This window comes from Tamandua tetradactyla, chromosome 2 (assembly GCF_023851605.1).
Source record: "Tamandua tetradactyla isolate mTamTet1 chromosome 2, mTamTet1.pri, whole genome shotgun sequence".
In the NCBI taxonomy this organism is placed as follows: domain Eukaryota; kingdom Metazoa; phylum Chordata; class Mammalia; order Pilosa; family Myrmecophagidae; genus Tamandua; species Tamandua tetradactyla.
The window spans coordinates 96,815,619-96,887,707 of NC_135328.1; the positions used below are offsets into that span (position 1 = coordinate 96,815,619).

At 39.2% G+C, this 72,089-nt stretch overlaps 1 long non-coding RNA gene and 1 pseudogene across 1 annotated transcript; both read left to right on the top strand.

Annotated features, from left to right (window-relative positions):
• The first annotated feature begins 40,194 nt into the window (after window positions 1-40,194).
• Window positions 40,195-41,438, top strand: LOC143657035 (RNA-binding protein 43 pseudogene; annotated as a pseudogene).
• Window positions 41,439-52,839: 11,401 nt separating this feature from the next.
• Window positions 52,840-57,851, top strand: LOC143661200 (uncharacterized). Its single transcript, XR_013164444.1, has 2 exons — window positions 52,840-53,122; window positions 57,581-57,851. It is a non-coding gene; the product is annotated as an uncharacterized LOC143661200 (long non-coding RNA).
• The last annotated feature ends 14,238 nt before the right edge of the window (window positions 57,852-72,089 follow it).

Here is a 72,089-nt window from a genome sequence, read left to right on the forward strand (position 1 = left end):
TCTGCTGAAATCCATGCACTTTTAAAACTAAACAATCTCACATTCCTTTACACCTGGAAATCTCAGAGGTACCTTGCATCAGAACTAAAAGGATGGAGACTTAAGTCATCACAACAGACTTTGCCATGTGAACATTATATTTCATTTAGTCAAAAGTGTTGAATGTTTTAAAAATACATAAGGTCAAGTAAGGCTTTTGAACTTATCAACAAGCCTGGGAAATCCATCTTACTATGTTGGTTTAGAGAACAGTGCCACACACTAGAAGGGATCATAGAAGCATGCTAAGGGACACTCTCAGAGTTGGTATTTTGCTGTTGTTTCCAAAACCTGTTAATTTGGTATATTGCTAGCATAAGTTACTGTTTTAAAAGAATGACTTCTCTCATTGCCTGTAGTTTAGAACTTTACCTACTCTTTGAGACCAAAGGAAGAAAGGTTTATTTTGTCCAGGGCCTAGGTTTTCTGTAGCACTATTTTAACTCAAACTGTCCAGATAAATCATTTAAATAATCTAAACACAGGAAGCCCAGAATAAGAATGAGGGCTTTTAATCTTCTATAGCCTAATGTAATGCCTGGATACATCCCAGAGTATATGAAGCAGATAATCAAAAAGTATTGGCAAAGTCTCTTGAAGGATGGGAGAAAAAAATATGGAACTCTTAAACTTCACCATTGGGGAAACCCGTGATACTGTGCCAAACACTGAGGACACCCAAAGGAATAGGCCAAGCCCTTGATCTTGAGGTTTGCTCTTGTGAAGTTTATGTAGGTAGTGGAGAAGCTTATACCTATACCTTACATATAGCTTATACCTACATGTAGGTACGCCTAAGAGCTACCTCAAGAGGATCTCTTTTGCTTCTCAAATGTGGCTTTTCTCTCTCTAAGCCCACCTCTGCAAGTGAAATCATTGCCCTCCCTACTAAATGGGACAGGACATCCAGGGATGCAAGTCTCCCTGGCGGTGTGGGAGATGACCCCCAGAGATGAGCCTGGCCCAGGCACTATGGGACCAACAATGCCATCCTGACCAAAAAGGGGGAAAGATGTGTAACAAATAAGGTATCAGTGGCTGAGAGAGTTCAAATGGAGTCAAGAGGCTACACTGGTGGTCATTCTTGCACATGCTTCAGTTAGACACTACCTATTATAACTTGCCAACCCCCAACCAAAAACATTCCTGCTGATCCTAAAGAACACCTAGGGCACTATATAAGATTCTACAAAGGTTCCTTGCACTAGGGTAACTCTCCGAAACCTACAACCTTCAAAAAGTTCCCTGGACCAGATAACTCCTGAAATGCAGAGGGCTAACCCTTCCAGAACATCAACTAATTCCATCCCCCTATCCCATATTATCGACAGCCACTTTCAACATGAAAATGGTAGACTGGTCATAGCCCAAATACCCCTAAAGAATAGGAGAAAGATCAAAGGTGATGGTGAAGTTATACAGAGAAGATAGGGTTTAACAAATGAGTATGAGTGCTTTATACTGATATTTCTTTTAGCCTCCAGTACCTTAGAGCAGCTAGAAATAAAAACCTAAAATTATGGAACTGTAACCCATACCAAACTCTGAAATCTGTTCTACAACTAATTGTTGCAATGTACTTTGAAATATATTGCTTTTATGTATATATGTTATTTAAAGAGAAGGAGGAGCATAACAGAGAAGGTAGGATTTAACAAATGAGTATGACTGCTGAATCATTATATTGATATTTCTGTTGGTCTCCAGTATCTCGGAGCAGCTAGAAGAAAAAAATAAAAAATCGTATATCCCATACCAAACTGTTCTATAACTACTTGTTAAAATGTACTTGGAAATTTAAGTTTAGAGAAAATGTGTCACAATCACTCAAGACCCCTGTTCTGTATATTTCACACTTGCTACCTCAGATCCACTATCTATTCTCCCCTGTCCTCCTCTGTGTCCTGCGAGGCTGGCCCACACACCGAATCAATGAGTTCTCGTGCCTTCCAGCTTCTGGTTGGGTTTGGTAAACAGAGGTATCAGTGGAATACTGGAGAATTGAAGAAGAGTGAAATTATGGTATTGTTTTCTCTGGCTCCTTCCCTGCCAGGTCACCATGGTTTAGCTATATCCGTGTACCTCTATCTCCCATCACACAGTCCTTTCCTAGAGCTATAGCTACTCTCTCCAGGTTCCAGGAACCGTTCTACTACTTGCCCCTTCAGGCCTAGGAGAGATAAAGCTTCCACTGTTGCTAGGCCCAAGGAATGGCAATTTCAGTGTCGCTTTCCCTAATCTTTGCGTACATTCTGAAAATAGCTCCTTTGTTAAATTCTCAAGTACTCAAATTGAGAGTGACATATATTTCCTCCTGGCCTCTAACTGATGCAGCACACTAAATAAGTATTGGTCACTTTCACTTAAGGAAAGCCTGTCTCCTCTTCATACTGGAGCTGACCACTGTGTCCTGAGCCCTATGCCCTTTCCCAACCCCTTTCGCCATGCTGACCCATCAGACAATCTTAACACTCTAATCAATTCTTGAAGACATACCTTATTTACTCTAATGTGATTTTTCTGAGATACTAAAAGATATTAGGAAAAGAACCAACTAATCCACTTTGTCTCATACTCCCACTTGGTATAGATTATTGCATAAGACTGATGTATTCAAGATAAGCCTCTATTATTCTCAGTCATCTCTGAACGGTTTAGCCTCCCATCCTGAATTCTTTGGGTTAACAGGTCATCTCTGTGTGGGTTCAAGGCTCAGACTCCTCATCCTCTCTCCAAGTCAACTCTGTATATGCTGTGGTTACAGGAAAGTCTGACTTTATTTATCTGTGTCTGGCTATGGTTACTGTTTGCATGGAACATCGTCTTTCAACCTTTTGCTTTCAACTTATTTGTGTCCTTGGGTCTAAGGTGAGTCTTTTATCCATAGAAAATATATGGATCATCCTTTTTTTATTCCTCCTATTCTTATTTTTTAATTTTTATATATTTTTTATTTAAGAAAACAAACAATATACTTAGAACCACCAATAATGGATATCTTGTTAGCTTAACCATAGTGGATCATACTTTTTATCCATTCTGTCCATCTGTGTCTTTTGGTTGGGGAGTTTAATCCATTATCATCCTATGTTATTACTGTAAAGGCCATATTTATTTTTCCTATTTTATCTTTGGTTTTTATATATCATATCATATTTTTAGTCTTTTTTTTTACCCTTTTAGTTATGCTTACTGATATTCATGATTTATATGCTCTCTTCCAAGCCTCTCTCCTGATTTTTCCATTCAGCCTTCAACACCTCCTTTATGTTTGTCTTTTGTTAAACTCTCTCAGTCTCTGTTTCTCTGTGAGTATTTTAAATTCTCCCTCATTTTTGAAGGGCAGTTTTTGCTGGATAAAAAATTCTTAGCTGGCAGTTTTTCTCTTTCAGTACCTTAAATATATCATACAACTGCTGCCTTGCCTCCATGGTTTCTGATGAGAAATTGGCACTTAGTCTTATTGTGCATCCCTTGTATGTGATGAATCACTTTTCTTTTGCTGACTTCAGAATACTCTCCTTGTCACTGGCATTTGGCATTCTGATTTGTAATGTGTCCTGGAGGAAGTCTAGTAGCATTTATTATGTTTGGATTATGTTGTACTTCTTGGAAATGAACCTTTATGTCTTACATAAGAGTTGGGAAATTTTTGGCCATTATTTCCTCAAATATTCTTTCTGCCCTCTTTCCCCTTTCTTTGCCGTCTGGGACACCTAACAGGAATATATTTGCATGCTTCATGCTATCATTCAGTTCCTTGAGAACCTGCTCCATTTTTTCCATGCTTTTCTCTATCCATTCTTCTGACTATAAGATTTCCAATGTCCTTTTAGAACTTCAACTACTCTCTAAGACCAAAGGAAGAAAGGTTTATTTTTTCCAGAACCTAAATTTTCTGTAGCACATAATCTAACTCAACCTATCTAGATAGATCATTTAAATGATCCAAACACAGAGAGCCCAAAATAAGAATGAGATCCTTTAATCCTGTATAGTTTAATGTAATGCCTGGATATATCCCAGAGTATATTAAGCAGATAATCAAAAGTATTGGCAAAGTTCCTTGAGGGATGGGAGAAAAAATAAGGAATTATTAAATTGTACCACCAGGGAAGCCCTGGATATTGTGTCAAACATTAGGGACACCCACATCAATAGGCTAAGTCCTTGATCTTGAGGCTTGCTCTTGTGAAGTTTATGTGTGTGGCAGAGAAGCTTAGCCTATCTATAGATATGCCTAAGAGGCACTTCTGGAGGACCTCCTTTGCTGCTCAGATGTGGTCTTTCTCTCTTTAAGCCCAACTCTGCAAGTCAAACCATTGTTCTCCCACTATGTGGGACATGACATCCAGGGATGAATGTCTCCCTAGCAGTGTGGGAGATGATCTCAGGGATGAGCCTGGCCCTGGGACTGTGGGATCAACAATGCCATCCTGACCAAAAGGGGGAAAAGAAATGTAACAAATAAGGTATCAGTGGCCAAGAAAGTTCAGAGTCAAGAGGCTACTCTGGATGTAACTCTTACACATGCTTCAGTTAGACATTGTGCCTATCATAACTTGCCTTGCCAAATGCCAACTAAAACTATTCCTATCAATTCTATAGAATACCTAGGGCATTATATAATGTTCTACAAAGGTTCCTTGTACTAGGCTAACTCTTCAAAACCTACAACCTCCAGATGGGTCCCTGGACCAGTTAAGTCCTGAAATGCAGAGGGGCCAACCCTTCCAAAATGTCAACTATCTCCATTCCCTGATCCCATATTATTGACAGCCCCTTCCAATATGAAAATGTTAGAATGGGCATAGCCCAAATACCCCTAAAGAATGGGAGAAAGATAAAAAATTATGGTGGAGTTATACAGAGAAGGTTGGGTTTAGCAAATGAGTATGATTGTTGAATCATTATACTGATATTTCCTTAAGCCTCCAGTACCTTAGAGAAGCTTGGAATAAAAACCAAAAATTATGGAACTATAACCCATAGCAATCTCTGAAATCTGCCCTACAACTAATTGTTACAAGGTACTCTGAATTTATTTTGTGCGTGTGTATATATATATATATAAATATATATATAAATATATATATTTATACATATATAAAAATATATATGTATAAATATATAATTATTATTATTTAAAGGGAAGGAGGAGTATAACAGAGAAGATAGAATTTAAAAAATGAATATGACTGCTGAATCATTATATTGATATTTCTATTGGTCTCCAGTGTCTTGGAGCAGCTAGAAGATAAGGCAAAAAAATCATGGAACTGTAACCCATACCAAACTTTAAAATCTGTTCTATAACTACTTGTTAAAATGTACTTGAAAATTTATTGCTTTTTTGTATGAATGTTGTATTTCACAATAAAAAAATTTTTTTTTTAAGTATTGGCAAAGTTCCTTGAGGGATGGGAGAGAAAAAATAAGGAATTATTAAACTTTACCACCAAGGAAACCCCTGATACTGTGTCAAACATTAGGGCCAAGCCTTTGATCTTGAGGCTTGCTCTTGTGAAGCTTATATATGTAGTAGAGAAGCTGAGCCTACCTATAGGTATGCCTAAGAGTCATTTCTAGAGGACCTCTTTTGCTGCTCAGATGTGGCCTCTCTTTCTCTATTCCCAACTCTGCAAATGAAATCATTGCCCTTCCCCCTAGGTGGGACATGACATCCAGGGGTGAAGGTCTCCCTGGTGGCATGGGAGATAATTCTCACGATGAGCCTGGCCCTGGCACCATGGGATCAACAATGCCATCCTGATCAAAAGGGGGAAAAGAAGTATAATAAGGTATCAGTGATGAGAGATTTCAAATAAGGTCAAGAGGCTACTCTGGAGATCACTCTTATGCAAGCTTCAGTTAGACATTGCTACCTATCATAGATTGCCAAGCCCCCAATGAAAACCATCCCTGCCAATCCTAAAGAACATGTAGGGTGTTATATAAGATTCTGCAAAGGCTTTATGCACTAAGGTAACTTTTCAGAAACCTACAACCTCCAGATGGGTCCCTGGCTAGATAAGTCCTGATATGTAGAGGGGCCAGTCCTTCTAGAACATTAACTAGTTTCATCTCCTTATCCCATATTACCGACAGCCCCTTCCAACATGAAAAAGTTAGAGTGGGCATAGCCCAAATACCTCTAAAGATTGGGAGAAAAATCAAAGGTGATGATGGAGTTATACAAAGGTAAGGTTTAACAAACGAGTATGATTGCTGAATCATTATATTGATATTTCTTTTAGTCTCCAGTACCTTAGAGCAGCTAGGAGTAAAAATCTAAAACTGTGGAATCGTAACCCACAGCCAACTCTGAAATCTGTTCTACAACTAATTGTTGCAATGTGCTTTGAAATTTATTGCTTTTTTGTATATATATTATTTTTCACAAAAATGCACAGCTATCTGATGATATTGCGAACCACTGATTGCACACTTTGGATGATTACAAGGTATGTGATTATATCACATATATAATAAAAAATAAAAATATAAATAAAAGTTAACAAAACAAAGGTTGCTTTTGGACTATCTGCTACTTCAAAACATGGTTTTAAATAAACATTGACTTTTTAAAGAGAAAAAAAAGACTTCCGATGTCTTATCTTCTACGCACTAATCCTGTCTTCTGTCTATTGTACGCCTCTAGTGCTGCTTTTTCTCTCTTTTATTGTGCTGTTCATTCCTGTAAATTGTTATTATTTTGCATGCTTTCAAATTCTTCTTTATGCTCACCCAGTGTCTTAATATCCTTTATCTCTTTGGCTATATCTTCCTTCACCTCCTTTAATTGATTTAGGAGATTTATTTGAACTTCATTGATTAGTTGTTTCAAACCCTATATCTCATCTGCAGTTTTCATTTGTTCCTTTGACTGGGCCACACCTTCCTGTTTCTTAGTATGGTTTGTCATTTTATTGCTGGGGTCTAGGCATCTGATTTTCTTGATGAGTTTACTCGGGAAGTCAGTTTCTTTCTCTTGCCTGGGGTTTTCTTGTTGGTTGGCTTTGTGGTAAAGCCCTTCTTTGGCACTTGGTTCAACTTATTTTAGACCTTTAGAATAGCTACTGTTTAACTGATCAGAATTTTTTCAGCTCTTATTTGTCTGATTCTTGCCATGGATATATGGTATGATTTTTGAGACTGTACTATTTGTGCAATTATTTCACCTCCAGGAGAACGCTTCCCTTCCCCTTGTCCTTCTCTGGAAATGTTGATCTATTCTGTCTATTTTTGCTTTGCCCTTACCCTTACATGGTTTTGAAATTTCTTTCATTATATCTAGCTGCTTTTACCTGGAGACCTAATTCTGAGAGTAGGGTCCTCCCACAGAGGACGGTCCTAAGTCAGATTTTTCATTCAAACCAGTCCCAGGGACATACGAAGGAGTTGGAGTACAGCTCTGAAATGCTCAAACCAGTCCCAGGGACATACGAAGGAGTTGGAGTACAGTTCTGAAATGCTCTGGGAAGGAGACTTTAAAGGATGCCAATCTTCTCTATGGCAGCTCCCTAAAACTGTGCTTTCCCTGCATTCCAAGCAGATCGTTCTCTTCACTCAACCATTTCCCATAGTCCGTCGGTGATACTGTGCCTATAATTCTCAACAGACTCTGCCCCTGCCAGAAGCATGGCTGAAAAAGAGGCTGCCGCCTGCTTTGGCTGACATCAACTGAAATGTTTGCTCAGATTCCAGACCCAGGGATCTGAATTATTTAAACAACAGCAAACTGTACTGGGATATGCCCTTCCCATTTCCTTGGGGAAGCCCCACCCTTAAGCAAACTGTTCTCTGTTGCCCTGAGAAATTCCTGTGTCTCTCAATCAGCTTCACTTCTACCCCTGCTGGGGGCAGGGTTGAAACAGAAGCTACCAGCTGATTTCTATCCTGGGCAGGTTGAAACTTGGCTGTGCTTAAAACTGGAATCCAACAATCTAAATTTGTTAATCAAAAGCCACAGTTGGTGCATGGCTTTGTGCCCTTCCCCTTTTCTTGAGGAAGATCTGCTCTCCAGCAAACTCTTCCCTACCTCCCAAGAAGCTCTGTGGTCTTGATTTAATTTTGCCTTTAACTGAGTATTTTGCTTCATTTACCTTGGGCAGCCATTTCCTTGTTTATAAATAGGAGGCAGTTGAACCATCTTCTAGCTTCGTGAAAAGGCTTCACCCCTCTCCTTCTTACATGGATCTCTGACTTCTACACTCCTTAAGCTCCTGCTTGTGGATCAATCCACTGATTTTATACCTTTTCTCCTTAAACATGGCTTTATCTTTGCCATATGCATGTGACTATTTACTCTTCTTTAAAATTGTGTGTATGCATGTGCACACACTCCTATATCCTCCCAGATGGGAAATCACCACATTGCCTCATATGACACATCTTTGAACCACGATTTATGATAAAATAAGAATCATTAGGCAATCTGATATATATCTAACAAAGACTCATCCACCATCTTATCAATTATACATACACTGTCCAAAAGCATCACACCATTTCAGATCCTCATTCTAGAAAAGATGTCAGCTTTTCACCCTTTATATGACATATATAAGGTGTCCAGAAATATATTGTGGGGCCAAATTGTAAGGGCTGAGAATAACACCTAGCAAATAACAAACCTGTTAAAAGAATCAAGTTTCTTCTGCTTAAATGATATCATGTGTAATAAAAAATGGGCATGTTTATTTAAAAGGGGCACAGGAAGACAAGAGGGAAATAAGAATGCTCATTCAGATTATGAGTTTAGCAGGGTTCTCGTTTCCGCAAGTACTGTATGTGAATATACCAGTTTGCCTCTTTCTCAGTTGAGAAGTTATTCACTACCCCAAAGAGCCCAATCACCTGGCTACCTTGTGGACCCCAGTATATGAAGATACACCTTTTTGTTTGAAGTAAGTGAGAATATGGAGGGATTGAGATGCGGCTATGTGAGTTAGGGAAAAGCAAAGATTGCAAACAAATTCTCCATGACATCCCTAACAACAGTTATTTCTTTTTTCTTTCAAACAGATCATGACAATTAAAAATACTAAGAGCATCGTTTGTATTTGTATAATGAGAGGGATTTTCATTATAATCCAGGCCAAAAACTGAATTCCAAAGAATAAAAATGATGTTTTCCACTAGCCTATTCATGTGAAAATATCCTGCAATATGGATACACATCACTTCTTGCTTTGGTTCAGACAAAAGAGGATGCATGTCTTGTAAGATAACCTGGTGGAGGTCGAACAGTCATGGTGAAGGAAAATGAACTTCCTGTACCCAAACGTACTGACCCTGAGTAGACTGAGCTACCTCTGGGAAGCAGATTTCCTTTCCTTCCTATTCACAAGACAGACAGCTATACCCTGATCCTGCTGATCTGTCTTACCTCAGTCATTCATTTATTTTTAATTTTCTTGAAATCAATGCTACTTTCAGTAACAAATACACACAGTTTCAAAAATATATAATGCTAGAAGATATATAACAAAAAACAACAGTCCCCTGATTCACCCCACTCTCACTACACCACCATCATCTCTAACAAAACAACTTATTTTGGCTCCTTTTGCTGTTTTTCTGCTATGAAACTATTTTAAAATATTGAACTTTTATTGTTCTTTCCTTGTTTCAATTATAACCACTATATATTGACTTTTCATTATGGTGGAGGAGATTTTAGCTCTTTTACATCACCATTTCTGCTACTACCACTAATCCTTTCTGTAACCTACTGACATAACATCACCATGTAGGCTTTTATCATCATATAATAAATTCATTGATGTGACTATTGAATTACTGTTTACTGCTGCAAAAAATATTACACACGATTGCATTTCCTTTCTTGTAGAAACTTTTTGCTTTTCCTGAGATGAGTTCATTGATTTGTTTAGTTAACTGCATTTTATACCCTCTCAAACTCTCCTCAATATAATTTATCAGTATCTTCAAATATATCCAGTTTATGAATTAATTACATTTTTCTTGCCTTCCCCTTCTACTCCAGACTGAACTGTTATTGTCCACTCCTGCTACAGAACTAATGTCCTAGGGTGGCCCTTCTTTTTATTCTGGAAATTCTTCTGACCACTTTCCTGTATTTCACTTCTTGTTTCCTGGATCCCATGTCTTCCTCTAGTAGCTTCTTGGAAGCAAAGAAATAGATTTCTGAAAGCTTGCATATTGGAAAAGTTCTGTCTTTATTGTACTCCCACACTTGATTGAGAGTCTCTCTGGGCAAATAATTCTGTTAGAAGTCTCCTTTCTTCATATTTTGAAGGTTTTGCTCTATGGATTCCAATGTTGCTATTAAACAACGCCATCATGGTTTCTCACTCTTTGTGAATAAGTTTTGTTTCATGCTCTGAAAGGGATGGTCTCTTCATCTCTGTCAGCAAGAGATCTTCTAATTCTGGTCATGGCTTTAAGGCACAAAGTCAGCTGTTGCAATCTGGAGATGCATGTTCCTTCCATTATGGAAAATGATTCTTTGTATTATTTTCTTGAAAATAGCCTCTCTTCCAATTTCTTTTTCTGGAAATCCTATTACTTTTGAGTGATTCTCTAATTTCTGCAACAATTCTCTATTTTTCTTAGGGATTCTCTCCTATCAGTGTCTCTTCATATGCTTGTTCTACATTCTGGGGGAGACGTTTGACTTCACCTTCCCTCCCTGTACCTTCTAGTAGATGCTAATATTGCCTGTCATGAGTTTACTTTTTAAGTGTTCTTTCTTATAGTTCCTTTTTGGGGTACCATTTTCTAGTTTCACAGATGTTTTCCTTTCCTTGCCTAGTATTTGAATCATGTTTCCCGCACATTGTGATGACGATATCTATATATCTTTTCTCATGGTCAGTTCCTCCAGAGAATAATCCTTCAATTCCCTACTCGGAGTACATAAGCCTGGCTTCAAACACACAAAAAGACTTTCATGATTCTTTGGAGAGAAATGGATTATTTCCTTTCAGTATTCTTCTCTGCAAAGAAGCATTTTCAGCTTCCTTGCTCCACTAAACCAGTTATCCATCTTAAATGTCTCTTATCTTCCAAACAGTTGTCATCTGTCATCCCCTTTAGTCACTTTTCTTCTTTGTCCTTAATGGTGTTATATTTTTTAGTCCTTTATTTCCATTTTAGTGGGATTTTGAGAGGAATAAGGAAAAAATATGTGTTTAATCTCCCTATTGACATGGAAGTCCCCACTCTTCATTTGATAAATATTCTTGAGTGCCTTCTATAATCCTGGTGCTGTGGTAGGTAGAAGTATAAAGTGGCGACCAAGACAGAAATTAAAGTCAAGCAAAAGAGACAGACAATACACGCATAAGGGGATATAAATTATAGAAGAAAAGTAAAAGGAAGATGAGAGAGATTGACAGCGGAAGCCATTAGGCAGGCAAGGAACGCTTCGTTGCAGAAGTGAAATTTCAGCTGAGAATTGAAGAATGAGTGAGTGCTGACCATGCTGTCGGTGTTAGGAGTGGGAATGAGAAGGGGGAAGATTCCAGGATGGAGGACCTGAGAAAAGGAAGATAATGGAAGGAAGATAAAGAGGTAAGAAGGCAGTGTGACTGAAATGCAGTTAGTGAGTGAGGGGCAGGATGAAGCGAGATAAAGTTGGAGACTGGAGATGGGGCAGAAAGTCGGTCATACAGGGGCTTTTAAGTGGAGTTAACCTCCCATCACTCTTCTGTACTATCTGTGAAATGCAATAAAGCAAAACACAATAAAATGGGGTGCCTGTAGTAATCAAATTTCAATGAGAAAAAAATTTGCCTTTTAAAATAGAACCTTTTGTTGCATCATAAATAATTAATTGGAGGGAAACATAAGCAGAAAAAGGAATAGCAATCACATAAAAAGATGACTTAGCTTAAAATGGTGGTGAGAAGATGGAGAGAAAGGGACAGATCTGAGAGATTTTTTGATGAAGAATCAACAGGCTTTGGTAACAAGATATGGAAGGTAAAGGAAAGAGTCAAAATTGGGCCTTCAGGTTACTGGCCTGAGTCATTGAGGATATGGTGACCCCCTTACTGAGGCAAGGGAAACGGAAGACCTATTTGTGGGAGATGAGAAAGTCCATTTGGGGCACACCAAAAAGGCACAATTCCTTTGACCACTCATCCATCGCATGTCTTTACTGCTCTCTCTACCCAGTGGGCCTTCATGTATGTTACCAACTTACCAGCCCCCACTTCCTTCCTTAGAAGAATCCAGACCTTAATTAAAACATGTTTTGCCTATTCTGCATCCTCACTAATTCTATTGAACATCTTTAGAGAAAACCATATGCCAGCTGACTCACTTTAAATTCACGACATAAACCTCAAGTGGGCTCTTAGTGCTGCCTGGCAATCCTTCCCAGTTATTTTAACTCTATTCATTCTTCCATAACTTTTGATCCTCAAACCTCCCATCACTGCTCTGTACGTTGTTCTCAGTTAATGATCTTCCTTCCTATTTTGCTGATGAAAAGGAAGCAGTCAGGAGATACACTGCGCATGCTTCCAATCCCTGTATCTGTACCATACATTCAGTCAGCAAATATATAGCAACCACCTTCCATATTCCAGGAACAGGCTATAGTAGTGAAAAAACATCCAAAATGTCTGTCTGTCTTCACAGCAGTTATCTTCCAGTGGTCACACTGCCTTCCTCTCCATGCTCATATCAAAGAGAATCCCCTCCATTTGTACAGCAGATCTCATGCCCTCTTACATCCTCAAGGACATCACTCCAGTAATTTTCACCTTTTGTCATCACCAAGTTTTCCCTTTCAACTCATCATTATATTCATCATAAAATGTGCTATAGTATCTGCCATCTTAAAAAATAAATAAAACCTCCCTTGCCCCCAAATCTCTCTCCAGCTAATGCCTCAATTTACTGCTCCCCTTCACATAAAAATCCTTGAAAGAATTGTCTTATTTTGTCTCCCCACATTTTCTCTGAGGCTCACTTCAATCACACTTTGGCACTACCATGGTCACCAGAACTTCCCCATTGATAAATACAATGGTAAGTTTTTCCGTCTCCATCTTATTTCCTCTTTGAGTTGACAATTCCCTTTTACTTGACTTTGAGGAACATTTTCTTTTGTTCTGTTTCTACTTTACTGGCTACCTGACTCTTAGGTACTTTTACTAGTTTCTTCTCATCTCCACAAACTAAATGTTAGAGCATCCCAATATTTTGTTGAACTTCTTTCCTCTAACTGCTCACACTTCTTCAGTGATTTCAGCCAGTACCATGGCTTTAAATATCATACATAAACTGACATATCCCAAAATTATTACTCCACCCTTGAGCTTTTCCCTGGACTTCATATCTTTATATTCAAATCCCTACTTGGTATTTGGGTGTTTGGTAGGCATCTGAAACAAAATGCTCAAAAACAATTCCTGATTTCCCCACACTCTCATAGAAGTCATAGAGACCTGTTGTTTCTACGATCGTCTGTATTTCACTAAATGACCAGTTCATTCTCACAGTTGCTTAGGCCAAAAAGCCTTGGCATAATCCTTGAATCCTTTCTTCCTCTCACTTACCACATCCAATCCATCAACAAATACTGTTGTTTCAAACTTTGAGTTATATCCAGAATCCAACCTGCCTTCATTGAGGTGAAGGTCTAAAACACTGTCAACTTACTCTTGGAAAGAGCCTCCAAATTGCTTCATTCTTATCCCCCACCATTTAAACACCTCCCAGTAGCATCCAGGTCACTGAGAGAAAAAGGTAAAGACTTTACAGTTGTCCTTAGATCTAAGCCTCCACTCTCCACTCTGACATTCTTTCCAACTACTTCCCACTCCTCCTTGCTTATTCTTCTCCATCAGCCTGACCTCCTTGCTGATCCCAAAATACTGCAGCCAAACTCTCAAGGTGACTTGAATTTACTGTTCCTTATGCCTAGAAAGTTCTTCTCCCAGGTCTTCATGTGGTTGACTACCACACTTACCTCAGGTAACTGCTCACATGTTCCCTTATCAATGGAGACTCCCATAACCACCTTCTATAAAACTGTAATGTTCTTCCCTACTGGATACCTTACCCTGTTACCCTTTCATTTTTTTCCAGAAGACTTATTACCATCTGATAAACTTTACACAGTGTTCACTTGCTTATTCATTTGTTGTATGTCTCACTTGAGGGAACACATTTTGCCTATTTTTCCCCTACCATATTCCCAGAGATGAGAACAATGGCTGGCATTAGTTGTAATCAACAGGTATCTTTTAAGTGAATGAATGAACTAAGTAACAGAATTGGATGCCAAATGGCAGTAAAAAGTCATTATTTTTAAGAAACTTGAACTAAACCAGGGTTCAAAAATTTGCCCCAAAGACTAGACTAATTCCAGAGCCTGGGATAAAGCTCAGACTTCAGATAGAAATTGATTAGGTAGCTAAAATTCAGTTAAATTGAGCATCAAAAGAGGCCTTAGACTGCAGGACCTAAAGAATTAACATGCTCTAACCTACAGCAGAAGAGGAACAAACAGCTTCAGGAGTTATAAGGGAGAGGTTGGGGGCTTGCACAAAGATAGCATTTAAACTACTGTTCCTCTCACTCTTACACCTTCCAGAAAGGCCCCCAAAAACCTGAAGCAAAGGAAATTTCCCCCATTTGAAATACCAAAAGGATGATCCAGAGGCTGAATCCAGGTCCCCAAAAATTAGGTTCCAAAGAGATTGCAAAACAAGGGCTACCAGAGACAGAAAGACATACAGGCAGATGGAGAGAGACACAGAGAGCATGCGAGAGCAAACACACCCTACTCGGCTAGCAAAAAAAAACAAACGAAAACAACATTCTGAGACATCAGAGGGGAACCGCAGCCTCACCCACCTCCTGCTCTTTCTCCTGACCACTTTATTCCTCAGTTCCAATAAACCTTTTCATCTACTTCCAAGCTGTCTGGACGGAGTCATTTAAAAAGCAGCCCTGACAGATGCTCATGTCAGCTCCACACTGCCAAAAGAACAAGGATACATCTGGGCCTCTACTGCCTGGCATGCCACTTGAAGACTTCACTTGGTGTCCTTCTAGGGAAAGCAAAGTAGGCCCTTTCAAACTCAATGGGGCTACATAAAGAAGGAGCTTCCCCATTCAGAAAAGCAGTCTTATGTCATTGAGATTACTAGAAACTCAAGAGTATAATATAAGTTTCAAGATAAATAAACCATAACAGTACACGGAAAAACTTCAGAGACTGAAACAGCAGATACTTTCAGGGGGAAAATCTATTTCGACTTTATAAGGCTCTGGTTGTCCATTTTCCTTTTCCTAAGGGACTCTTAGAGGTGCCGATGATAATATGAAAGTAAGTACTGAAAACAGATCATTTGTTTCCCAGTTTCTTCTTTACTGATGCCCAATCAAAAGGTCAGAGATGGGGGGAACAAGAGGGAAGGGGGATTTTTAAAAATGTCTTCTTTGTAAATGGGTTGGCAGAATTGTTGACGAAGGGGTCAACCCAGTCTTCCTCTTCTCTGAGACACTGGCTTCTGAAGATAAGAATAAAATAAGGATCAAGGAGGCTTTTACTATTCACTTTTTTTTACTCACACAGTCTGCTCTACCTAGATGCTCCTCTCCCTTCCACAAATCCCACCTTACTTGCAAGATCCAACTCAAAAACCTCAGCTAGGGAACCACTCTTCTCTGTCCTGCTTGCTAAACACTTTCAACCCTACTAAATAGTTTGTCTGTTAAGTTCAGGGTTAATATTCATTTCGTATGTCACCCCACAACATCCATCATGGTGCTTTCCCTAAAATGGGTCCTCAGTAAAGCCTTCTTCAATACTCAAATAAATAAATGAATGAGAACAAAATGCAGAGCTCAGTGAGAGCACTGACGAAGAATGACTGATTGTACTGTGGAGAGATCCAGGCACCCATTTATAAAAGTGGAAACAATGGCTTTCCAGAGGAAATACAATAAATAGTCATGTCACCAAGGTTTTGGGACGGTCTTCCAGCAGTATCCCTGTGACATCTCTTCACCTAAAAATAAGGAAAAGTTCCCAAATCTGAATTTCACCCAAAACCATTGGACAAATGGGAGGATAATTAACCACTAGGACAAAGCAGTTGCACAGGAACCTGGGACCAAGGAGCCTTAACACATTCATGGAGGTGCAAATCCATAAGAGCAGTATACATTTAAGAAAAGAACTCTGGATTGAGAGTAGGAATACAGATCTCTGGGCTGTCTCAGATACAAACTCTATAACCTTCAGCAGGTTCAATAACCCATTTGATACATGCATCCTTCAGGGACTTATCTGTGAACAAAGAGCAGGACTAGACAACTCTAAGGTAACTTTCAGCCTAAGCATTCAATGAATTCTTATCTGTTCCACATCAGAAAAGTATTTTAGCTGTGTCCAAAATGCAATCAGCCTCAAGATATTTTTAATTCATGTCTTCAGAATTCTTAGGATTCTCTGAAGATTTAGCATTGCCAAACAGTATAGGACCGATTGGGTAGCCCAACCTCTGAAGCATCTCCTCTTTGATCCCTTGCTTTCTTCCTTTTGGTCCCTAGAAGCCTTCCTAGGGCCCATGTACTTCAGCAACACTGTCACGTCTCTCCCAGTGTCTCCATAACATATGGTCTCCCTAACTCACAGAATAGTCTGCACAACTTTTTGTAAAGCTACTAGTAAAAAGTTCTGAAATAGAAACCAGATGTACACATGCACCATGGGATGTATGTATTATGAAGATGAAACCATCATATCTCTTTCCAGTTGGCTTTGCCTCTTTTTTTCTCCACCTGGTCATGTGGTGTGCACCTGCAATACATTGACAAGGCTTTAGATTACAACATGAGTGGTTATATCAGGTTCCAGGATGGCCTCGGATTTTAATCCCAGGTGAGTTGTGCATGCATCAGGGGTTTTTATTCCCCAATCATCTTTATGGTTCTCCTGGCTTCCTCCTGCACACGAGCTAATATTTCATGTGGACAAACAGGTCCCCTATTGCTCTTCCATCTTCCAAACCAGTTTTTGGCAAATGGGTATTCACCCTCTTAATAGATAGTAGAAAAACTGTGGTATTAGGCAAATGTGTGTAATAGTTGGGGTCTCATGCCCACTGTAAGATTACTCACTTCTTTTAACAGACTGCCTAGAGCTGGAAGAATGTCTTTGAATCTGTAGGCCAGATGAAACTTCAGCCTTAGAGTCCATCTCGCCAGCCACCCCTCAATAATGCCTTTTAAGAAAAACACATCATTCACTGTCTAGAAAAGAAAGCAATGGGGTCCTAAATAATCCCAGGAAATCCAAATGCGACAGAGCTAGCCAAGCCCACAAGGTTTCTACAGGTCCAGTGACCAGATTTTCTGAACCAAAACATGGAATTCCATCTGACAAATAATGTGAGGGTAGAATGTTTGAGAGAAAACATTTTTGAAAACCTAAAATATAAGGTCACATATGTTAAAAGTTGTAGCCTAGGAAATTACATTCTTAACATTTAAATCAAACAATTTTTTAAGCACCTACTATATGCTTTGGATGGTCACCCTGTCTTTGCTTATTTCTAAATTTATAATCCATATGTCAACTGAGGTCTCCCTATAAGAAATCTTCACATTCCAAGAAGACAACTCCAATTTTACTCAACCTTTTACAAAAAAATTGGAGAAAACATTCCCTAATTCATTCTACAAGGCCAGCATCACTCTCATACCAAAGCCAGATAAAGATACACAAGAAAAGAAAATTAAAGAACAATATCTGTTATGAATGTAGATAAATAAAAACCTCAACAAAATACTAGCAAACTGAATTCAGCAGCATATTACAAGAATTATATAGCATGATCAAGTGGGTTTTATCTCTGCTGTGTAAGAGTGATTCAATGTCAGAAAAACAATGAATGTAATACACCACATTAACAGAATGAAGGGAAAAAAACAACATATAATCTCAATTGACGCAGAGAAGGCATCTGACAAAATCTTTTTCTTAATAAAAGGAAAACGCTTGGAGTAGAAGGAAATTTCTTTAACATGATAAAAGATATTTATGAAAAACCCACAGCGAACATCCTACATAACAGAAAAAGGCTGAAAGCTTTCCCTCTAACAGCAGGAATAAGAAAAGGATGCCCATTGTCACCACTATTACTCAACATTGCATTAGAAGTCCTTGCCAGATGAATTAGGCAAGAAAAAGAAATAAAAGTTATCCCAATTGCAAAAATAAAACTAAAACTCTATTTTTAGATGACATGACCCTACATACGGCAAATTCTCATCTGGAAAGGCACATGGTGAACACGGTCAGGATTACTCTCTCATCTGGAAGGGCACATGGCAAATGCAGAGTCATCTGCTAGCTTCTCCTCCTGGCTTCCAGTTTCATGAAACTCCCTGGGAGGCATATTCCTTCTTCATCTCCAAAGGTAGCTGGCTGGTGTACTCTGCTTCATGGTGCTGCAGCATTCTCTGCTCTCTCCGAATCTCCTTCATTCTCCAAAATGTTTCCTCTTTTATAGGACTCCAGAAACTTATCAAGACCCACCCAAATGGTTGCAGACATGTCACCACCTAATCCAGTTTAACAAACACTCTTGATTAAATCACCTCTCCAGGGAAATGATCTGATTACAGTTTCAAACATACAGTATTGAATAGGGATTATTCGGCCTTCACGAAATGGGATTAGGATTAAAACATGGCTTTTCTAGGGTCCTGTCATGGTCAGCTTCATGTGTCAACTTGGCCAAGTGGTGGTACCAGTTTTTCTGGGTGGGCAAGTGCTGGCCTGTCTGTTGCAATGAGGATATTTCATAGAATTAGATCATGATTACATCAGCTGCATCCACAGCTGATCCCATTTGTAATCAGCCAAAGAGGAGTGTCTCCTGCAATGAGTGATGCTTAATCTAATCACGGGAAGCCTTTTAAGGAGGATTCAGAAGAGACAGGCTCTATTCCTGCTTTGGCCAGCGAGACTCTCCTGTAGAGTTCATCCAGACCCTCCATTGGAATCGTCAGCTTCACAGCCTGCCTTGCGGATTTTGGACTCTGTGTTCTAGTGGTCACGTGAGACACCTTTATACATTTTATATTTGCAAGTGTTCCCCGTTGATTCTGTTTCTCTAGAGAACCCTAACTAATACATCTTGGCATCAGGAGTGGTCTTAAGAAACAGAATATTAAAAATGGGTTTTTATGAATGGTTTTCTACTCTGACTGGACTCAAAGGCACTGAGGACTCTGATTCCCATAATCAGAATGACACTCCCATTCTATGGAGTGGGTTGGCAAAAGAGATAGTCAAAATATCACCATTCAATTCTCCTAATGCTTTGCTTGTACGAAGCCAGGCTCTGGGGGATAATGTTTTTGACACCTTTACAGAGTTTTGTGGAAATAAGAGGTATAGAGATGTTGGCTGGTTGTTGTTAGATATACTGGCTACATTAAGAAGTGAAAGGGATGGGCTTAAGCCTTCAAACAAGAAGCTTAAGTGCCATCTGACAGATGTAGATATTTCTATGAGTATCCTGAAGGAAAATCTTACTTCCTGTAGCCATAGACTTGAGATCTCTGAAAATCAGACTCAGAATCTTATTGTTAGAGTAGCAACTTTAAAACATAAACTGAAATCACAATGTTATATGGCATCTGCCCTTAAAGTGAGGGCATTGAGTGGAAAGAAGTGGGACCCCTGAAAAATGGGATGGTGACAAATGAACTGAAAATGATGTCGGGGGTGAGGTTGAAATCCTAAGACATGCTGAGTCTTGTCTAGATAGCCCCGTAATAGTCTGCCCTGAGGACATAACTACCCCACCTTCCAGCCTGCATTGAGGAGTTGGCCACCCAACCTCCTCCTGAAGGGATTAGCCCTAGAATGATTAATCTTGTTTCACCAGATGAAACTGCAAATGAAGTCCCTGAAGCAAATGGCTTGGAAGATAGTTCTAATTCTTGTCATGACACACCCCCACCACCCCTCATTTGTTCCAGACCTATAACTAAAGTCCCAAAAGGCCCCTAAAGGTGAAGTACAAAGTATCACACATGAGGAGGTACATTATACTCCAAAAGAACTGTGTGAGTTTTCCAATTTATATAGACAGAAATCAGGGGAATATGTGTGGCAATGGATTTTAAGGGTATGGGATAATAGTGGGAGGAATATAAGGCTGGATCAGGCTGAATTTATTGATTTGGACCCACTAAGCAGAGATTCTGCATTCAATGTTATAGCTCAAGGGGTTAGAAAAGGTACTAACAGTTTGTTTGGATGGTTGGTTGAAACATGGATCAAAAGGTGGCCAACAATACCTAAGGTTGAAATGCCAGAACTGCCCTGGTATAATGTAGATGAGGGGATCCAGAGGCTTAGAGAGATTGGAATGTTAGAGTGGATTTATAATGCAAAGCCTGCTCTTACACCCCAGGAATGTCTGGAGGACGCACCTTTTACCATAACAGTGAGAAATAAATTTGTGAGACTAGCACCATCATCCCTGAAGAGCTCTGTAGTTGCACTTCTCTGTAGGTTAAATATTACTATAGGAACTGCTGTCACTGAGCTGGAATCCTTAAACACAATGGAGATGATCAGATCCTGAGTTGGCAAAAGCCAGGTGGCAGCGCTTAATCGCCAAAGACAGGGTAGACGTAGCTATTATAACAGACAGCAAACTCAAAGCAGGAGTCAAAATTATATGACTTTCAGAGATTTGTGGCATTGGCTAGTAAATCATGGGGTACCTAGAAATACAATAGAAGGGCAATCAACTAAATTCTTGTTCAAGCTGTATAAACAAAAGTGTTCTAGGTCAAGTGAACAGAAGTCTAATCAGAATTAAAAAAACACAATCACCACCCCTTAATCAATTTCCAGACTTGAGACAGTTTACAGACCTAGAGCCCCTTGAATGAAGGGGAGGTCAGGTCCTTTGGGGGAGAACCCTGTTAAACTGCCACAAATCTATACTGTTAATCTTCCTCCAAGCCTTCCCCAAGGAGACTGACAGCCTTTTACCAAGGTAACTGTGCACTAGGGAAAAGGAAATGATCAGATATTTGGGGGATTATTAGACACTGATTCAGAAGTGACATTAATTCCAAAGGACCCAAAACGTAACTCTGGTCCACCAGTCAGAGAGTGGGGGCTTATGGAGGCCAGGTGATCAATGGAGTTTTAACTCAGTTCCATTTCACAGTGGGTTCAGTGGCTCCCGGACCCATTCTATAGTTATTTCCCCAGTTCCAGAATGTATAATTGGTATAGACATACTGAGCAACTGGCAGAATCCCCACATTGGCTCTCTTACTCATGCAGTAAGGGATATTATGGTAGGAAAGGCCAAGTGAAAGTCACTAGAACTACCTCTACCAAGCAAAATAGTAAATCAGAAGTAATACCGGATTCCTGGAGGGATTGCAGAGATTACTGCCACTCTTAAGGACTTGAAGGATGCAAGGGTGGTGATTCCCACCAGATCACCATTCAACTCTCTTGTTTGGCCTATGCAGAAAACAGATGGGTCTTGGAGAATGACAGTGGATTATTGTAATCTCAACCAGGTGGTAACTCCAAATGCAGCTGCTGTTCCAGATGTGGTATCATTGCTTGAGCAAATCAATACATTCCCTGGTACCTGGTATGCAGCTATTGATCTGGAAAATGTTTTTTCTCAATAGCTATTAGTAAGGACCACCAGAAACAGTTTGCTTTTGGCTGGCAAGGTCAGCAATATACTTTCACTGTCCTACCTCAGGGGTATATCAACTCTCCAGCCCTGTCATGATCTTGTCCACAGGGACCTTGAACATTTCTCCCTCCCATAAGACATCACACTGATCCATTATATTGATGATATCATGTTGATTGGACCTAGTGAGCAAGAAGTAGCAACTACCCCAGACTTACTGGTAAGGTATTTGTGTGTCAGAGGATGGGAGATAAATCCAACAAAAATACAGGGACCTTCCACTTCAGTGAAATTTCTAGGTGTCCAGTGGTGTGGGGTATGTCAAAGGTGAAGGATAAATTGCTGCATCTGGCCCCTCCAAGAACCAAAAAAAGAGGCACAATGCCTAGTTGGTCTCTTTGGATTTTGGCAACAACATATTCCTCATTTGGGTGTGCTACTCCAGCCCATTTATCGGGTGACCAGAAAAGCTGCTAATTTTGAGCGAGGGCCTGAACAAGAGGAGGCTCTGTGACAGGTCCAGGCTGCTGTAAAAGCTGCTCTGCCACTTGGGCCGTATGATCCAGCAGACCCAATGGTGTGGGAAGTGTCAGTGGTAAATAGAGAGGCTGTCTGGAGCCTTTGGCAGGCCCCTATAGGAGAATCACAATGTAGACTCTTAGGATTTTGGAGCAAAGCCTTACCATCTGCTGCAGATAACTACTCTTCTTTTGAGAAGCAGCTTTTGGCCTGCTACTGGGCCTTAGTAGAGACTGAATGCCTAACCATGGGCCACCAAGTTACCATGAGATCTGAGTTGCCTATCATGAGCTGGATGTTGTCTGACCCACCAAGTCATAAAGTTGGGCATGCACAGCAGCACTCTATTTTAAAATGGAAATGGTATATATGAGATCGGGCCAGAGCAGGTCCTGAAGGCACAAATAAGTTACATGAAGAAGTGGCCCAAATGATCTCCACTCCTGCCATATTACCTTCTCTTTCCCAGACCAGAGCTATGGCCTCTTAGGGAGTTTCTTACAGTGAATTGACTGAGGAAGAGAAAACTCGGGACTGGTTTACAGATAGGTCAGCACAATATGCAGGTACCACATGAAAGTGGACAGCTGCATCAGTACAATCCCTTTCTAGGGTGTCCTTGAAGGACAGTGGTAAGGGAAAATCCTCCCAGTGGCTAGAACTTCGAGCAGTGCACCTGGTTGTTCATTATGCTTGAAGGGAAAACCGGCCAGAGGTGTGTTTGTATACTGACTCATGGGCTGTTGCTAATGGTTTGGCTGGATGGTTAGGGACTTGGAAAGACCATAATTGGAAAATTGGTGACAAAGAGGTCTGGGGAAGAAGTATGTGGATAGACCTTTCTGAGTGGACTAAAAACATGAACATATTTGTGTCCCATGTGAATGTGCACCAGATTATTAAAGGTTTTAACAATCAAGTGGATAAGATGACCCATTCTGTGGATACCAGTCAGCCTCTTTCCCCAGCAACTCCTGTCATTGCCCAATGGGCTCATGAGCAAAGTGGTCATGGTGGTAGCGATGGAGGTTATGCATGGGCTCAGCAACATGGACTTCCACTTACCAAGGCTGACTTGGCTATAGTCACAGTTCTGTGTTTTGATTGTGCCCAATCTGCCAGCAGCAGAGACCCACACTCAGCCACCAATATGGCACCATTCCCCGAGGTGACCAGACAGTTACATGGTGGCAAGTTGATTACATTGGACCACTCTCTTCATGGAAGGGGCAGCAATTTGTTCTAACTGGAATAGACACATACTCTGGATATGGGTTTGCTTTCCCTGCACACAATGCTTCTGCCAAAACTACCATCTGTGGGCTTACAGAATGCCTTATCCATAAGTGGAATCCATGCTTATTCCACACAGCATTGCTTCTGATCAAGGAGCACACTTCACAGTAAATGAAGTGCAGGAATGAGCACATGCTCATGGAATTCTCTGGTCTTACCATGTTCCCCATCATCCAGAAGCAGCTGGATTGACAGAACGGTGGAATGGCCTTTTGAAAACTCAATTATGGTGCCAACTAGGTGGCAATACCTTGAAAGGCTGGGGTAATGTTCTCCAGGAAGCTGTATATGCTCTGAATCAGCATCTGCTGTATGGTACTGTTTCTCCCATAGCCAGGATCCATGGATCCAGGAATAAAGGGGTGGAAATGGGAGTGACACCATTCACTATTACCCCTAGTGATCCACTAGGAAAATTTTTGCTTCATGTCCCTGTGACCCTGAGCTCTGCTGGTCTACAGGTTTTAGTTCCAAAAGGGGGAGTGCCTCCACCAGGAGAAACAACAATGATTCCATTGAACTAGAAGTTAAGACTGCCACCTGGTCACTTTGGGCTACTCATGCCTCTGGATCAACAAGCCAAGAAGGGGACTGCTTTATTGTCTGGGGTGACTGACCCTGACTATCAGGGGAAATAGGACTACAACTACACAATGGAGGTAAAGAAGAGTTTTCTTGGAATATTGGAGATCCCCTAGGACGTCTTGTAGTACTACCATGCTCTGTGATTAAAATCAATGGAAAACTGCAACAGCCCAATCCAGGCAGGACTACCAATGGGTCTGAAACTTCAGGAATGAAGGTTTGGGTCACCCCACCAGGCAATGTACCATGGCCAGCTGAAGTGCTTGCTGAGGGTAAAGGGAACATGGAATGGGTAGTGGAAGAAGGTAGTGATAAATATGAACTACAACCATGTGATCAGTTACAGAAACAAGGACTGTAATGCTGTTTTGTTCCTGTTATACTATTTAAGTTGTATGATATCAAGTTTAAGAATGAATATCACCCAAGGACTTGCACCCTATTCTGGAGAGTTACTGTGTTTCCATTTCTATGCAGGACAATTGAGTATTGTTAGGTGAATGGAAAAAATGTGCATTTTAATGTTTTTTATTTAGAAATTAGGTATGGTTTAAGGTGATATATATAGCTGCCAAGTTGACAAGGGGTGGACTGTCATGGTCAGCTTCATGTTTCAACTTGACCAAGTGATGGTACCTGTTTGGTTGGGCAAGTGCTGGCCTATCTGTTGCAATGAGGACATTTCATAGAATTAGATCATGATCATGTCAGCTGCATCCATAGTTGATTCCATTTGTAATCAGCCAAGGGGAGGGTCTTCTGCAATGAGTGATGCTCGATATAATCACTGGAAGCCTTGTTAAGGAGATTCAGAAGAGACAGGCTCTCTTCCTGCTTCGGCTGGTGAGACTCTCCTGTGGAGTTCATCCAGACCCTCCATTGGAATCGTCAGCTTCATAGTCTGCCCTGTGGATTTTGGATTCTGTGTTCCCGCAGTCATGTGAGACACTTTTATAAATTTTATATTTGCAAGTGTTCCCTGTTGATTCTGTTTCTCTAGAGAACCCTAATACAGGTCCATGCATCCTTTCAAACCAGCACAACAACAAAAAGACAAACAACCCAATTTAAAAATGGGCATAAGACTTGAATAGACATCTCCAACGAAGATATACAAATGGCAAGAAAGCAGATGAAAAGATGCTGAACATCAGTAATCATACAGGAAATGCAAATCAAAGCACAGTGAGATACCATTTCACACTCATTAGAATGGCTGCCATTAAAAAGAACAGAAAATAACAAATACTGGAAAGGATGTGGAGAAATAGGAACACTCATTCATTGCTGGTGGCAGAGTAAAATGGTGCACTGTGGAAGACAGTTTGGCACCAGAATGCTATGGATAGAACTACTATATGACTTGGCAATCCCAGTATTAGGCATATACTCAAAATAATTGAAAACAGGGACTTGAAGAGATATTTGCATACCTATGTTCATGTTTCATGATGGCATTATTAACATTTGCCAAATGATGAAGCCTATTCAAGTGTTCATCAACCAATGAATGGATAAAACAAAACCTGTCATATATATATATATGTCTATATATATGTATATATGTAGTTCCATCATATTAGATATATAATTCCATTACAGATATATAAAATTCCATTTTATATATATAAAAATATATATAATGGAATATTATTAATCCATAAAAAGGAATGAAGTCCTGATACATGCAACAAGGAGAATGGGCCTTGAAGACATTATATTAAGTGAAATAAACAAGACACAAAAGAACAAATATTATGTGATCTCATTGATACAAAATAATTAGAATAAGCAAATTAATAGTGTCTATATCTAGAATATAGGTTACCAGGGGATGGGTTGAGCTTAGGGAATGCAAAGTTAAGGCTTAAAATATACAGGGCTCCTATATGGAATGATGGATTCTGGAGATGGTAGCACAATGCTTTGAACATAATTAACAGCACTGAAATATATATCTTAACGTGGTTAAAAGGGGAAATGTTAGGTTGTATACATTGTAACAGAACACAAATTTAGAAAGAAAATCCACGGAACTGCAATGTACAAACAGTGAATCCTGTTTAACTATGGGCTACAGTTAATAGCACAATTTAAAAATGTGCTTTCATCAATTATAACAGTTGTTCCAAACCAATGCAAGATGTTAATAATAGGGTGGCATATGGGAACCCTGTATTTTATCCATGACTGTTCTGTAAATCCACAACTCATCTAATTAAAAAAAAGAAGAAAGGTATAGATTACCATTTAATGCAAGAACAAACAGTTCCTTACAATTCCTGTCAGGATTAAATCAGTGCTTTAAACGAAATACAAGTAAAATTGCTGTGGGAACAAGGACAACTGAGTGATCCTGTGTGACTGAAGAACTTTGGAGAAGTCTTCATAGAAGTGAGAGGTAGGATTTTCATGGGCAGAGATGTGAAGTGGCAGATTTCTAAGCTAGAGAACAATATAAGAAATGATACACACGCTTTTTTTAAAAAGCACAGTATAATTGGAACAGTTCTATGAAAGGAGCAAAGGGTAAATAACCCGAAGAGTATGATGGTCCTGCATGGGAGAGGACCTTGAACATCACATTGAAGAATAGGAGAGCCATTAACGGTTTTCGTGATGGGCTCTAGCACAATCCAACTTGTGTTTAGGGCAGAGCCAGGTCAGCAATATAACAGATGGACCAGATACGTAATGAGGAACCTGAACCTTGGGGCCACACAGAACTTCACTAGGTGATAAAGTCTGTGATCTAATTTAGCATGAAAGAATATAAAGCCACTTGCGTGGTACTGTTGCTCAAGCATATCCAGATGTTAAATTGCTAATGGCTAAAAAACAGCTTTCTCATTTATGCTCTTCAGTGTCATAAAGTATTTAATCTAACTTGTAAGAATCCACGTATTTTCCCATGACTGTCAACAGAGCTATGTTTCTTTTTGAATGGAAAAGCAAAAAATTTGAACAATAAACCTTTTTTTTTTAAAGTTTTCCTCAATTAGTTATCCTAAAAAAAAGTATTCACAACACTGACCTAGTTATGTTAGGACAATCATCCTAAGAGGCAGAAAGGCCGATCAGGAAATTATTGCAACCATTTTGACTTGGAAAGACTAGCATCTGAGCTAACAAAGAAATGCCCAATTTTCATGTGCCGTGCAGGAGGCCCAGGAGGCATCATGCACCACAACCTTGTGCGGTTCTATAACTACTTTGACCTTACAGGGGAGGAAACGTGGAGTCAGAGAGGTTAAGGCACTTGCCCAAAGTCTTAGAGATAGTAAGTAGAGGAACCAGACTTGATCGCCACATCTGCCTATGCCAACGCCCTTGCTCTTTACCACTTTGAAAGAGCATCTCCTAGCTGGGATGAGGGTAAATGGTTGGAGATGCATGACAAAGGCAGTACCAACCCATCTTGGCGGTGAACTGGGTGGAGGATGAGTGGTGGTCGCTCTACTTGCCATGCTAAGGATTCTGGACCGCATGCTAGAAAGCACATAAAGTCATTAAAGTATTCTGTTCAAAAGTATAATGAGATCAGGATATTGGAAATTATTGAGATAATTAATTTAAGACATGATATAGACCTGACCTAAGGCAGTGTGTGCTTTTTGTTTTGTTTTGCTTTTGTCAAACAAAAATTGCGAAATGTCCAAGTGTCACTTTAAATCATGTTTCTCAATCTTGGCATTATTGATATTTTCAACCAGATAATTCTTTGTGTGGGGAGCTGTCCTGTGCATTGCAGCATGTGTTCAAGTATCCCTGGCCTCTACCCATTAGATGCTCGTAGTGCTTCCTGCAGTTGTGACAAACAAAAATGCCTCCTGACAATCACCCAAGGTCTAGAGCCACTGCATGAAAAAGAAGTAATAATTGTAAAGTGCTTGATCAAAAACTAAGAACAGAAACTTATAAATAAAAAATAATAAGTAATAGACAAATTACAGCAATATTAAAAGTCAGCACCCCATGCCATGGACACTATTTGATTGATGGCTGTGAATAATGGATCTATAGTACAGCATTTCAGGGTCAGGGCCCATGAGCATCTCAGATGAGTGACTTTGAGATGTTGCTGAGAACTCTATCTATTTTTTATTCTGAGGCTGCACAAAGTTCTAATCTGCTTAGATCTGATTGGATGGTCCTTTGATTGCTCTATTCATCTGTTCATTTAATATCTCTTTCATGCCAGGGTTTTCTGACTACTCTCATAACCCAGCAATCATCCCAGCTATATCAAGCAGGATAATAGGGCTTTGCTTTAAGCTGAGATACTCTACAAAGCATAAGCAGGGGATTTAGATTCAGCTGAAGTTTCTGAAAGTTAAGAATGCAGCAGGAGTTACCATTTAGGCAACAACCAGCACAAGGCCCTGGTTTAGCTTTTCTTCCAGTTGCAAACATAATACTTTCATGTTTCCTTAGATCCCTTTCATTAAGTTAGAGCTTCCAAACCAAGCTGTCCCCAGACTTATCCCTGGCTTCTGTAGCTGGCAGATGAAATACACTAATGCATATTGTCTGTAACCATAGCATCCTCAGCCTATAGCCTACCTCCACCCCCATTATGTCTCCCAGTAGCACCATTCTATGCTAAGAGGCAGCTTGCTCCCAGAAGGCAGGCCTGAGTGATCCTCATGTCATACATAATACAGAAAAGATCATGGTACCACTCAGTTTTTCTGCTACCCAACAATAGCCACTCTGACTTCCTCCTGGAATGTGCCATTTAACCCAAGCCAGGTGAAGAATTCCAACTGATCTTTCCTCCCCTCATTATTCCAGTCTCTCATGCACCCTTACAGAGGCCCTGGACACCTCGGCCTCTCCCACCCCCGCCCAGGCATGGAGTAATGGCAGAAGCATATGAGGAAGTCAATTGACTTCTTGACCCTGCCCAATCATGTGGTGGCTGTCACAGGGATGTCAAATGTGAAGCAGAAGGTTGTTAGAGATGAGTCAGGCTCTTGTAGAAGTTCTGAGGGGAACAGAGAGCCTAAAGAGCCTCCAGGGACCCATCTGTCTTCCCTAGGAGCCTTGAGAATTGAGCTTCAGAATCAGGTGCATCATCTTGAGAAGCCATTCCACATTCTGACCAAAATTGGTTTAATGTTCCTACATAAAAAGGTCCCGAGCCAGGTGGAGGATCATTATATGAGCACGCACCATGGAACTAAAAAGGTTTGCATGCTGCTGGAAGGAATTTATGGGGAAATTTATTACAGAGCCACTTCTTATGTAAATTGTGTCCCATACGATGAGTTTAGTGGAAGTAGTGAGAGCAGGGAAGGTTATTTGGGCCAAATATCTATCATTAGCATGTCACCTTTGAGAAATAAGATATTCTTTATCTTATTTTTAATATCATTATGAGTCCCAAGAAGGGGAAGGAGGGCAGAATTAAAAAAAAAAAAAAAACCAAACACTCCTGCAAGGGTAACTCCTTGGCCTTTGTGGAAAGTCTATTCCTAAGTTCCTCCTGTAGACAAAGCTAACCTAGAAAAGAACAAAAGGGATGAAAGTATGCTGAGAAATGGCATAGGATGACAAACACTGCAAAGCAATGGGTCTTTGGTATTTTGGGTTCTTCCCGTCTTCCATTGTAAGCTTCTGGAGATTAAAACCCCTTTTATACCACAAGGACCTGTGACTATACATACAACAGGTCAGAGGAGAGGAGAGCGGAATGCCAACCCATGGACATGGAAGCTAAACACATCCATAGTCTATTTCTGGCCCTATCATTTGCTAGCATGTAATTGCAATAATAGAAGACAGTAAAAAAAAAAAAAAAAAAAATCAAACCCACCAGATCGTGTGATGCCTCGGCTCTAAGCGCCCACTGGCTCCCATGTCAATAAAGTGAAAGACACTGCAGTGACTGCAAGGCCTGGATGATGGTCTTGCTTGCATCTACCATGTGTGCATCTACCATGACTCTCCTCCTTCCCGCTCTACTCTAACCACAATGACCTCCTTGACCTTGCAGAGCACTCTCCTGCCTCGGGGCCTTTGCACCAGCTGTCCTGTCTATTTGAAACACTCTTCCCTAGATCCTCATACTTTCTCCAGGGCTTCACACAAATGTTAGCTTATCAGAGAGAACTTTTGTTATCTAAAATGGCAATGTCCCTCCATCCCCTTCCATCCTACTCCAGGATTCCCTGGTTTCCCTTGTCCTGGTTCATATTTCTCCAAAGCACTTACTACCAACTGGCATAACACAAATTATTTGTTTATTTATTGTCAGTATTTCACACTAAGATGTTCAGTCCATAAAGGTGGGATTTCTGTCTGTTTTATTCATCACTGCATCTCCAGTAGCTATAACAATGCTGTTTTGGTTTGTTAAAGTTGCCAAAATGCAATATACCAGAAATGGAATGGCTTTTAAAAAGGGAATTTATTAAGTGTAAGTTTACAGTTCTAAGGCCGTGAAAATGTCCAAAGTAAGGCATTCAGGGAAAGATACCTTGATTCAAGAAAGGCTGCTGGGTCCTGAACACCTCTGTCAGCTGCAAAGCACATGGTGACATCTGCTAGCTTTTTCTTCTCATTTTCATAAGGCTTTCCTGAGGCATTTTCCTTCTGTATCTCCAAAGGTCTCTGGCTATGTAGGCTCTGGTGGCTCTGAAGCTTTTTCCAAAATGGTTCCCTCTTAAAGGGCTCCAGTAACCAACTTTACCTCGAATGGGTGGACACACATCTCCCTGGAAACCACCTAATCAGAAGTTACCACCCACAATTGGGTGGGTCACATCTTCATGGGAACAATAAAGAAGATCCCACCCAGCAATATTGAATGAGGATTAAAAAACAGCTTTTCTAGAATATGCAATAGCTTCAAATCAGCACAAATGCCCAGCATGAAGCAGTACCTATGTAGATAAAGGCAAATGATCACCTACCATGTGCCATGCACTTTTCACAGGCAAGTTCCTCATAAGATCTTGCCAAGTAAATATGAATAATCAATCAGTCACACCCCGGTCTTGACACAGGGCAAGCCAACTTTATTTATACTTACTTAAACTCAAGTAATTATACCCTCCTTATAATACAGGGCTTTTCAATTGGATAATATACAAAATTAACCTGTAGCAATTGTTTGTTTTCAGGAATTTTCTTCCAGTTATCTACTCCTATCTAGAAAATCTTCCCAAAGATTAGTGTCTTATAACAACAACTATTTTACTGTAAATCACTCTTTTGTGGATCAAGAGTTCAGGCAAGTCTTGGCCAGGTAGTCCTACTGTTCCCCATGGAAGTTACTCTCTGGTATTCAGAGGTTAATACGGGCTAATCTAGAAGCCAATTTGGCTTCACTCCGTTGTCTCATTCTGGTGGGGATGGCTAGAAGGCTAGGCTCAATTGGGACTGTCACCCAAGGCTCAATTGGGACTGTCACCCAAAGTGTCTACAGAATCAATCCTTTGCTTTTAAGGTTAGTAAATTGAGCCAGAATGCAATTCAGGAAAGGAATTCCAAAACATGTTGTGCAATGGTGGTATTACTGAAATGCTGTACAGTCCCACATCTTCATGATCGATATGATTCTGAGCAGTAATCTTGTCATTTGTTGTCACACTTTCCATACTTCATATTCAGTCCCTAAATATGACATATACAGGAGGATTGTGGGAATATAGTGGAATCATATTTCCTCCACCAAAGCAACTGTTGAACTGACAGGAATGGTCTATTTTGAAACTCCTGAGTCTAATGGAAGACTGTGCAGCATCCAAAGAGCTGAAGAAAGAGGCTGGTAAATTGTGGTAAGTATCAGTGAATTTCACCCCCCACCACCATGCAGCAGATACCAACCACCACTCCCTAACTGTATGGCAGGCAGCAGTGGGGACTATATCCCAGATACCTGGAACAGCTCGCCAGTGCCAGGAACTTGTCCTCCAAAATCTGAGTGTATGTGATCCAATCACTTATCACTGCATTTTCTGATTGGCTACTTCAGAACACTTGAGGTGGAGAGCAGTCTCTTAGGGCAGCCTTTGCGCAAGTGGTAAAGTAGTAAGTGGTAAAGGAGTCTTGGAGAGGCAGTACCGATTTTTTCCCTTTTTGCTTTCTACTCCTCAATTGGGAGTAAAAATAATTTGGAAAAGTCACAAATGGAGAACTCTAACCCTCATTAAAACAACAGCCACCACAAAAACTACCAAGCCCAGTGGCGTGGGAGAACTAGATTTGTAGAGTTATAGCAACATAATAATCACAACATCAAGTTCTCAGGGAAAAAAGTTACAAATCACACAAGAAATAGGAAAGCATGGCCCATTCGCAGGAAAAAAAGAACTTTTCATAAATCATTTTTGAGGAAGCTCATAACCAGAACTATTAATCAAAGACTTTAAATCAACTGTCTTAAATATATTCAATGAGCTAAAAGAATCAGTGAACCTGAAGACAAGACAACTGAAATTATCCAATATGAGGAGCAGAAATAAAAATTATGAAGAAAAAGAACAGAGCCGCTAGGACTTGCAGAACCACCATCAAGAGTACCAGCGTATGCTTAATTGGAGCCTCAGAAGAGCAAGAGAAAGAAAAACGGGCAGAAAAAGTATCTGAAAAAATAGTGTCCAAAGATTTCCCAAATTTTATGATAGATATGAATATATATCTCTAGTAATCAAAATGAACTCCAAGCAGGATAAACTCTAAGAGCAAGTCACATCATAGCAAAATCTGTCTTTGTCCAAAGACAAAGAGAGGATTTTAAAAGTAGCAAGAGAGGATTGACTTCTCACATAAAAGGGATCACCAATAAAATTAACCTCAGATTTCATCATCAATCATGGAGGCCAGATGTCAGGATAACATATATAAAGTCCTTGAAGAAAAAAAAAACTGACAACCAGGAATTCTATATCCAGCAAAATTATCTTTCAAAAAATGGAGGAATTAGACATTTACAGATAAACAAAAGCTGAAAGAATCCATTACCAGAAAACTGCTCTACAAGAAATGCTAAAGGGAGTCCTTCAGGCTAAAATCAAAGGACACTAGACAGTAACTTAACGCCCCAAAAACAAATAAAAAAACACTGGTAAAGGTAACTCCATAAGTATCCTTGTATAACCTTGTATGATTGTACCTTTAGTTTGTAACTGCTTTCCCCTCCCCCATATTATTTAATAGGCAAACGTGTTAAACAACATTTTAAATCTACATTAAAAGGCATACCGTATTCAAAGAAGTAATCTGAGTCAGAGACAATACACAGAGAGAGGACAGGAAATATACAGGACTAGAGAGTTTTTATACTACTAAAACTAGGTTGGTAGTAGTCAAGGTAGGTTGCTGTTAGTTTAAGATCATATTACAATTACAAAGTAATCATTTAGAAAATAACTAAAAATTAAGAAAAAAGAAGGGAATCAAAATGATACACTACAAAAAAGCAACTAAATACCAAAAAGGGGGCAGTAATAGAATAATTGCAATGGATTTTTAGATTTTATACCAAAAGCATAAGTAATAACAACAAAAATAGATAAAATGGATTTCATCAAAATTAAGATTTTTTTTGTGCATCAAAAGACATTATCAAGAAAGTGAAAGTACAACCTACAGAATGGGAGAAAATATTTAAAAACTATATATCTGATAAGGTTTTAATATCTAGAGTATATAACGAATTACTGTAACTCAGCAACAAAGAGACAAAAAAAGCAATTTAAAAATGGGCCAAGGATTTGATTAGGTACATCTTCTAACAAGATATTCAAATAAACAATAAGTATATGAAAAGATGCTCACCATCATTAGCCAGTAAAGAAATGCAAATTAAAACTGCAATGAGATACCATTTCACACCCACTAGGGTGGCTACTATTGAAAAAATAAAATAAAATGGAAAATAACAAGTGTTGGAATGATGTGGACAAATAGGAATGCTCATACATATATTTGAGAATAAACTCAAAAGAATTGAAAGCAGGTACTCAGACAGATATTCGTACACCAATTTCATGCAGTATTATTCACAATAGCCAAAAGGTAGAAACAGCTCAAGTGTCCATCAACAGAGGAATGGGTGAACAAAATATGGTATGTCCATATAGTGAAATATTATTCAGCTGAATTATTCTCTAGGCCCAAACCCTCAGAGCCATCCCTACTGCTGCACTGTTTGTGGGGCAGTTTGGTATAAAACGTGACATGTTTGTGCATGTATGTTTGCGCCTGTACGAGAGGAATGTGTGTGCATGCATACATACACAAGTCAGTTCTAATCTGCACTCTCGAGGCAATTCGCATTTAAAGTTCCTAAATCAGATCTTGATGCTCCAGGGGATTAAGTAGAAAATGTGGATGCTAATCAAGAATCAATACCTTAAGGGTTAGCTACTTAACACTTAAAATGTTGATACCCAAAAGCCATATTAATTACTATAGGGTTGCTAGATTATTATTGGAAAAAATGAAAGGATTTCATTGCCCTTAAAATTTAAAAGATGTAAAGATATGGCCAATCCAAGATGTGAGTACTATTGACACTGAGCTCAAGGTTCTTTCCTAGTTGATCTTGGCTGTCCCCACTTCATGGATGCCCTGTGACCTGACCAGCCACAGAGCTGCCTAGTCCTGCCATCAGAATAGTCTTGCGTTTACTACAAAATGTATCTCTCATGCAAGGTGTTAGCTGGAGTACCCAGGGCAGAGCTACAGAACTAGTTGTAGACCTGCCTTGTACTGTTTGCTAAACATTTGGATACTTGTTAGAAGTTGAGCTTGCTTTTATTGTAACGGTCTTAGTTTAAATTGTCTCAGAAGAACCTGAGACGAGGATTTAGTGCAATTAATTTATCTGAGAGATACAGGGAACAAGGTAGGGGTGTGAGATACAAAGGAAGGAAGACAAGCCCACTGCCTCTGTGGGCAACTGGTGCTTAATCCTGCAAGGAAACTTGGGGAAATTAGGCAAATGAGACACCTCAGAATCATCCCAACCTAATGCAAAGGAACTGAGGGATTTATACCAATTTGTAAGTCATTAGTTGCAGGCTGCTATTATGGTGAGTGAATTACCTGACACTTATCTACCATGCACATGGGTGGAATGGTTTGGTCATTGTCAGTTCTGGAGAAAAGCCCTCAAGCAAAATGATGCAGACGCTGAGTGTAATAACTTGGTAGAGCATAAACTGAAATGTGCTCTAAGCTCCAAGGGCTACAGGCAAGCACTTATAGCATCTGCTGCAGCAACATACCACCTGACTGAATGGTCATGAGCAAAATCCCACATGGCCTCCACTTCCTTCTCTCTGTCCTACATGACCAATATTTATCAAAAGAATCAGCTGACATTTGCTGGTGTGAGGTGTAGTCCAGCTTAAATCACCCTCCTTCATGTTTTTGTACTTGCTGGTCCCCTCTTCCCAGAAAGCTTACTTTGAAACCATACTTTGAGAAACACCATCTTAAAAATTTGATAACAGGAAATTCTAAGAAGTTTTTATTGCCCTCCTTTCCCCTGAGATCTGCTTCCCCCAAGATCCCTGTGGAGCTAAGTTTGCCACAAGCACTCCCAAAGTAAGCCCCAAACCTTACTAACCAGAAGGAGCTTTTGGAGGAAAGGTTTGCTTCTTCACCCAAAGGTTCTCCCCTCCGTGGTGGTGCTGGGAGAGGCATTGCTCTTTGGTGCTTGTCAGGTACCCATTGTGAGTAGGGTGGGGCCAAAAGGGAAGAACAGGTGTGGAATCTGTGTCAGACCGGAGTTGATACTATTAAACACTGTATCAGTTATGTACTGCTACAATACTGCTGTGCAACAATCACAACGCCTCAGTGACACATATAACAATAAGTTTACTGCTTGGGTGTCTGAGGTCAGTTGGGATCAGCTGATTATTGACTGGGATGAATGGGGTTCTCTGCTCCATATTTCTCATATTCCAGGAGGCTTGTCCAGTCAATTCTTGTGGCAGTGGCTGAAGAGCAAGAGTGAGCCAAGCCAGCCTCCCAGCACTTCCTCAGACCTCTGTTTGCATTACCTTTGCTGATACCTCACTGACCCAAAGCAGTGCTGGGACTGGCTCCTCCAGCTTACTAGTGTCAACATGCAGGAGATGTGTGAATTGGTTGTTAAATCACTGGTAGAATGAAATTTTAAAAATCAGCAAACACTACAAATCAGGACTTTTTTTTCCCCGGATTGCTGGTTTAACAGTATACCACTGGCCCAAAGCAAGCCACATGGCTGAGGTCAGAGACAAGGGTTAAGCCAGAACAACCCACCCAGAGTGGAAATGCTGTGCAAGTTTACATTAAAAAAGGAATGAATTCAGGGAGGGATGAAGAATTGGGGCCCATTTTTGCAATTTGCCACAGGTACCAAACAACACCAGGACTGAGTTTGTTTCCAGGCTGTATGAAGTGTGGGACTAGTCAAGTCACTTTTTATTTTTATTTATTTTTCTATTTTTTTAAATTAACCAGGTCACTTGTAGTCTCATGTTGATGCTTCATTTGGCAACCTTTCTATTTCTCATAAAGACTCATGTGGTCTTGGATTTTACAAGAGCACTTTAAGTCTTTCCAAGGGCTATATTAATAAAAAGCAGGGACCTGTTTATTAGTCGGTGAGCTCTAGGGTTGGGATCTCAACCATTGCAGAGATGGAAAAATAGCTAGAAAAATTGATCCAAAAACCAAAGTGAGGGCTGGGAAGAGGGCTCATAATTCCAAGCCCTCGACTGAATCCTTCACACAAGCAAGATTTTGAGTAGGTCCAAGGGCAAGACTGCAGGGATGTAGGCATTGTGCCTACAGCTAGCCTCCCTCATTTTCAGCTCAAAGTCTGTAGGTTATATATTAATGTGCTTTTCTAACAACTTTATTTATCTTCCTGCTTATTGCACAGGAAGCTGTTTTAAAAATTATCCCACCTCTATGCCATCCCTGGTTTAGATGTTTGGCAGAATGTTATGTGCTAATTTTAATGATGTATAAAGGAAGTATCATGGCCCAGTGGAATGGAGAATGGTTTCTACATGGGGATTTGAATCAGTGTCAAAAGGAGTCTTAGTGTACATTTTATCCTCATTGTGGATTGTTGAACAGTACATTAACATTTGGAAGCTTCTGAGAAGTCTTGCAGTAAAGAAAACTGTTTAACCTTGAATAGCCCAGAATTCCCTCCACATATTTGACCACAGAAGCTTTTCTCTTGAAATACACATCACCATCACATGGGTCATTAATGATCTGGAGGACACAGTTAGAGTAACTATAGACAAGACCGTGGGGCACTGTCCTGGCTTTGGTGGGATGCCAGAGTAGGGGACCCTGGGGACCAGAGGAACCCCGAGGAGCAACAGATACAACAAAGAGATGATACCAGAATATTCAATAGCACCAATCATCTCCTTGCCTCCAGTCAGGAGAAGCTAGAAAAACAGTTCCCAAGTTTCAGGAGCTTTAAATAACACTTTTTCTATCACACTCATGTCCTTTATGAGTCAACCTGGTCACTCAGAGATCCATGCTAGTCGGACAGTCACCGTCTCCAACAACCCACTACCAAAAGCAAGGGAGCGTAGACAACACAAACTGGTCCTTAAAGACACATAATCACCTCCACTCACATCATCAGCCAAAGCAGCCATGTCGCTACATCCAACTTCAAGTGAACAGGGAAGAGCAATCTTACTGTATCAGCTTCGGTAGGCTGCTAGAATTGCCACAAATTTAGTTGCATAAAACAACACAAATTTGTTCTCATATAGTTTTAAAGGTCAGAACTACAAGAGGCTCTAGGAGAGAATCCTCCCTTGCCTCCTCCAGTTACTGGTGGCTGCTGGCGTTCCTTGGCTTGTAACCACATCACTCCAGTCTTCAAGGTCAGCATCTTCACATCTCTCTCTACTCCTTCTTCCCACTCCTTCTCTGGGTGTGTCAAATCCTTCATCACATCACATCCTCTTTTGCAAGGATACATGTGATTACATTTAGGGCCCAGAATAACTTTCCCATCTCGAGATCCTTAAGTTAATCACATCTGCAAAGACCCTTTCTCCAAATAAGGTAAAATTTACAAGTTCCAAAGATTGGGGCCTAGAATCTTTGGGGGGCCATTATTCAGCCTACTGTACCCATCATTGGCCGAGAAGGAAAGAAAGACAGGAAGGAGAGCCATGTTTGTGGACAAGCCTACTAATGTCACATTTAATTCTAGTCTCCCCTCGCCCTTTGTTACACTTCTAAACTAAGTGCCCAGGGTTCTGAGGGTTGGCTAAATACAGCTAAGCATTTGTTCCATTTCACACAGAGTCAGCAATGCACAGCCCCCTTATACAACCCTTTCTTTTTACAATCAAATAAATTAGGAGTCAGAACATATCACATAGCCAGGGCCACACAATGGTTCCAAGACAAAATAGAACAGAGGTCACCAGACTCATAGAGGAGTCATCAAATCCTACACCATCCTCTTTGTTAGCTCCCTGGTTAGACATTTGTTAGTAACCTGATTTTTGCCCTGTGTTATCTATCCTCCATAGCAACCTATTCTTCAACCCCCATCACCCTGTCTCCTAACCATTTTGCCATCTGACATTTTGTGTAAATTTATTGGTTTGATTGCTGTTTATTTCTCTCCACTAGAATGTAAACTCCATGACAGCAAAATCTTTGTTTTGTTTGCTACAGTATTTCCAGTTGCCTGGCAAGCAACTGGCTTTCAATATTTGCTGAAGAGAGGAATAAATGAGTCTTAAGAAATGAATTTCCAATAGCTTATATAAAGATTCTGCCATCATGTTAATTTTATGAATTATCATAAATATAATATCTTCTGATAATATCTTCTGGAGCACTACAAAGAATTATTTCTAGTATGGTTATAATTTCTCCCTTGATATTCTATATTTTGTTCTATTTTTTCTAAACATATTGCCAGTTCATAACAATTAATCAATGCACCTCATACAGCAAGTTTCTTTGCTGCAAATAGGCAAAAATCTAGAAAGACCTCATTTACATACATGATGTAATTTTTTTACTAACTTGAATTTTGGGTTTTTCTTTTTCAATTCATTCCTCTACTGCATTGCTTTAGATATTTTCAATCAAATGAAAACTACCCCCTTTATCTCCCTAGCTGGATTTTAGAATGAAGTAACAATCCTATCAAATAGGTTGTCATACAAGCTTTTGTGACTCCAAGTTCCATTTTATGACTTTGGAACAGAATCAAGACGAATACTAACTATGGGTCATCTAACTTTTGTTTATAAAACAAGGGTCTCTAAAACTCAGCAAAAATAAAATTGTGAGCATGTGGGGAGAGTGAGCACATTGCTTAATATAAAGATGGCCTGCATTTCCCTGGTTTTAGAGATGCTCAGGAGAAAAGAAAAATGAGAACTTCAGGTGAAAACAACTGGTAAATTCTTGTAAGTGGGAAGAATAATGGTTTTGATAGATTAAAGAGTTTGTGAAAGACTGACCAAGGTATATGTACAGGAAACTCTAAGTTGATAGAACAAAAATATTTATAGCTATGATCTTTTATCCCCCAGATCTTGACTTGGATTATTTTCTTATACACTCTGCACTGTATAACTTCCAGTGCCTCCATAATATTACACTTTCATTTCCCTCTACACCTTCAAATATGCCATTCCTTTCCCTGGGACCCTCTTCTCATGAACCAGTTCCATTCTGCCCTCAATAATCTAACTTTCCATTCCTGAACTGCAAAATGCAGATATCCCTACTCATGTAAGCTTATTAGAAAAATGAAATGAGCTAATGCACATGCATGCTTAGTCCCATGCCTGGCACATAGCGAACACAAGATAAATATTTGTCATTATTTTTACTGTTAGTATTCTCAGTAGGATCACTTCACTTGGACAAATATTTAGGAACGGTTATTTGGAGCATTTGGCAGGCAAAGAGGTAGAGGTTGGGAGCATGGGGTTAATTTGAAGGGATTACAATTTCTACAAAAAAACTCTATGTGTAAGTTCATTCCTGTACCTAAGGGTTATTTTGATCAGATTCTTCCAAAATGAAGCATAATTCAGAAGAAGAAGGTATAGAATAAAAAGAATTTAACTGGGGAACCACAAAAAACAAAACCAACACCCTCTGGTGCCACCCGGGTCCTACCACCAGCTCTTGGTTAAATTGGGGCTTCCTGTCAGCCACGTGGGTGTGTCTCTCTTCTGCCTTGGCATTAATTTCAAATGTCAAAGAATCTGAAGGTTCGAAAAGAACTGTTGTAGTTTCTGGCAGCCCAATTGGCCATTTTAGTAATCAAGTACTGGCCACATTAGTTAAGAGTCACTTCCAAGACACTGAGAATGAAGGTGGAGATGTTGAAGATGTTACATATCCAATAAGAACCAAGGGAGTTGACTATGTGATATTCAAGAGAAAAAAAAAAGTTGCAGAGAATATCATCAGAAAAAAGAAACACTATCTAGAAAAGAATACTGTCTTGGCTCAACTCACAGTCTCTCCTTTTAGTAAAAAGGTGTTTAGGTCAATAAATGCTGTCCTTCATCTTTCTTCATTTCGAAGTCAAGCTATTCTAGAGAATCCAGTAATGGACCTAAAAAGGAAAATCCCAACCTTATGTGTTCCAAAGGACTGAAGAGTCCTTTGGAACACAACAGAAGACTCTCTGTTTAAAGATCATTTCCATCTGTCAAGAGGCTCAAAGAATGTTTATTATTAAAAGTGAGTGCTTTTTTAGGGAAAAAAATGGGAATTTGGTGGCGTGAGGGAAAAATTTGGAATAGACCAAACCCCAAGAGTAGTCTACAAAGAAGCAATAACTCTGTGGAGTCCCTGGGGTCATTAGTACCTGAGAAAGCTGGAAGCAGAGAAACACTTGTTCTCAACACCAATGTATTCCTTTACCTGAAACAGAAGTGCAGATTTTATGAAAGCACACTGAAAAAATTCAATGTTCTAAGTCAGGAGAAAGTGGATGGTGAAATCATCACAATTTGTCTAAAAAATGCTCAAAGTAGTTCTCAGCCAAATTATGTAAAACAGGTGAAACAACTCATTAAGGAATGTTCACATTCTCTTCACTTTGAGCTTAGAAAAGAGACATTTATTTTGGTAGGAAAGGGAAATATAGAGAAAAGAAATATTAAGTTGGCATGTGAGGAACTAAGTTCTAGGCACCTTAAGGTTCTTATTAATTTTTATAGTACACACATTGACATTTCAGGATCTTCTTCTGACATTTACCTATTTTCAAAAGAGGTCATAAAATTGATGGGGCAAAAGGTTAATTAATGAGATCTCAGCAGTAATAATGATGAGCAGTGCTTCCCCTCATTTAGCAGTGACTGCCATGCATGATGCTTGCATAATATGGCTTTACACACATCTCATTCAGTTCTTACAGCTGTCTTCAGCATAGGCATTACTATCCACATGTTATGGAGAAGAAAGTAGGATTTGGAGAGATGGGAAACACTTTGTTCGAAGTTCTGTAGCTGACGAGAGGTAGTGCTGGGGTTTAACTCAGTCTATCTGACTACAAAGATAGTATCTGAGGTAAAACTTTGAAAGGAAAACTCCCTAAACTTTGAAGAAATCTCTTTCTCTGCAATCCCACATTACTAGAAGAGAAGTAGCCTTAATTCTAACCTGTGAGATGTTTGGATGATTTTGATTATGCCATTGGTAATTTCTTAACATTTGCCAAATTTGCATTTACTTCAATACAATTAGAATGCTGGCAAAAAAAAAAATCACTTGCAAAGCCGCCTAGGATGGAAAGTACTTCTGACGCAAATTACTCATTACTTGACTAAATCTCATTGTTACAAGGCTGCTGAACGTATAGGTCATTTCTACTGCTGCTTACTCAGCCTTAGTGCTTACATAAAATGCTTATGTTCCTGTTAAGATCATGAAGATTTTTTTTGAAAGAAATTGTAGTGCCCTTTTGCTCTTGTACATCTTTATTTAATATTATATTGTTAAATGACAGCGTTTGAGGAGTAGGATCAGGGGTAATCAGATAATAGCAAACACTTATTTGCCAGGGCGATTCTAAGTGCTCTACACATCTTTCACTCAGTGAGCATGAGGGGCCCAATATCAGTCCTCACCACAGCCCTGTCGGGGAGGCACTGCTTCCCAGATGAGGAAATGGAAGCACAGGGTCCTAATTTAACTGGTCCATCCTTTATGTACTGTGCTTCTCTCTTTGTAGAGCTATTCTCCTTCAATTCTACTACGACAATTGAGAAATATTTCCTTAAAGATGTCAGTAGATTCTGAAACCTCTCCTTTACAAAAGAAGATAAGAGAGCTTGTAAGTTATTTGGTTATCGATGACGCTCTTGAATTTAATTTTAAACCAGTTTTAAGTATTCAGGGCAGTGCAGAGACCCTCTTAGTTTAAATAGATAATGAAATATATGCATTTTGCTCATCTCAACATCAACAAATGTGGTTATTCGGATTGTTTCTATCTGTAAAAAAGCATAAGAACAACCTATACACTTTAATTTTTCTTAGCCATTGAAATCCCAAGTGTGTCCATAATATTCACTTCTGTGTGAGAAAACAATTTATGTCATGGGAAACTGCTGCTTTTATCAAGTGCCTGATAAGGCACCTTTCAGTTAAAATGGTGTGTCATTTTATTTTGCATCTAGGAGTTTGTAGTAGTCTGGGTCCAAACAGGAGAGAGAAGTCACATAGTAATTCGAATAGGGAAAGTTGAATACTAGTATTTACAGATATGGATATACTGTACTGTGCTAGAGAAAATTTTGTATTTCACGTTTTTGCATATTGCTGTCCAACAGCATGCACTCTGCTGTTATTTGTATAACCAAGTTGTATTCTTAATAAAAAGCTGACATCTTTAAAAAAAAAAAAAAGAATTTAACTAGCTCTACTACAGCTCTGGAGGGCCTCAGAAAAGAAATTCATTTATTAATAGATGTTTACTGAGTGCTCACTCTATGCCAGGACCTACCTACAGCCTAGACCTTGAGAAAACATCACTGAAGCAAACGACCAAATTCCTGCCCTATGGAGCCAACATTCTAAAGGGCATAGACAGACAATAAACTAAATTTGTAAGTAAAATATATGTTTATTAGAGTTTTAAGTGCTGTGGAAGAAAAAAAAGTGGGGTACGTGGAGTAAGTAGTATCAGTGATGGAGGTGGATGACAGTTTTAAATAAGTTGTCAGAATGGGCTGAAGTGAAAAGTTGCTATTTAAGCAAAGACTTGAAGGAGGAAAGGAAGGACTTCTGGAGGAAGAGGGCCCCAGGAGAAAGGACATCAGTGCAAAGCCCCAGGGTACAACGTGCTTGTGTGTTCAAGGAGGTCAGGGTGGCTGAAGCACAGTGACCAGGAGAATAACTCTAGAGGTCAGACCTTGGAGGGCCTGGCAAGCCATGTAGGGACATTGGTTTTTACCCTGAGAGGGATGGAAAGTCACTGCAGGGCTCTGAGCAAAGAAGGGGCAAGAGCTGAACTAGGTTTTTAAAAGATCCCAGCGTGGTATAGCGTGAACTTGGTAATGTCAAGCTCTCTCAGCAGCCTAGAAGTTTATGAATGGATAGTCAGCCCTTGCCAGGGTGTATGTCCTTCTATCTGTTCAAAAGGGGATATTCTAGAATATTACCAGTCCAGGAGAGGCAGAGCTGCAGCTGTCCTGAGCTCAGATGGAAAAAGTGAACTCAGCCAGTACCCCAACAGCAAGTGACTCATCCCGCCATGTGTTCATCTCAACTCAGCACAAAGGAGACAGAAAAATCACGGGTTTGAAATACACTGGATTTGAAACAGTCCTTGAATGCTTACCATGTGCCTGCAAAACACTGTGGACCACTGACGGGGAAACAAGCAGCTTAAAGATTTTCCTGACAGTTCTCAAGGCCTCTTCCCATCAGGGTCAGGATCAAGGAAATCTCAACGTTGAGGCAGAGTGGGTTGTTTTCCTGTAGCTGGCCCTGGGTTTACAAGCAGCACTGGGAAGCGTTACAGGTTACATCTGAAGTAACAGAAGAGTAGACTCTTCCAATCCTCATCTGGGCGACATAACCACTTGCTCTATTTTAGATACCAAATAAATTGGTTTAACAAGCCATGAAGAGAGAGTTTTCTGGTGCATCTTAATCAGAAAGAAAACAAATCAGCAAAGCATATTACCTTTATTCTCTTCTCTAAGTTGCTTCAGTGCAATTATCCATCAAGGAAAAAAATAAGTGTATCAGGCTATGGTTGCACATCTCTCTAGGGCTGAAACCTGAATAGAAGGACTTATTCGCAGCACCAAAAATCAAAGCCATTCCTAAGCCCTACCTCCCCTCAGAAATGACCTGGCCCCAAAAAAATCTACCAACTGGGCAAAATCTGTCTTTCACATATTCATCTATGTTTTCTATGTCTTTCATTTACCCTTCATTATCCTTCACTTTTCGTATATCAGTTATCTCAGAATCAGTACCTTGGGCCACAATCCTTGACAAAAAAAATCTGAATTTGTGTTAATATTGCCTTATGAGCTAATTTAATATCATTCTCACACATAGTGGCACCTTAAAAGAAGACTCCAGGGTAAATAACCCTCTCTGAATTATGTTCATTAAATGATAAAATCCAGACTCCAAAGTGAAATATCCCAAACTATAGCTCCAGTTTCAAAATCTCTCGTGTGCTCCTGATACACTTCCTAGCTAAGTACCACAGGTAGTGGTGACAGGTGGTGGCTACACTGGTGGAAAGTCCTATTTACCACGCATTCCTACAAGCGTTTAGTTATTGACTTCCTGCATAGCTCTACTCGAATGTTGACCTCGCATTTCAGAATAAACCCCAAACTGAAATCATCGTCTACCCCAGGGATGTTTTGCCTCCTTGGTGCTCGGTTTCAATTCATTTGTATCACCACACACCTAAGCCTCCCGAAAGAGAAACAGTTATCCTCTACTTTCTCTTATATCCTCAATATTTAAGCTGCTCCTCGTCCTGTCCATTCTACTTTATTTTCTCTGCTCTAACAGAGAGGACAAAAACATTTCATCACTATAAACTCAGAATAATTAACAGTGGCTTCCCAGTGCGCTGTCTGGAGAAGAATATAAGATAACCAGGAAACACTGCTGTGATTGATTACTGATGCCTGCCTGGGTGGAGCACATGCCAGATATTTGCCATCCATAGCCTGAGCCCTTGGCATCTCCTACCGGGAAAAATGCATAAGCTTCACTTCCAGTAGCCAGCCTCTCTCTAGTCTAATCCATTCTGCAAGAGTTATCTCTTTCACAAAATACTTAAACTTGTACCTCGATCTGCAACTTAAAATCTCAGTTGGTTTTCTAGCACCTTCAGGATGGAGTCCCACCTTTCCTGCTTGGAATATAAGATCTCTAGAACCCGGTCCAGCCTTATCCCAGGCACTCATTCCTACCCAGTGGGCAAACAGTAGTCCTACTTTTCAGATCAACCATATCCTTTGTGGACTCTGGGCCTTCACATATACTCAGTGAAGGTTAGCTCAAATAATAGATGTTCTAACCCTTCCACTTCAATTTAGAAGAATATTATTTCTTTAAAATCCAGTCCAAAGTGTCCCCTCCTATAAAAAGTCATTTTCTATCCAACTCTAATAGCAGTCTATCTCTGCATCCATGAAAGTGCTTTCCACATTTTGTCTCAGAATTTATTCATTCCTCTCTCTCTATCACTGCACTGTGACTGTCCTAAAAGAGACTGATCAGAGACTGAGAAGCAGATTGGCAAATGATGGTGTATACATGTGATCGAATATTGTACTGCTAAAAGAGGAATGAAGTTGTGACATCTGGTGAGGCAAAATAAGCCAGAAACAAAAGAGTAAATATTGTATGGTCTCATTTATTTACTTATTTATTTTTCGTTTGGTCTCATTTAGAAAATACTTATGAGAAAACTGGGGCCTAGATGTAAGCTCTCATGGTAGTCACATTTAGTCCAGAGTGGTAATTATTATTTCCAGATTTTGAGAGTCTTTTTTATATATGTATAACCTGGTATTTAGATATAAGAATGAAGCCAATCAAGATGGGATTAAGGTAATTTAGAATACAGGGGTAAGAAAGACATCGTCTATATTTTAGAATGTCACCTGCTCTTTGAGACCAAAGGAAGAAAGGTTCATTTTGTCCAGAACCTAAATTTTCTGTAGCACATAATCAAACTCAACCTGTCTGGATAGATAATTTAAACAATCGGAACACAGGGAGCCCAGAATAAAAATGAGGGCCTTTAATCCTGTATAGCTTCATGTAATTCCTGGATACATCCCAGAATGTATTAAACAGATAATCAAAAAGTATTGGAAAAGTTCCCTAGGGGATGAGAGGAATATGGAACTATTAAACTTTACCACTGGGGAAACCCCTGATACTGTGTCAAACATTAGGGATACCCAAATCAATTAGGCCAAGTCCTTTATCTTGAGGCTCACTCTTGTGAAGCTTATAGATGTAGCAGAAACGCTTAGCCTACCTATAGGTAGGCCTAAAAGTCACTTCCAGAGGATCTCTTTTGTTGCTCAGATGTGGCCCCTCTCTTTCTAAGCCCAACTCTGCAAGTGAAAACATCGCCCTCCTCAATGTGAGACATGACATTCAGGGGTGAAAGTCTCTCTGGCAGAGTGGAAGATGACTCCCGGGGATGAGCCTAGTCCTGGCACCATGGGATCAACAATGCCATCCAAATCAAAAGGGGGAAAAGAAGTGTAACAAATAAAGTATCAGTGACTGAGAGAGTTCAAATAGAGCTGAGAGGCTACTCTGGAGGTCACTCAACACAAGCTTCAGTTAGACATTTCTACCTATTATAGCCTGCCAAACCCCAACCAAAACCATTTCTGCCAATCCCAAAGAGCACTTAAGGCATTGTATAAGATTCTACAAAAGTTCCCTGCACTAGACCAACTTTCCAGAAACCTACAACCTCCAGATGGTCCCTAGACCAGATAAGTCCTGAAATGCAGAGCGGCCAGCCTCTCCAGACATCAACTAGTTCCATTCCCCTATCCCATAATATTGACAGCTGCTTCCCACATGAAAAGGTGAGAATGGACATAGGCCAAATACCCCTAAAGAGTGGGATAGAAAGATCAAAGGTGATGGTGGAGTTATACAGAGAAGGTAGGGTTTAACATAGGTGTATGATTGCTGACTCATTATACTGATATTTCCTTTAATTTCCAGTGTCTTGGAGCACTGAATAGTAAAAAAGTTATGGAATTGTAACTCATACCAAGCTATGAAATCTGTTCTACAACTAATTGTTGTAATGTGCTCTGAAATTTATCATTTTTTATACATATTATTTTTTATAAAAAAGAAAAAAGGTTGATTGTGATGATAAATGCACAGGTGTATGAAGATATTGTGAACCATTGATTATACGCTATGGATGATTAAATGGTGTGTGAATATGTATTATATATCAATTAAAAATAAAATAAAAAACACAAGGAGTGTAAGAAGAGCAATTACTCAAAGATAATGGAGAAAAATAACTAATATTTCCACTATGGAAAAAATGGAGAAAACATTAGATAATAATGCTTCCAAAACATCCCTAATACCAATCTTATTACCACTTGACACTTTGTATACTTTTGTTTTCTCTCTTACCACATTAAAGCGTAAGCTCCAGTTAAAAAAAAAAAAAAAAAAGAGAGAAAATGGGTAAACAAAGTGGTACAACCATACAATGGAGTACTATTCAGCAATAAAAGGGGAAAACTAAAAAAGAAAAAAAGGAGATTGGTCTTATATATCTTTGCATCCCAGGTGCCTGCAAAAAGGATCTGGTGCGTGGTAGATAATAAATGTTTGTTGGATAAATAAAAAACTCAAAATAAAATCCTTTAATGGTATCAATTCAAAGGCCATAGTAACTAGTACTAAAAAGATATTTTTGAATGGGGCCTCTTCAGTTCTTCAGTTTATCTTATGTATAATGGCCTAATGTATGGCTGTCCTAGTGAAAAGCATAGCTCTAGATATTGTACCCGTCAGTTGCTACAATATGCACATTTTGATGTTCTTTTCTGAAGCTTTTAGCCCTTCCTAACAAAGAGACCAACTGGCTGAGGAAGTTAGTTATGGAGACTTGGGAACCCTCGAGGCTCTTGGCTCTACTTAAAGACAAGTAGTATTGTGCACTGCACACTTCCCAGATGTGCTTCTCCCATAGGAGCTTCTGTCATCTCAGATTCTCACAGATGATAAAGGTCTCTGTTCTCCAGTAAAGCACACACATCTTCCGGTCCCCATCTTCACCTCCAAACTGGATGCAGCAAAAGGTACATAAAGTAAACTACAGCATAATATAAATCATTTGAGTTTCAGGGGTTGAGATGTTTAAACTCACCATTGCGCAGTAGAGATACGTGACCAAACAAGTCCTGGGAAGCCCCTGTGTGTATTTCTGGGGCATGGGATTTGCTGCAACACCAACAGCAAAAAAGCCATTTTAGAGAAACAGCAACTCAGAAGGCATCAGAAGCTCTGAGAGCAACCAGCAGTATCATTAGATAGAAGCTGTCTAGAAGAAGTGGCCTCACCCTAGGCCCCTAACTGAGCAACTCTCCTATCTCCTTGATATTTGTTATGGATAGATTATGTATGACCAAAAAGTTACTATAATTTTTTTCCAATTAGGGTAGAGATATCCCCAAATTTGACTAGGTCTGTAGTCAGGAAGGAGCTAGAAGGAAAGGACTGAGGAAGCCAAGGCTGGCAGCTGCAGGACACATGGAACAGACTACTGCCTGGCAGGACAGCCCAAGTGATGAGTCTGTAAACCCTGAACTTGCCCACCTGCATAGGGCTTTTAATCTAGGCAATTCTTCAATTTGGAATAGAGTCAGTTTTCATTTTAAAGAGAGTAGATGCTAAAGAGGAGTGATATAAAGTAGTAGTTTTCAAATAAAGTATTTACCAGAATCACTTGGAGAGTTAATGAAGCACGAGAGGCACACATTGTTGGAGGGGAGGGCCAGGGTCCCTATGGTTTCGCCAAGATCCCCAGGTGATTCTAATACACACAGAAGCTGAAGGACCACTGAGAATAGAGCATGGGCTATCAAACTTGCTACCCATTGGAATCACCTGGAGAGCTCCAAAAACTACTGCTGCCTAGGCCCCACCCAGGGATTCTGATTTAATTGGCCTAGGTGAAGCCTAAAATCAGTATTTTTTAAAACATCTCCAGGTGCAGTCAGTATTGAGAGTCACTGATGGAAAGGAAGGAATGCTGTCACCAAAGGAGAATAACTGATCCCTATAAATTCAAAACCCTATCCAATCATAATCTGAGATCCTAATTCATATCTGCACTTTTAAAAAGAGAACTCAGAAACCTGTTGATAGTGTTTAAAGTATCTAACAGAATCCTGAAATAATTAAAAGAATGAAATAAATTGGAAAACCTTGAAAAACTAATAGCACTTCAGTATTGCCACTGTTGTCTTCATTTTTATCGATAATGTTACTGCTAGTGTTTGGAGCTCGACCCTAACCTATCCACAGGTGCTATTTCATTAATAATGTGAAAGAAGTCAGTCCTTCACTTCTCTCCGAGCAGCTCAGATTGACAGCAATGTTTACTGCAAACACCGCTTCTCCAACCTGCCAGATGCTCCACATTTAGCCTAATTGCAAAAAGCCTTTTTAAAAAGGTGGGGCTGCCTCCTATTTTCTTTTTTACTATTGCTTAATTCCCGATTTCAAATGTGCTAAAAATGACCAGCTTGAGTATAAATGTAGAGAAGTGGAAAGAGCCCAGGCCTAGGATGGTAAAGCAATTTCAAGACCCATTAACTGTGTGACTTCAGGCAAGTTACTTAGCCTCTCTGAGCCTGAAATAATACCAACAACCAAGGAATGCTATGATGATAGATAAGGTCATGCAGCCAGAGCACTAGGCCATGACCTGGCATACAGTGGGTGTTCAAATGCCAGGCACCCCTAAGCATATACAAGTGTCAGCTGCCATGGTGACGGCTGATGATGTTGACGCTACTCTAAGTGGCTCAAAAGGAAACAGCTGCCTATTAAAGGAATAAAGTGAAAAATCATCTGTCTCCTCCCTGTTAGTAAATCTCAAGTTTTCTAGGGGGAAGAGATTCAGGCCTACGCTTTGTGTGAAGGCCAAAAAATATTGAAATAAGCCACTATCCAACTTTGGGCCTTTCCCACATAGATTCTAAGAATTAGAAGTGATCTTGTGAGACCATGTAACCCAATATATTTTAACAAAAAGAGATGGAGTCCTGGGGATTAAATGGTGCCTTAGGGCAGGTTGCACACTAGTTGCAAAGTCAGCGCCTATGTCTAGAAGAAGCTATAGTTAACACTTTATAACAATTTCTCCTCGCCACAACATCCAGACGGTTTTTCCCCCTTGGCCCTATTGCATTTGGGCCAGACGATTCTTTGATATGCAGCCTGTTCCATACTCCCTAAGAGGTTTACCACCACCCCTGGCCTCTACCCACTAGAGGTAAGCAGCACCCCACCAGTTTTGGCAACAAAAATCTTTCCCAGACATTGTCAAATACCATCTAGGGGTGGGGGACTTAGGGTGCACAACTGGCTCCCCGTTGAGAACCACAGCCCTTGAGTATAGCACAACTAGCAGAGAACGAAGCTCAGAGAGGTAAAGCGATTTCCCCGGAGACACAAATGTTAGTAGTTGGCAGAATGGTGCAGAGAAGGCGGAGGCGAGAGGGGGCAAAACCAAGTAAAACTGAGTTTCATATCTTCCACATGACCCTCTCTGAAGAGAATAATAATTGTAAAGGAGAACCTGTAAGGTCTGTTGAGGCCATTGTTTCAAACATTCTGTACCTGCGATATCACTCATTTTTATCACTAGACACAGAAAGTGAGAGTTTACTGTAATTATTTTTAGATGAGGCCATTTCAAGGTAAATAACCCACAGAGTGTTTTGTATACATACAAGTTATTCATGCCCCTGGTATATATCGAAGTCAGATTCTTCCAGGGCACAATTACCACCCAGGTCAGGAGTGACAATTCAGCTTTAGTGCTGGAGATATAAAAGTTCTTGCCAAATGGCCCATAATTTCCCTGAGAAGCGGTTACAAATGTTTGGCTCAATGGTTCAAATGAAAGTACACTATGGTTAGAAACTACTTTCATATCCATAGATTAAGGAACTAGTAATAATATTATGAGTGTGGAGAAGAATGTTAAGTCCGAGAGAAAATGGAAATAAGAGATTTGACTTTGTCAAGGTGAACGATGTTATCTCAAGTAAAAAGTTACTGCGGTCTGCCCACTGCAGATGGAAAAGGTGTTGGGTTACTAGCAGAAGGCTCAGGATGTGACCCATGGAGCAGGGGGACATTTTCCCTCTGGGCTCCCCCCTCAAGGAGACATTTCCATGCGGGTCAAGGCCTTGTGTGGGTAGGAAACCTTTCCTATCTTATTTCTTTCATTTCTCCTCCATGCCCTATTATAGCATCTGAAGAAGCACAAAAGAACACTTGAATGTTTTACAGATGGCAAAAGACCAAAAATAACATACGTTTAAAAAAAGTGAGTTAAAAATTAAAAAAGAATAAACAAACGTTTACAAAAGCAGGCCCGAAGAGGAGGGTGAGATACTCCATCTATCTTAAGCTTTGTGAGGCAGTGAGCCTAGGAAGGTTGAAGATCATTTTGTGGGTCACCCAAACTGAAGAAATGAGGCCTAATCTTTTGACACAGCCACAGCCGGGCTCTTATTAGCTGTGTGTCCTTCTGCAGTGTATCGTATTTCTCTGAGTCCCAGCTCACCAAGTACACAATGGAGATGATTAAGGTTAGTGTCATCGGATGATATCGTGTATGTAAACTGCCTAGCACTGCTTGACAGAGAACCCACTCTGTAATCCTCCTTCCTTCCTTCTCCAAGTCCATACTGAAAAAGAGAAAGTCAGGAGAGATGCATGTGTTGCTTTTAATCTACGACCTTGTCCTTTATACTCTTCTAAGGACACCATGATTGAGGTCTGAAATCAGACCCTGGATGAGGCCAATGCAAAGACTCAGTTGCTGCCTCATTTGTGTCTCAGTAAAGCCTTGGGGTCCTTCCTGCTCCGTTGGGGTTGCCTGATCCCAGTTCAGGGTCTGGACTGGATCAACAACCTGGGGAAAGAGGTGCAGTGAAGAAATCAGGTCAGACTCGGGGGTGGTCAAAGTTGAGGCAGAAACATCAAAGGTCAAAGTCAGGAGGAAATAGGAAGAGCATAGGGCAGCCTAACCGGTAGCCGAGAGAGGAAGGTAAAGATCCTCAGCCAACTTTAAACATTTCAGACCGTGGCCTCTTTGCTGCTCTTTACCTTTACTGAACTGAAAACGACTACAGACTTCATGAGATCAGTGGCCTCATAATTTTCAATACGAAAATTGAGATCAAGAGAAGGTTCATGATTTCACCAAAGTCAGAGAAAATTTAGAAACCTGGCCTTTTAAACAGATCTCACTAGACAAGAAACTTCTCTGCTAAGTTGCAATCTCCATAGAATCCTGGTAAAGAGGCATTCTGGTTCTAAGAGTAAGGACACAGCCAAGAACTTAGAGACAATGTGATATTCTTTTAAATATCATTATTTGCTCAGTAGAACCAGAATTGTACTTGCAAAGGTAAGGATTATAAAAGAAGCCCCCCAATGGTCTTTTGGTTCTGCCGAATCCAGAAGGACAAAGAATTCACCCCAGGTGGTTCAAGTGAAGACATACCATGAAGGGACTACACAGACAGTTGTGGGCACAAACAGGCGATGAGGAAGCAACCAAAGACTAGAAGTCATTATGTCTTCAGGTGCTAAAGGAGCTACGGGAGGAGAGTGCCTTGAGGGCTGTAACTATTGCTTCCTCTCCCATATGCTAGGGCCTCCCATTGACTGTACCATTTGGAAATGCAAGACCTCAGGTAATGTGGTCCACAGAGGACAACTTCCAAACACATACAACAGGGTAGAAAAGAGGGGAGAAAGACAAACGGCTGATGTGGCATTGGTTGCAGACAAATTAACCAGGACAGGCACTCCCCAAGGCAATCAAACCCAGAGACACTTTGGCTCTAGAACTTGGGGGGCCTCTCCTTTAATGGAATCTCCAACACCATGGGGGCTACTGGGCTTGCCAAAATAAGGCAAATGCCAGCTAATACAGTAAAAGGAGGGAAAGGGCACCAGAAAAAGGCCAGGAAAGGAACTGTCACTGAAAGAGAGATTAGCAAGAAGCCCACACAGAGACACCCTTTCGGGAAGTAATCCATCCCTACAGGGATTTAGAGACCATTACCAAGGAGATTCGGGGGCATCCTAAAATCGCCAAGAAGCAGGCTGCCGGACGTGAGATCCATGGGAAATAAGCCTAACAGTCAGAAACTGTGACACGTTATGGATGAGAGTAGAAATGAGGAGAGCAGTGCTGCAGACATAAGCACAGATGGAAGGGTACAGACAGCAGAGAACCCAGGGAAAGGAGAGCTGGAGACATTTGAGGTACAAGACTCCAAATATGTTCAGAAAATTGAGCGTTCCTGCACATCGTGAAAATGCAAGACAGGGATTGCAGATGCTAGTGGCTGAGTCACCACTTTGTCCCACACAATGAGCGGTGCTTCAAATATTGGCATCTCATTTAATTTTGTCTTCAATGCACTAAGGTGGCTAGTTTTATCCTTATTTTACAGATGAGGAAACTGAAGTAGGAGAGCTTAGTGGTTAAGAGCATGGGAGCTGAAAGCACATTTTCTGGGTTCTACCCCTCACTGTATGACCTTAGGCAAATTGCTTAGGCACAGAGGGGTTAAGTTTTCTCATATGTAAAATGAAGTTAATAATAGCATCTTTCTTATAACATATTTGTAAACAAACATTCACAAAATGGAAATATCTGATCAGTGTCTAACAAAGTAGAAATTGAAAAATACTAGTTTTAATCATTTGCGTACTGCCTAAACACATACTGCTAATAAAATGGAGAGCTGGGATTCTGTTCAGATTTGTCTGATCCAAAACTGATACATGTCCTTACCACCCTGCCATGCTGGCGCCCCATCCCAAGTGATACAGACGTCCCAAGATCGGGAGGACTCTGCACACTACAGCCTCTTGGCCATCTGCTCAGATCTTCCAGCCCTCACAGTTCCAGTTCCATATTCCCAAGTCACCTTGGGATTACTCATTCTAGTTCTCAGTTATGGAGAGGAAGAGGGCAGGTTGCCTAGCACAACCTGGGAAAGCTAAAGATCATAGAAGAAGAAGCACCAACTACAGGCTTGGAGCAAGTGCTCAGCAAACTTCTGTGGGTCTTAAACCTATTCCTGCACATTCTGATTTTCTGCTCACATCAGCCTTAGGTGAGATGGAGTCTCAGAACCACCCTCCTCCAGCAAAAGTAGAAAAAGTAGGTTGCACTGCTTCCTGCTTTTTCAGAGCTCTTTTACCCACATGCTGTCCTCTGTAGCACCGTGAGTTCCTATGTTCTACCCTTTTACCCTAACTGGCATTCAAACTCTGGTCTTTCCATACTAACAGTCTAGACCATGGTTTATCATGACATTGAAAGACCTGAACTTTTTTTCTTTCTAACTTTTTATAGTGAAAAATAACATACACAAAACAATAAACTTCCAAGTACATTTTAACACATAGTTATTCAATAGATTTTAAAGTTTGGTATGGGTTATAGTTCCACGACTTTTAAATCCTATCTTCTCTATTATACTCTTCTCTCTTCTTTTTTTTCAAAGTTTGGTGTGGGTTACCGTTCTATAATTTTAGGTATTTCCTGCTAGCTGCCCTAAGACATTGGAGACGAAAAAGAAATACCAATATGATTCAACAGTCATACTCATTTGTTAAATCCTAATTTCTCTATTAAAATGCCTCCTCCTTTGATCCTTTTCCCAATCTTTAGGGATATTTGGGCTATGCTCCTTTTAACTTTTTCATTTTGAAAAGGGATGTCAACAATATGGGATAGCGGGATGGAACTTGTTGATGTTCTTGGAGAGACAGGCATCATTGCAGCTTTTTTTTTTTTATTAAACATGATAACATACAAACGCAAACATTCTTACCATATGATCATTCATTCTTGATATCTGATCAATAACTCACAATATCATCACATAGTTGTATATTCATCACCACAATAATTTCTTAGAACATTTGTATCAATTCAGAAAAAAGAAATAAAAAACAGAAAAAAAATCATATATGTCATACCACTTATCCCTCCCTTTCATTGACCACTAGCATTTCAATCTACTAAATTTATTTTAATATTTGTTCCCCCTATTATTTATTCATTTTTAATCCATATGTTTTACTTGTCTGGAAAGACCTGAATTTTAACCCAACTCCTCTTAATAATTGCATAGGAACATGGAGAAGTTAACAAACCTCTCCGCCTCAGTTCCTTTGCCTGTTAAATGAAAAGAAAATGTACTCCCTTACAAAGTGGCTGGACATTGGGATAAGATATTGCAGCATAGCACCTGCACTCACTGTCAGTAGTACAGTCATGTGTGACTCTGAGTTGACCTCCTTCCACCCTTCCTTTGCCACTCAGATGCAGCAGCCAATGAGAACCAACTAATGCAACTGCCAGCCCCCACCTGTGGGTAATTTACCCACAAACACCTTGACAAGACCCATGTGATGTCAGTGGTGGATTACTTGAAGGTAGGGGAGTGGAGGGATGCAAGGGAAGATGGCCCAGAAATCACTTCAGCCCCATACCTCTCTTCTCTGTCTTCTATGTTTCAGGGCTTACATCCTCATCCAGCTTGGTTATAAAGCTATTTCCAGCTATGAGTCTTTTCATCCCAACCAGGAAGCACTCCCCTAGAAGGAAGGGCCCATGTCCTCTTTTCTTGTGTGTCTTACTTAATGCCTGGCTCAGTGCTATGGTCATGAAAGGGAAATGTTGACTGTAGGAAGGTCCAAATACCTTGAGAGTTTCACGTTTCCATCCCACGTATAGTGCTGGCCAGTGCTACCTTTAACAAAAGAAAATAATCATTTATAATGCTTCTTGTGCTTGAAAGATTTGCATTTGTCCTAACATATTTTCTAAAGGAGAGTCAAATAGATGATAGCTCCAGAACCCCTTTCTTTGCCATGAATATGGCTCCTGAAGGCCAATCAATTTGCAGTTATTATACAGTTTAAAGAAAATAATTTGATAATTTATGATGTTCTCCATAAAATTCTTAGATGGCCACAAAGAAGTAATCTGTTCCCCAAGATTGAGAAATGGGGAAATCCCATAATCATGGCAGAGATTCTGTGGTCAACAGAAAAACTGAAACCAGTGCAGGTGCGAGGGTAGAGAGGGACAGCTGCAGGACCTTGCTCCCAAAGGCCAACAGGGTTAACAAGTCAGGCCAGATGACTGCATTTTGTGGGACTCACCAGAAAGCATCAAAGGCTTCCTTGTAAATCATCTGTTAAAGACGCCCCTCTGAGCTACTTCAAAAGCCAAAACTGAGGAGTAATGGCCTTAAAACCAACAAAAGAGGGTTATACCCTTGCCTTTAGGGCACAAGAACCAAAAGCACCCAAAGAGCATGGGTAGAATCCCAGGCAAGAGAACCACACACGGAGTCAGGGCAGTGGCCGCTGCCCTGGCCACCTTGCCAGCTCCCCCTTGGTAGAGAGGCACTATAATTTCATTTCAATCCCCCATATAGTATGTGTTCATTTCTATTAAACATACATTAAAATGTATATTGCTCTCATAGCCAAGTGGAGGTTCTGAGATCCTTCATAAAACTTATAACACTAATAATAGCCTCACAAACTTGTGCATGTTTAGTACGATACAGGTTCTGCAGTTGGTGTTTCACAGAATTATCTTCATTTAATTCTCAGCACAAACCTTGGAGGTGGGGACCATCTTACCCCTATTTTAGGTATATGGAAACCAGAACTCGGAGGTCTTAAGAGTTTTTCTAGGTCACACCATTAAAAGATGGCAGAATTGGGATCTGAACTTGGGTCTGCCTGAGTCCAGAGACCATGAAACTAACTGCAACAGCAGAGACTTTCAAACTGCAGCAAGGGTTACAGGGAACCTTATTAAAAATGTAGACTCTCAGGTCATACCCCCTGAGTTTCTGATTCATTGGGACTGTGGTTGTCTTAGAGATCTCAAGCCTTTTTCCAGAAGATTCTGAAAATTCTCCGTTAAAGAAATCACTCCAGGTGTTGTGTTTGAAGACCTGGCCATGGCCGACCCTGTTATATTCAGGGTCCAGGAGGAGCCCACGAGGTGAACAGCTCCAGCTCCGGGGAGAATTCTATCTCCTTATCGCTTACTTATGCCAGGATTTGTTCCATTCAGAGTCAGAATTTTCCCTTTGTTTCAACAGGGAAAGCAACTGAGAGCATTCCAGAAGAAGGAGCTACTAAGACCAGGAGAAGGATCAAAGAAACATAACGTCCTGCTCCCACTCGTCTGTTTCTGCTCGTCGAGGTGAATCCACACTCTGCAAGTTTCACCTTCAAGGCTTCTAGAGTCTCCACACTGCCATCACTTTCTAACTTTTAGTTAATTTTTTAATGAAAGTCTAATAATTGATAAGATATAAGATCTTTTCAAAATGTATGAGACTTGAAAAATAAATCCAATTCAAGAAATAATTTGCATGTCATATAGAGACTGTTTCATATTGTTCAGAATAAATAGGTTTTTTGTTTTTGTTTGGTTGTGTGTTTTGGCTAGGCAAGCTGTCTAAAGACTGACTACTTTCTCCTAAAAGAGCTGCATTTTCTAATACATTTCTCAAACCAATGTTACTCCTAGTTTTGTACTTTTAAAAGATTTTCTAAGTAAAATTCCACCTAGAATTTGTTTTTTTCTCAGGCTGATGCTTTTCACTAATTGCAAAAGTTTCACTGACAAAACTAACATGACTTTACTAAAATAAATATGTTTTTCCAATTTCCCTTGCACTGAACATTGCAAGTGCCCTTTCAAACTGCTTATCTAATACCTTCACCTTGCTAGCTTAATAGCGCCACCAATTATCACTCACATTGAGTTTCACAATGGGTTTATTAAATAATGTTCTTAGAAAGTCAACAGCTTTTGGTTTTTCATTTTGAAAAGTTTACTTCATGCTGTACAATAGAGGTAATATTAAGAGCTACAGAGTAACAATCTTCTCTCAACTGAAATTCTCTGATTTGTGTAGCACAGTGTAGTCACTTCTGCATTGCTAGAATAAATTTTTTAAGGCCTCTTTTATGTTTGCTTCAAAAATGATGCCTAATAACAGAAGCTGGCATTTTAAAAAAGCCATATTTTTCCTCTTCATCACAGGCTACGATTTTCATTTTATCCACTTTAATGAGCTCTGTCTACTTCTGTGAATTCAACATCATTCAATATCAAAGTCCACACGTAATCCCAGAATCTGTATGTATTTAGAGGGCCTCTGAAATTGACTCTGTTCCTATCTAAGCTGATGCTGAATGTCTAGCCTTATCCAACTGAAGTAGAACTTGAAGTGCCAGTTGAGGGTTATCTGTTGAGGCCGTATGAGCGCATCTAGCTCTCCCAAAGAATGCTTCCCAAAGTGTATTTCTATATAACTGGTAGGCCACAGGTCTAGAGGAGGAAATTATTGATGCCCTGTAGGGAAAGTGCCTCTTGTGGGACAGAAGCAACACAGCCATGACACTCAACAGGAGTTGCCTACTTTCCTCAACGGCCTCTTCAACAGCCCCAGAAACTGAAGGGCTGGGTCAACAACACAGAAGTACTTTCAGAACCTGGAAGTGACACCACACCTGGGGGTAGGGAGGCCCCACCATCATCTTTAAGATAAGGTTCTGGAGACCATTTCTCACAGTCCCCAGGCCTCAGAACCTACAAAACCAGGGCAGTCCTGTTGGGGCAAATGAAGCAGAGAACAGTCCCAACTTTCTTTTCTGTAGTGTCTGGAGAGACCACTTTACACATTATCAATAATAAAAAAAAAAAAAACTTCTTAAGGTTTTTCAATATGTTAAAATAATATGAATTAGGGAAGGTCTCCAATGTCTTTATAAGGCAGCGATGTTTGTCAAACATCAAGTTACAACAATTAGATGGACTCAGAAATAGCTAGAAAGTCTAACATTTTGATGTAAATGTCAAAAAACTGATGGATGGAGAACCCTAGAGCACTTTCAAACCTGATGACTGCGTATGAGGGGAAGTGGGATAAACTTGTTCAAACTCCAAGACCATCATCATGCTATTTCAAGCAAATTCAAATTGTAAAGCTGAAAAGGACTTGGAAGAGCATCTAATGAAACCTTCTTATTTCACAGATGAATAAACTAGTTTATGATTTTCCCCAAATCGTGCAGATTCTCTTTCTGCTTTGACATTAAGCAACATTTAAATCCAAGAAGGACAAAGAACACATGGGGGCTTTTCCTTCAATAAACTGGGCCTTTAAAATCAGAAATGAGGAGTCTAGTTTCAACACAGAAGACAGCTGGAGATTGGTAGATTGCAAAAATGAAAACTACAGTGCTAGAGTGCATGGTGAAAACTGGGATTACAGCTGGGCTGTTTTAAAGGGCTTGGAGGTGGATTAGGCAGAAATGGGCAGTTTGGTGAGAAAGAGAAATCACCTTAGAACCTCGAATGTTAGACCAGAGAGAAGCCTTCGAGCTCATCTAGTTTAACTCCCCTTTGCACAGAAGAGGAAACCAAGGCCTGGAGAGTGAAAGGGACTTACTGCTCACATTCGCACAGACTGAGGAGCAGCCAGACCCAGCCTCCAAGTCTCCTAGCACTTGGGTCAAGGATCTTTCCAACAAGCTGCTTTGCAGTGCCTTGCTCAGGTGCTCATTCTAAGACCCAAGATAAGAAGTCAGATCTTGAGGATATGCTACAACAAAATGGAGGGTACTTTTTTAATATGTTGAAGCCCTTTAAATGTATATAAGCTGGGTCAGTGACTCACTGATGAATGTAATAGGAGTGCACTTCTGTAAAAGACAAGGGAAGGCAATAAAAGGATTGGGGAGAGATAAAGAATCTCATCTTCTCACTCTTTACTTGAGATAGTGGCAAAGCATCCAGACAGACGCAGTGTATTTGGTATAAACTTGCAACAGTAAAACTGTGTGTGCAAGAACATCCTCATTATTTATCTATTTTTTATTGAAAAAAAGACAATCAATCCAATCAAGGCTTCAATTTCTGTTGTTGGGGCTCCCATCCCATGGCTGGGCAAAGGTCTTCAGGGGTTTCTACATCAAAAAACCTTTAGAGATGCCCCTTTGTCCATCTGTCCATACTGGCTACCACTGAGATGTCTCCTGCCCAAACCTAGAGGACTTCAAGCAATCAAGGGACCCTGCTACATAGGTGCCCTTGGAGCCTAGGAAATGTCACTGAAGCATGTAGGGTCAACAATGATCCTCTGGAGGTCTAGCCCCCTGGATCTTGTCTTTATTTAAAATTTTGATATTTTGTTCATCATAGATATTTTTACATTAATTTTTACATTTTTTTAAATATTGCACTCAAGCATTATTGATCTTGAGTATTGAGGTTTTGGGGACTCCCCTTAAATTTTCTACCTGAGTCAAGTCTCTCACCAGCCTCACCCAAGTCCTTGCCCTGCCCTCCCTTAAGGCATCTTAATGCCTTTAATTAAGACATTAATCAGTGAGTTGCTGATTAATATAATAGGAGTCACAGGTCATGGGTACCTCTCACTACAAACCTTAAACTTCTGTCTCCTCTGTAGGCTGTAGAAAAATCTCTCTGCGGTAATACATCCCATATCCCAACTTTCTATTCACTTAACCTCCTCTCCCCACTGAATAATCCTCTCTAGAAGCATAAGGTCTCTAAAAACAGAAGCCAGGGACTGTATGAGGGAGGGGAGCTGCCTTAAACTCTTCATCTTCAGACCCATCCTCAACCTTCCCCAAAGCAAGAAAGTCAATGCCATTCTTAGAATGGATTTGGGAAGGAAGAAACCGGAAGGAAAATGGTAAAGAAAGAAAAACATAACATAAGAATAGCCCACAATGAAGGCAGGAAATTTGCGAAACTAAAGGCCAAAAAGAAAAATGTCATTACTAGAGAAAATTGACTCAATAATATGACTTTCCCAGTGGTAAGGACACCACGGTTTCTTTAAATAAAGGTGACACCAGGGTGATGAAGACTGAAAAGAGATGGCAGGAAAGAAACAGACTATTAAAATCTTAACATAATTCTAATCTTTGGGACCAAAACAAAAATGAAAATTATAAATTCTCTATGAAGATAGAGAAAATGCAGTAAGAGGAGATGTCAGCTGAGAGGAAATTGATGTTGAGTATTACTCAAAAAGTCAGTGATTGGGTAAATGAAGAGACGTATTTAAGGAGAATGAGAAGAAGGCTGAGAAAATATAAGAAAAATGACATGAGTAAAAATTAAAGTGAGAAAAATATCTCAGGAATTCAAATAGGAAAGGCTTAGCACAGAGAGAAACTAAGTCTGCCCAAGGAGGTGTGAGATTACTCTAAAAGTTAGGATTTTAAGGATTTTTGTCTTGATGAAAGCAGTTCACAGAAGATATTAGAATGGATGCTTTGAAGGGAACAGGGACAGAAACTGTTTGAATTATTGGATTTGAGGAGACACAGTAGTTACGAATCTCCTATTGAAGCAGGTTAAAGAGACATGCTGTAGGGGGAGAAGGATGGGAGAGAGAGGTGGTTCAGTGAGGATTTTTGAGAGAAAAACCTGGCCATGCTTTGAACCTAGACAGAAGCAAGTTCTAAGAAGGTACAGAGGAGGACAGGAAAAGGCAAAATGAGAGAGAAAATGGGCATGAAGAGAGAGAGTTTACATGAAAGAAATAGAAAAAGCAGCTTGGTGTTTTTGACCGAGACTTCTTTAAAAGAGCAGAATTTACTAGCTGGATTTTATATATGCCATCCGACACCCAAATAATATCAGCTCTGGCACAGGAGCCTGCCTGTGCCTGAGCATCTCTCTTCTGTGGCACATATCTTTCACCAGTTATGGAAATAGACATATTTCCCAGTGGCCCAAGTCTTGCTGTTATCTGCACCTATCCCTAGTGTCCATCCTAAGAGCATGTTCTCACTTATTTGGGGGATTGCCTATAGATTCTTTGTCACACCGGCCATTTTTAAAGTTCTTGCAAGTAAGGTAAAAGTGTTCCTCTTAGGTATCTTATACTATCCCAAATGTGAAAATGAAAAGATAGTCAATAGTTCCTCTGTCCTTTTAAATCAGACATAGTCATATATAATAGCTCAGTAGAATAACACCAAAAAATAACTTCATGTTAGACTTTTGGTTTTACTTTTTTGTGCGGGGTCTATATTAAAGAAAAAAAGCTGGAATATGAAATCCAAAGTTGTAAATTGTCCTTCACAGTCTCCATTTCCACCATGTCTAACATGTGAGAGTAGAGAAAGAGATGGATTTTTATAAGACTTTGGACTTATTTCCAAAAATGTATCATTTACAATTTTATGGCTGCTAATAAACCTTGAAGTTCACATAATTTTTAAAAAATCTGTGCCTTGCGTTTTTGTCCTTTATTCCTAAACTTCTGCATTAGAGTTTAGTAATATGTTGGCTAATCAGTCAGGAAAGGAGAAAGGTGGACATTTCTTTTTATCACACAATTTAATTTCAAAGCCTAACACATCAAATTTCTCAGTTTATTCTGACATAAACATCATTAATAGTCAAGTCAGAAAGTTACGAATAGATGGGGGGAAAACTGCAAACATATTTTCTCCATTGTTAGCATTTGAATATTATCTTACCCTGGGAACTCATTAGAGTTCTAACCGAGATAGAGTAACAGGGATCAGACTTGCCCTCCAATCTCAAAACAAACAAAAAACATACAAAATATATGAAGCAACAGTTTAAGACACTGGACATCAGTCACCAAAGATAGTGACCTCTCAGAGATGGGAAGAAATTAGGTAAACCCTAAAATTGCCCCCAGCTTACTGCCTTGAGAGAATGCATAAGCAATTCACCATTTGGATGAATCTCAAAATAATTATAGAAATTGACTAACAGACAGTGAAAGAGTACATTTCATACGACTGCATTTACATAAAATTCTAGACAATACAAACTCACTCTATAATAACAGAAAGCAGATCAGTGGCTGCCTGGAGGGGCCCAACAGGGATTACAAAGGGGCACAAGGAAACTTTGGGAGGAGGTGATGAATGGAATAATTATCTTGATTGTGATGATGATTTCATAGGTGTCTATTTTATCCAAACCTATCAAATTGTATATTTTAATTATATACGGTTTATTCTATATCAGCTACATCTCAATTTAGTGGTTTAAAATTAAACACTGAAACAAACCAAAAAAAAAAGCTCACTTGTAGGTAAAATCTGGCCTGGTGGCTGTCGGTTTGCAATTTCTGCATTTTATGGCCTCTGGAGTCACTGTCAGTGATCTTCTATTCTTTGAAATGTATCCAGGGTTACAGCTGAGATACAGTTTCCATAGATAGTAGGTGTAATTGGAAAAATATTCTAGAAAATATTTTCAATTGAACTCTTTAATACAGTGGATGTGTGTGCACCAATATATTCCCATATATAATTACCAAGTAGTTATACATGTTTGTGTGCATCATTCATAGAGTACATAAAATAGATTATTCATTTTTAATAGATCCTTTTCTCCTTGTCATTGGGCAGAGCTCTTCATGTTCTCAGTGCTCAAAGGGATAAAGGCGCAAGTCTATCTTGTGCTACATTCCAGGATTATTAAATCAGGATGTCACAAGGAGCACTGTAGAAGATATTCTAAGAATGCCTAGTTTATCCAGCAATTCTGATATTCAGGAGTCCTGTGGGGCTTAAGGATTATGCAATCAGTGTGTTTGGAGTTTTGCTTCCTCTATAAACACACAAGCACCATTTTCAATGTGTCGTAGAGAAAGCACTGTCTCCATATATACCTAAATCCACATAAGCACAAACATATGCACACAGTCACATTACAGAACAGAAGCAGGCATACATATAAATCTGTATGCATCTATAATCATAATGTCTATTTTGCACACAAAATTGAGTGCATAAGATACATATCATTTCAAGAGTACATATATGACTTCTGGTAGACCAAGATGGCAGCATAATATGCTCCAGGGTCTGTTCCCCCAAGAATCTTTGAACAACTAGTGAAGACTGGCAGAACCATCTTCCTCAAAACTCTAGAAAACAGTTCAAGGGTGGCAGTAAATGAACAACTGCTGAATTAAGAAAACGCCATTTGAAAAAATGGTAGGAGAAGTTTTTAAATCTCTTGCTGGCATCTCACCAATTCCTACCATGGCTCGGTGAGGAGCCAGCCTACACTTCCTACAAAAACCACACTTCCACTGTGGGTCCCTGGCTATGTTCTGAAGGGAGCAGAGTAACCTCTATGCACATATCAGGGTGCCAATATATTAGTGCCAATCTGTTGGGTGGCAGCCTGAAAGACTGAACCAAGATATTCACACCAGGCTCACATGCCCAGAACTTGTCCAGTAAGCAAAAGCAGCTTGGGGGCAGCTAAAGCAATGAAAGAACAATTAAATCAAAATGACATGGGGCAAATGATTACCAGATTTAAGGCATAAAATAGAGCACCTGTGAGGAGGGAAAATTTATTACATTGGGAATAGAGGAGAAATTTAAATTCCTATGAAGAGGGGAATTCCTATGGCCACAATTCAAAGCCCAGGAAAAGATGCAGGCTCAGAAAAGATGAGTGGGACATTGCACTTGAATCTCAAGTTGATTACCTGTATTGGAGGACTGAACTCTGAAGGAGAGCATCAACCAATACACAGTCAGTTTGCAGACCATGAAAGGTGTTTTTCATTAGTTTGAAGGTGTGTGTGTATGTGTGTGTGTGTTTGTCAGCTTCTAGCACACAAGGAAATCTCTGTCAGATCAGTAGCTGAACCCAAACATAAAAAGCAGTTCTTGGAATAATCCCAGACTTAGCACATTGAAATATTAAAACTGATAGTTTACTAAAAAAAGATTACAAGACAAACAAAGGAAAAGGAAATGATGGCCTACCCAAAGGAACAAGATGAAAATGCAGAAGATATCAATGAAGAGAGCAGACTTTGGACATATCAGACAAATACTTTAAAAATGGATCATCAATATAGTCAAGGAGATAAAAGAAAACATAGAGAAAGAACCAAAGGATATCAGGAAAACAATAGATGAACAATATAAAAATCTCAATAAAGAAATAGAAATTTTAAAAAGAAACTAAACAGAAATACTGGGGTTGAAGACAACAATAACTAAAATAAAATATTCCTGGCAGGGTTTCAACAGATGATTAGAGATGGAAGAAAAAAAAATCAATGAACTTGATGATATACAATTGAAATGATTCAGACCGAGGAGCAGAAAGGAAAAAGAATGCAAAAATGTGAACAGAGTTTAAGAGGCCTATAGGACACCATCAAGATACTAATATATGCATTATGGGAGTCTTAGAAGGAGATGAGAGGAGGGGCAGAAGAAACATTCAAAGAAATAATGGCAGAAAATGAGCCAAATTTAACAAAAGTCATGAATGTATCTATTCAATAAGGGCAACAAACCCCAAATAGGATAAACTCAAAGATAACCACTCCCACACCCATAACAGTGAAACAGTTGCATGTCTAGGACAAAGAGAGAGTCTTAAAAGTGGTAAAAGAAAAGCAATGTGTTATATACAAGGAAACCTCAATAAGATAAAATGCTGATTCCTCATCAGAAACTGTGGAGGAAAGAAGGCATTGAGATGAAATACTTAAAAATATATATATGCTGAAAGGAAACCAATGACAACTAAGAATTTTATATCCAGTTAGATTGTCTTTCAAAAATGAGGGAGAGATTACAGCATTCTAGATAAACAAAAGCAGAGAGACTTTGTCACCACTAGACCTATCCTACAGGCAAACCTAATGGAAATTCATCAAGATGAAATGAAAGGATTCTAGAAGGTAGACTGAAGGAGCATAAAGAAATAAAGATCTCTGGTAAAGGTAATCATATGGGTAATTATAAATGCCAGTAGTATTGCATTCAATTGTTTGGTAGTTAATTTTGCTTTTAACTTTTTATAAATTCTAAAATGACAATGCATAAAAGTAATGATAAATCTAAGGTTTGGAACATAAAATAAATAAAGATATAAATAAATAAACACAAAAAAATGTATAAAGATATAGGGCAGTGCAATGGTGGCTCAGTGGCAGAATTCTTGCCTGCCATGCCAGAGACCCGGGTTTGATTCCCAGAGCCTGCCCATAAAAAAAAAATGTATAAAGATATCATTTGCAATAAGTATAACAAAAAGGTGAGAGGACAGAGGGGCAAAGGAACAGTGTATATGCTGCTGGAGTTAAGCTGGTATCAAATCATATAGCATTGTTATAGATTTAGAACTTTAAATATAAGCCCCTTGGTAACCACAAAGAAAACATCAGAAAATTATATACAGAAAGCAATGAGAAGGAACTCAAAATGGTACATTACAAATTATCAAATAAATATGAAAGTAGGCATTAACAGAAGAGTTGAAGGACTTAAAAAGGTATAAGACTTAACAAAGAATAAGAAAAGGACAGAAGAAGGCTTGCATTAACACTAGTTATTTTAAATGTAAATGGATTAAATCCAGTCAAAAGACAGAAACTAGCAGAATAGATTTTTAAAAAAAGCATCTTAACTATATGTGGTTACAAGAGACTGACCTTAAATTCAAAGATGCAAGTAGGTTGAAAGAGAAAGTATATATTTAAAAACCACATATATAATGCAAAAAATAACCAAAAGAAATCTGGGGTAATTATACTAATATCACAACAAAATAGACTTTAAGTCAAAAGCCGAAACAAGGGGCAAAGAAGGTCACTATAAACTTATGAAGGGGTGGATTCAACCAAGAAGACATAATCATAAATATACATGCAACTAATGGCAGAACCCCAAAACATATGACACAAATGTTAGAAGGAAGAAATAAATGGGTCTACATTAATAGTAGGAAACTTCAATACATCACTTTCAATAATGGACAGATCATCAATACAGAAGATCAAAAAGAAAACAGGAGAATAGAATACTATAAACATATATATATATATATATATATATATATATATATATATATATATTCAATATATATATTCAATCCAACAGCAGCAAAATGTACATTCTTCTCTAGTGCAAATGAGTCATTCTACAGGATAGACCATATGTTAAGTCACAAAAGTCCCAATAAATTTTAAAATATTGAAAGCATACAATGTGTCTTCTCCAACCACAATGGAATGAAGCTAGAAATCAATAACAGAGGGAGAACGGGAAATTTTGCAAATATGTGGATATTAAAGAATACACCCTTAAACAACCAATGGGTCAAAGGAGCAATCACAAGGGAAATTAGGAAATATCTTGAGGGAATGAGAACAAAAACAGAACATATCAAAATTTATGGAAAGCAGAAAGGCAGAGCTGAAAGGGAAATAGATAGCACTAAATGCCTAAATTTTAAAAGAAGAACTCAAATTAAAGACCTAACTCCACAACTGTAACTAGGAAATGAAGAGCAAACTAAACCAAAAGTGAATAACAAAGATTAGATCAGAGATAAATGAAGCAGAAAATAAAACAATGGAGAGAATTTTTTTTAATGAAAGCTAATTATTTGGAAAGAGCAATAAACCTACAAACCTTTGGCTAAATTGACAAAGAAAAAGAGAGAGAAGTCATAAACAACTAAAATCAGAAATGGACAAGGGGACATTACTACCAACCACACAGAAATAAAAAGGATTATAGGAGGATAGTGAACAAATGTATGCCAGAAAACTAGATAACTTAGATGAAATGGACAAATTCATAGAAATAAACTATCTACAAGAAGAAAAAGACCAAAAACTAGTACAGACATTGAATTAGTAATCAAAAACCTCCCCACAATATAAAAGCTCAGGTCCAGATGGTTTCACAGGGAAATTTTACCAATCATTCCAAGAATAGGTAACACCAATCTAGCTCAAATGCTTCCAAAAAATTTAGGAGGAGGGGAAACACTCCCTAACTCATTCTGTGAGGCCAAAGCCAGATAAAGATGCCACAAGAGAAGACTACTACAGACCAATATTCCTTATGAATGCACATGCAAAACCTCAACAAAAAGCAAACCAAATCCAACAGTACATTAAAGGAATTATATACCACGATCAACTAGGATTTATACCAGGTGTGAAAGGTGGTACAACATATGAAAATCAATTAATATAATATGCCACATTAATAGAATGAAGGGGAAAAAGACACATGATATCACAATTAACCCAGAAAAGGCATTTGACAAAATCTAGTACTTCTTCTTGATAAAAGCATTCACAAAACTAGGAATTGAGGGACATTTCTTCAAAATGATAAAAGGCATATATGAAAATCCCACAGTTATTAATCTTATTTAACAGCAAAAGACTGAAAGCTTTCCCCTAAGATCAGACACAAAGCAGGGATGCCCATTGTTATCAGTTATTCAACTTTGTACTGGACTTTCTAGTCAACACAATTAGGCAAGAAGAAAAATTAAAAGGCATCCAAATGGGAAAGGAATAATTAAAATTTCCCCTACTTGCAGATGACATGATCCTATAGTGAATCCCGAAAAATCCACAAAAAGACTACTACAGCTAATAAACAAATTCAGCAAATTTGTTTTATTACCAACACCAAAAAATCAACAGTGTTTCTATATACTCCTTATGAACAATCTGGAGAGGAAATCAAGAAAAAAAATTCCATTTAGAATAGCAATTTAAAAATTCATGAGTATGAATGCTGAATCATTATGCTGATATTTATTTTAGCCTCCAGTACTTTAGAGCAGCTAGAAATAAAAACCTAAAATTTTGGGATTGTAACCCATACCAAACTCTGAAATCTGTCCTACAACTAATTGTTGTGATGTGCTTTGGAATTTATTGCATATATATATATATATATATATATATATATATATATATATATATAATTTAAAGAGATGGAGGAGTGTAACAGAGAAGATAGGATTTAACAAAGAGTATGGCTGCTGAATCATTATATTGATATTTCTGTTGGTCTCCAGTGTCTTGGAGCAGCTAGAAGAAAAAACAATAAATCATGAAACTGTAACTCACACCAAACTTTAAAATCTGTTCTATAACTATTTGTTAAAATGAACTTGGAAATTCATTGCTTTTTTGTATATATGTTATATTTCACAATAAAAACATCACACAAATATTCTTTAAAAAGGAAGAGGATGGCCAGTGTCCATCCTTCTTGTTCTAGGTGCAACGGCAAAAAAAAAAAAAAATTCAAATATCTAGGAATAATTAACCAAGGACATAAAGGCTTACACATGGAACTACAAAACATTGCTGAAAGAAATCAAAGAAGACCTAAATAAATGGAAGGTCATTCCATGCTGATGGATTTGGAAGAACCGATATTGGTAAGTTGTCAGTTCTACCCAAAGCAACTTACAGATTCAACACAATCCCAGTCAAATTTCCAACAGCCTACTTTTCAGAAATGGAAGAACCAATCCTCAGATTTATACAGAATCATGAAGAGCCCCAAATAGCCAAAACATCTCGAAAAAGAACAAAGTTAACAAAGTTGGGGGACTCACACGTCCCTATTTTGAAACTTACCTCAAAGCTACAGTAATAAAAACAGCATGGTACTGACACAAGGACAAATATATAGACCAAGGGAATTGAACTGAGAGTTCAGAAATAAACCCTCACATCTATGGCCAATTGATTTTTGACTAGAGTGCCAGTCCCACTCAATGGGGAATGAGGAGACTCTGAAACAAATAGTGCTGGTAAAATTGGATAGCCATAAACAAAAGAATGAAGATGGACCACTACCTCCTACCATATGCACAAATCAACTCAAATTGGATCAAGATCCTAAATATAAGAGTCCAAACTACAAAACTCCTAGAAGAAGACTTGGGAAAGCATTTTAGGACCTTGTGTTAGGCAATGATTTATTGGAATTTATACCAAAAGCATGATCAACAAATGAAAAAATAAATAAATGAGACTTCACCAAAACTTAAACTTTTGTGTATCAAAGGATGTCATCATGAAAGTAAAAAGACAACCTCTGGAAACAGAAGAATATTTGGGAACCATATATCTGATAAGAATTTAATATCCAGAGAATATAAAGAAGTCCTACAATTCAATGAGAAAAAGACATATAATCCAAGTAAAAAATGGGAAAAATACTTGAACAGACTTTTATCCATAGAAGACATATAAATGGCCAATAAGCACATGAATAGATGCTCAACATAATTAGCCATTAGGGGCATCTAAATCAAAACCACGAGAGACCATTTCACACCTACTAGAATGGCTACTCCTTCTTTGAAAAAAGAAAATAAATATTAGAGAGGATGTAGAGAAATAGGAATGCCCATTCATTGTTGATGGGAAGTAAAATGAGTCAGCCACTTTGGAAAACACATTGGCAGTTCCTCAGAAAGCTAAATATAGAATTTCCATCTGATGCAGCAGAAGTATATATTGAGTATATACTTCTAGGTATATACTCAAAATAACTGAAAGCAAGACTTCAACAAATATTTGCACACTGAAGTTCATAGCAGCATTATTCACAACTGCCAAAAGAGGGAAGCAACCTGAACATCCATAATAAATGAATGGATAAACAAAATGTGTTATATGCAAACTATGGAATATTATTCAGCCATAAAAAGGAATGAAGTTCTACTCATGTCCAACATGGATGAACCTTGAAGACGTCATATTGAGTGAAACAAACCAGACACAAAAGGATAAATATTATATGAACTCGCTGATGAAATAATTTGGTTATGCAAATTCATAGAGTCAGAAACTAGAAAACAAGTTACCAGGAGCCAGAGTTATTTAGGGAATGGGAGGTAACTGTACAGAGTTTCAGTTCAGAGTGTTAGAAAACTTTGGAATGGATGTGGTGATAGTAGCACAACATCATGAATTTAATTAACACCACTGGATTGCATATTCTTTAATGTGGTTAAAAGGGAAATTTTTAGGTTGTATATATGTTACCAGAATAAAAATCTTTAGAAAACATAGAACTTACAATGCAAATTGTAAGCTGTAATGTAAACTATGAACTATGGTCAACAGTTTAATTATAATAATACTGTCTCATCAATTCTAACAAAGTTGTCATACTAATGCAGTGTTAATAATAAAAACTGCATGGGAGGCAGGGGTATATGGGAACCCTGTACATTCCATACGATTTTTCTGTATACCTACAACTTCTCTCATTTAAAAATAAAGAAAAAAAGCATAGATGTGCATATTTTCCTTCTTTTGCATATAAATACATTCACGGAACTATGGGCATATCACTGCTTATTAACATTTTTCAGACTTAAACTAAAACTGCTCAAAGAACCTAGAGGTGAATGGTTGTCAAGCCAGCAAGTTGTCATTGCCCTCCCTACTTGGTATTGATTTTCATTTGCCATCAGATAAGCTAAAAGTGCTGGAGTTGATATAACCCAGTCCTGCAGGTAGGAAGAGTACAGACATATTTTGTGACAGACTGTTACATGAAAAGGGGCCTGAGGAATGTCACTCGTTCAGTGTCAAAACAATACAATAAAGGGATCTATTGTTATTGGGTCACCCCCATTTTGGTCAGCTTAATAGGGATGGAGTCCCATAAAACTCCGTTATGGAATGTTGTCCATTTGTGCAGAGAGAAATGCCTTGCAAGAAGATTGTTTTCCTTTTCTTCTTTAAATTG